At 44.6% G+C, this 68,600-nt stretch overlaps 2 protein-coding genes across 2 annotated transcripts; both read right to left on the bottom strand.

Annotated features, from left to right (window-relative positions):
- Positions 1 to 14,980: 14,980 nt before the first annotated feature.
- LOC141051372 (glutathione S-transferase kappa 1-like) lies at positions 14,981 to 30,937 on the bottom strand. Its single transcript, XM_073548310.1, has 8 exons — positions 30,780 to 30,937; positions 28,714 to 28,795; positions 27,735 to 27,863; positions 22,237 to 22,337; positions 21,484 to 21,519; positions 17,471 to 17,587; positions 15,761 to 15,854; positions 14,981 to 15,252 (listed from the first exon to the last, which is right to left on the bottom strand). The coding sequence occupies exons 1-8, from the start codon at positions 30,846 to 30,848 to the stop codon at positions 15,209 to 15,211; spliced, it is 672 nt and encodes a 223-aa protein (XP_073404411.1). The 5' UTR covers positions 30,849 to 30,937; the 3' UTR covers positions 14,981 to 15,208.
- Positions 30,938 to 41,283: 10,346 nt separating this feature from the next.
- Positions 41,284 to 68,343, bottom strand: LOC141051371 (glutathione S-transferase kappa 1-like). The gene is made up of 8 exons (XM_073548309.1): positions 68,214 to 68,343; positions 65,673 to 65,754; positions 63,912 to 64,040; positions 62,551 to 62,651; positions 61,316 to 61,351; positions 58,336 to 58,452; positions 42,865 to 42,958; positions 41,284 to 41,482 (listed from the first exon to the last, which is right to left on the bottom strand). The coding sequence occupies exons 1-8, from the start codon at positions 68,280 to 68,282 to the stop codon at positions 41,439 to 41,441; spliced, it is 672 nt and encodes a 223-aa protein (XP_073404410.1). The 5' UTR covers positions 68,283 to 68,343; the 3' UTR covers positions 41,284 to 41,438.
- Positions 68,344 to 68,600: the final 257 nt, after the last annotated feature.

The raw sequence follows: 68,600 nt of genomic DNA, 5'->3' as shown, positions 1-68,600 counted from the left end.
ATATTGATTTTTTTATGTTTGGCTTCTATCACACACTGAGAAATGCTCTTTTTTTTCTACAAGAAAGAAATGTTGCATTGCCATATTTTGAGAGCTATAACTTTTCTATTTATGCCGATTGAGTCATGTGAAGGTTTATTCTTTTAGGGGAGAAGATTTTCAGGCGTGCAACTTTTTTTATCCTTTTTCATTCAGAATTTTAAAAGGTGGAATGAACAAAAAAACCAGGAATTCGGAGATGTATTTTTTTAAAAGCCATTCCACCAGTGGCATAACTAGTCTGATGGGCCCCAGTGCAAGATTTGTCCCCTTCATTCTGAAATATATTATATATATATTTATATGCACCCTTCATTATGGTATACATGTCCCTCATCCTGGTATATACAGTGGGGAAAAAAAGTATTTAGTCAGTCAGCAATAGTGCAAGTTCCACCACTTAAAAAGATGAGAGGCGTCTGTAATTTACATCATAGGTAGACCTCAACTATGGGAGACAAACTGAGAAAAAAAAATCCAGAAAATCACATTGTCTGGTTTTTTTTTCATTTTATTTGCATATTATGGTGGAAAATAAGTATTTGGTCAGAAATAGAGTTGAGCGATACCATCCGATACTTCAAAGTATCGTATCGGATGGTATCGGCCGATCTTTAAAAAAAGTATCGGTATCGCCGATTCCGATACCGGAAGTCCCATTCAAGTCTATGGGACTTCCGGTATCGGAATAAGAAAAACCCTTTCCTGCCCTTGTACAGCCTCTCTGGGGTCTGTACGGGCCTTTCGGGGGGCTGTGCCGGCCTGCCAGGGGGTCTGTGCAGGCTCCGGTGGTCTGTGCCGGCCTGCCGGTGGTCTGTGCAGGCTCCGGGGGGCTGTGCCGGCCTGCCGGGGGGCTGTGCCGGCCTGCCGGTGGTCTGTGCCGGCCTGCCAGGGGGTCTGTGCAGGCTCCGGTGGTCTGTGCCGGCCTGCCGGTGGTCTGTGCAGGCTCCGGGGGGCTGTGCCGGCCTGCCGGGGGGCTGTGCCGGCCTGCCGGGGGGCTGTGCCGGCCTGCCGGTGGTCTGTGCAGGCTCCGGGGGTCTGTGCAGGCATCGTCCGATGGGACTACAAGTCCCATCGGGCGATGCCTGCTACCATGACAGTGATTGACACATTAGCCAATGATGGGACAGTAGTAGTCCCATCATCCGGCTAATGTGTTAAATGTAAAAAAAAAAAAAAAAAAATTACATGCTACATTCATACTACATACTACATACATGCTACATTCATACTACATGCAACATACATACTACATATATACTACATGCATGCTACATACATACTACATATATACTACATGCATGCTACATACATACTACATATATACTACATGCATGCTACATACATACTACATATATACTACATGCATGCTACATACATACTACATGCTACATGCATGCTACATACATACTACATACATGCTACATATATACTACATACATACTACATATATACTACATGCATGCTACATATATACTACATGCATGCTACATACATACTACATATATACTACATGCATGCTACATACATACTACATGCTACATGCATGCTACATACATACTACATACATGCTACATATATACTACATACATGCTACATATATACTACATACATACTACATATATACTACATGCATGCTACATACATACTACATGCTACATGCATGCTACATACATACTACATACATGCTACATATATACTACATACATACTACATATATACTACATGCATGCTACATATATACTACATGCATGCTACATACATACTACATATATACTACATGCATGCTACATACATACTACATGCTACATGCATGCTACATACATACTACATACATGCTACATATATACTACATACATGCTACATATATACTACATACATACTACATATATACTACATACATACCACATACATACTACATGCATGCTACATATATACTACATGCATGCTACATACATACTACATATATACTACATGCATGCTACATACATACTACATGCTACATGCATGCTACATACATACTACATACATGCTACATATATACTACATACATACTACATATATACTACATGCATGCTACATATATACTACATACATACTACATATATACTACATGCATGCTACATATATACTACATACATACTACATATATACTACATGCATGCTACATATATACTACATACATACTACATATATACTACATGCATGCTACATATATACTACATACATACTACATACATACTACATGCTACATACATACCACATATATACTACATACATACAATACATTCATACAATACATACATAGACATACAGTACATATAACATAGAGTAACATACTTACCAATACTTGTCACATTGTTCCCCGAAGCCATTGTCGTCTACGGAATAAATATTAACATAACAAACCACAAAAATACTCACCCACGATCCGAAGCAGTCCACGAGTGTGTCCCACGACGATCTTGGGTAGAGAACTGCAGCATCAGCTGATGCTGCCGTTCTCTACGGGCTGCAGGAATCCAATGACGGAAGGTAGGTATCCTTCCGCACTGTATTCCTCCGCCACTTAAAAAAAAAAAAAAGTCCCTAGTCTCACTTTATGCCATTGCTGTGTGGGAATTTCCCACACAGCAATGGCATAAAGTGAGACTAGGGACTTTTTTTTTTTTTTAAGTGGCGGAGGAATACAGTGCGGAAGGATACCTACCTTCCGTCATTGGATTCCTGCAGCCCGTAGAGAACGGCAGCATCATCTGATGCTGCAGTTCTCTACCCAAGATCGTCGTGGGACACACTCGTGGACTGCTTCGGATCGTGGGTGAGTATTTTTGTGGTTTGTTATGTTAATATTTATTCCGGAAAGACAATGGCTTCGGGGAACAATGTGACAAGTATTGGTAAGTATGTTACTCTATGTTATATGTACTGTATGTCTATGTATGTATTGTATGAATGTATTGTATGTATGTAGTATATATGTGGTATGTATGTAGCATGTAGTATGTATGTAGTATGTATGTAGTATATATGTAGCATGCATGTAGTATATATGTAGTATGTATGTAGTATATATGTAGCATGCATGTAGTATATATGTAGTATGTATGTAGTATATATGTAGCATGCATGTAGTATATATGTAGTATGTATGTAGTATATATGTAGCATGCATGTAGTATATATGTAGTATGTATGTAGTATGTATGTAGCATGCAGTATGTATGTAGTATGTATGTAGTATATATGTAGTATGTATGTAGCATGCATGTAGTATGTATGTAGCATGTATGTAGTATGTATGTAGTATATATGTAGTATGTATGTAGCATGTAGTATGTATGTAGTATTTTTTTTTTTTTTTTTTTTTTTTTTAACATTTAACACATTAGCCGGATGATGGGACTACTACTGTCCCATCATTGGCTAATGTGTCAATCACTGTCATGGTAGCAGGCATCGCCCGATGGGACTTGTAGTCCCATCGGACGATGCTTGCACAGACCCCCGGACATCAGCACAGCCCCCCGGCAGGCCGGCACAGCCCCCCGGCAGGCCGGTACAGACCCCCACAGGGTGCACAGCCCCCCGGCAGGCCGGCACAGCCCCCCGGCAGGCCGGCAGAGACCCCGGGCAGTCCACACAGCCCCCCGGCAGGCCGGCACAGCCCCCCGGCAGGCCGGCAGAGACCCCCGGAAGGCCCGAAATGACGGCGCATCATGATGCGCACACACCGCGCATCATGATGACGTCAGGCCGTCAATCAACTGAACTTCCGATTCCGATGCCGAATTCCGATATTGAAAAAATATCGGAAGTCGGTATCGGAATTCCGATACAGCAAGTATCGGCCGATACCCGATACTTGCGGTATCGGAATGCTCAACACTAGTCAGAAACAAAATTTCATCTCAATACTTTGTGATATATCCTTTGTTGGCAATGACAGAGGTCAAATGTTTTCTGTAAGTCTTCACAAGGTTGCCACACACTGTTGTTGGTATGTTGGCCCATTCCTCCATGCAGATCTCTTCTAGAGCAGTGATGTTTTTGGCTTTTCGCTTGGCAACACGGACTTTCAACTCCCTCCAAAGGTTTTCTATAGGGTTGAGATCTGGAGACTGGCTAGGCCACTCCAGGACCTTGAAATGCTTCTTATGAAGCCACTCCTTCATTGCCCTGGCGGTGTGCTTTGGATCATTGTCATGTTGAAAGACCCAGCCACGTTTCATCTTCAATGCCCTTGCTGATGGAAGGAGGTTTGCACTCAAAATCTCACGATACATGGCCCCATTCATTCTTTCATGTACCCGGATCAGTCATCCTGGCCCCTTTGCAGAGAAACAGCCCCAAAGCATGATGTTTCCACCACCATGCTTTACAGTAGGTATGGTGTTTGATGGATGCAACTCAGTATTCTTTTTCCTCCAAACACGACAAGTTGTGTTTCTACCAAACAGTTCCAGTTTGGTTTCATCAGACCATAGGACATTCTCCCAAAACTCCTCTGGATCATCCAAATGCTCTCTAGCAAACTTCAGACGGGCCCGGACATGTACAGGCTTAAGCAGTGGGACACGTCTGGCACTGCAGGATCTGAGTCCATGGTGGCGTAGTGTGTTACTTATGGTAGGCCTTGTTACATTGGTCCCAGCTCTCTGCAGTTCATTCACTAGGTCCCCCCGTGTGGTTCTGGGATTTTTGCTCACCGTTCTTGTGATCATTCTGACCCCACGGGGTGGGATTTTGCGTGGAGCACCAGATCGAGGGAGATTATCAGTGGTCTTGTATGTCTTCCATTTTCTAATTATTGCTCCCACAGTTGATTTCTTCACTCCAAGCTGGTTGGCTATTGCAGATTCAGTCTTCCCAGCCTGGTACAGGGCTACAATTTTGTTTCTGGTGTCCTTTGACAGCTCTTTGGTCTTCACCATAGTGGAGTTTGGAGTCAGACTGTTTGAGGGTGTGCACAGGTGTCTTTTTATACTGATAACAAGTTTAAACAGGTGCCATTACTACAGGTAATGAGTGGAGGAAAGAGGAGACTCTTAAAGAAGAATTTACAGGTCTGTGAGAGCCAGAAATCTTGATTGCTTGTTTCTGACCAAATACTTATTTTCCACCATAATATGCAAATAGAATGAAAAAAAAACAGACAATGTGATTTTCTGGATTTTTTTTTCTCAGTTTGTCTCCCATAGTTGAGGTCTACCTATGATGTAAATTACAGACGCCTCTCATCTTTTTAAGTGGTGGAACTTGCACTATTGCTGACTGACTAAATACTTTTTTTCCCCACTGTAAATACCCCATGCGGTACACGTCCCTTATCCTGAGAGGTAGAACGACACTCCATAGGTTACTCACGTTACCAGAATGATGCTCCAAAGTTGTAGTAGAGAATCGCTGGACGTCTTGGGAAATACGATGGATTAAGTTGGAGCTGCGGGGATTCTTTCTTAATAAATGGGTGAACTAGGGAATGTGTTGGGGAGTTTTTACTCAAACTTTTTTTTCTGTGTCTTTTTGTTTTTAAATATGGGATTAGTAATGTGGGTGTCTCAGCAACGCCTCTACCTTACTAACCCCTGGGCTTGATGCCAGCGGACATTACACAGCTGACATCAACCCCAAAAACTAGTACCCCAATTGCCACCGCACCAGGACAATCTGGAAGAGCCGAGGCTAAGCGCCAGAATTGGCGAACCTAATGGATGTGCCATCTCTGAAGTGGCTGAGGGCTGGTCTTATTAGGCTGGGAAGGGGCCAATAAGCTATGGACCTTCCCAGCCTACTAATATCCCAGCTTCCTTCTTTGCCTTAGCTAGTTATTAAAAATACAGAAGACCCCACAACGATTTTTGTTTATTTTAGTTATTTGTTTTACACTGTCCCTCACTCGAGCAGCGTCCTTGTCCCTACACTAGACAAAGCACAATGGCCCTGCCACCTGTGATCTGTTGTTTATGCAGACAAGTTCACATGTTGCGCACAGCATGGCTGTGAAGGCTCCAGAAGTGCCCACAGCCTAAAAACATTTTAATTGGCTGCGCTGCAGCCTTTCTACAAACTTTATTGGGGACCAAGCCGAACAGAAAATTGACTTCCGGGAAAAGTCCGTGTTTGGAGAACAGCACTGCACACTAGGTATGAGCCCCGAACTTTACCGTTCAGGGTAGCTCATCCTTAATTATTACCCTTAGGTTAAGTTCCTATGAAGAGTTTTTGATATTGTACATTTTCGCTGTCAAAAAAAGAGTCTTACATTTCCAGTAAAGTGCTATGGATTTATAGAACTCACACCCACTGTTTTTTTTTTTTTTAGCACACTCACCATAAAACAGACCTGCAATGTATTTGAAAACTACAACATGTCAATTTCTTGTATAGGAGCGCTGAGTTTTAGTGCAGACTTTTCCCATATAATTACATTACCCCTTCGCCCCGAAGCCTGTTTTCACCTTCCTTACCAGGACAATTTTTACAATTCTGACCACTGTCACTTTATGAGGTAAAAACGCAGAAAACCTTCAATGGATCTCACTAATTCTGAGAACGTTTTCTCGAGACATATTGTACTTAATGATAGTATAGGTAATGGGGTGCTCACCACAATAAAGTGGGTGCTCAGGGGTAAGGAAGATACTAATAGAAAAGATAACCCCGGCACACTCGTTTGAATTACGAGAAAACAATGCACATAGCTGCTCTTAATTTTTATTTGAAGCGGACCAAAAATGAAAAATACAGACAAAATTATCCAACGTTTCGGCTCGCAGGCCTTTATCAAGGAATTATCTGTAATGATAAACAAATCTTTCAAAACCATGCAAATATTCTTATGCACTCAAAAAATAAAATGATAAAAAAATAATAATAAAAGGTCCATATAGTACATTCAAGTATCAAAATCAATTACACATTATAACATAAAAATTGTCAAAATACAATGTAATATTGTGAAACATTTCCACAAGAGAAGGTGTACATATACAAATATATTTTTTTCTCCACCCCAATATATAAGTATCTCATAAGACAAGATTAATGCAAATTGTATTCAATACCTGTAAATAGATAGAAGACAAACGGGTCCTAAATGCTGACTGGATCAACGTTCAATAGTGACCCATAAGAGTCACCTACTATAAAGCAAAAAGACATAGAGAAAGTAGAGAAAGTATATATACCTGTGCCACAAAGAAAGGACAAAACGATCCAAGATTGTAACATACCTATTCCATAAGTGCATATCTCAAACGTCAGGAGAAAGTGCGGTAGCGTGGTGCGCTGTGGACGCCCTGTGCTAACACCGTCCCTTAAATACACACACTTAATGATAGTGTTAAAATTTGATAGGACTTGCGTTTATTTGTGAAAAAACGGAAATTTGGTGAAAATTTTGCAATTTTCAAACTTTTAATTTTTATGCCCTTTAGGCTGAGTTCACACGTGGCGTTTTTTTCGCGTTTCCGCGGCAGTTTTAACCGCGCGATTTTGCCGCGAAAAATAAGCATCCCATGCATTCCTATGGGATTCCGCAATGCTGTGCTAATGTTGCGGCTTTTACCGCAGCGGAATCGCTTCGCGGTAAAAACCGCAGCATGCTCATTAATTTGCGGAATCGCGGCGATCCCGCACCCATAGGAATGCATTGTTCCGCTTACTTCCCGCATGTGGCTGTGCACACCATGCGGAAAGTAAGCAGAACAATTGCGGATGGTACCCACGGTCCGGAGGAGAGGAGACTGTCCTCCGGGCTTTGGGTACCATATCCCTGTAAAAAATAGAATTTAAAATAAAAAAATATTGTTATTCTCACCCTCCGACGTCCCGCATAGCCTTCCCGCTCCCGTTCCCAGTAGTCCTTTGCGAAAATGCCCGCGATGGCGTCCGTTCTCGTGGGATCGCGAAGTCTTGCGGTCATCGCGAATTACCGCGAGACATCGCGATCCCGCGAAAACGGACGTCATCGCGGGCATTTTCCCAAAGGACTACTGGGAACGGCTGCGCGGGACGTCAGAGGGTAAGAATAAAACCATTTTTTATTTATTTTTTGCATTTTATCTTTTACTACTGATGCTGCATAGGCGGCCTCAGTAGTAAAAAGTTGGTCACACTTATCAAACACTATGTTTGATGAGTGTGACCAACCTGTCAATCAGTTCTCCAAGCGATGCTACAGATCGCTTGGAGAACGCTAGCATTTTGCAAGCTAATTACGCTTGCAAAATGCTAGTTTTTCCGAGGGAAAATCGCGGGAATTTAAAATGCGATTTTCCCGCGGAATGGAATTCCGGAATTCTCGCGGTAATTTCCGCGAGAGTTCCGGTACGTGTGCACTTAGCCTAAATCATAGAGTCATATCACATAAAATAGTTAATAACATTTCCTATGTCTACTTTACATCAGCACAATTTTTGAAGCATAATTTTTTTGTTAGGAGGTTATAAGGGTTAAACGTTGACCAGCGATTTCTCATTTTTACAACAAAATTTGCAAAACCATTTTTTTTTAGGGACCACCTCACATTTGAAGTGACTTTGAGGGACCTATATGACAGAAAATACCCAAAAATGACATCATTCTAAAAACTGCACCCCTCAAGGTACTCAAGACCACATTAAAGGGAACCTGTCACCTCCTCCAGGCGATTTTAAGTAAAAGAGCCACCTTGTGCAGCACTAATGCTGCATTCTGTCAAGGTGGCTTTTATTTAGGATACGTTCCACCGCAGAAATAATCTTTTTTAAAATTGGTCAGACATACCTGATATTTGACAGGGGGGCAGGTCTTTCCCTATCTGACCGAGACGCCTCACATCCATCACTCATGTCTTCCTGCGTTGTTTGCTCCGCCTCATTTTTCTTTTCAAATCCTGGGGCATGCGCAGTGACCGCTGCCTGTCCTCTCTCGACTTCCTGGCCTTCCTATCGTGCGGCCAGAGATCCCGCCCCACAGTCGCTTATGACTTATTCACACTGCGGGGCTGGGAATCTCAGGCATGCGCAGTAGTTATCTGTCGTTCTCATGCCCAAGATTCCCAGCCCCGCAGTGTAAATAAATCATAAGCGACTGCGGGGCAGGATCTCTGGCCGCGCATCCACGCAGGCGCGATAGGAAAGTCAGGAAGTCATGAGAGGACAGGTAGCGGTAACTGCGCATGCCCCAGAATACATACTACAGTGCAGGCGCCAGGATTTGAAAAGAAAAATGAAGAGGTGAAGCAAACAACGCAGGAAGACGAGTGATGGATGTGAGGCAGAGGGGGAAGACCTGCCCCCCTGTCAAATATCAGGTAAGTCTGACCAATTTTAAAAAAGATTATATCTGCGGTGGAAGGTACCCTAAATAAAAGAGCCACCTTGACAGAATGCAGCATTAGTACTGCACAAGGTGGCTCTTTTACTTAAAATCGCCTGGAGGGGGTGACCGGTTCCCTTTAAAGAAGTTTATTAACTTTTCAGCTGCTTCAAAAGAATTTTTGGAATGTGGAAGGAAAAAATAAACATTTACCGGTACTTTTTTTCTCAAAAATTTTCCTTTAGACCTAATTTTTTCTACTTTTGCAAGGGTAAGAGGAGAAAATGGACCATACAATTTGTTCTGCCATTTCTCCTGAGCATGCCGATAACCCATGTGTGGGGGAAAATCTACTGTTTGGACACACAGCAGGGCTCAGAAGGGAAAGAGCGCCATTTCACTTTTTGAATGTAAAATTTACTGGAATAATTAGCGGATGCCATGTTGCGTTTGGAGAGTCCATAATGTGCCTAAACAGTGGAAACTCCCAACAAGTGATATAATTTTGAAAACTAGACCCCTTTGGGAGCTTATCTAGATGTGTATGGAACACCTTAAACCCCCAGGTGCTTCACAGAAGTTTATAACGTTAAGCCATGAAAATTAAAAAAAAAAAAAAATCACATTTTTCCCACAAAAATCTTTTTTTAGCTACAAATTTTGTATTTTCACAAGGGCAAAAGGAGAAAATGGATAGATGCATTCAGCTGCAGCCTGAACTTTCTCTTCATGTTGTTTGTCCGAAGGTGGAGAAAGACATCACGTGTCATTCCTCCGCATCACAGCCCCCGGACTGCAAGTGTCAGCACTGCAGGAACAGAGGGAGGCTTTATTATTTTTTTGGGGCCAAACATTTAAAAAGGGGTTGTCCTAGTAGTGGACAACCCCCTTAAATGTCTGGCCACACCAAGGGTCCACTGCTTGTTTTGAACAATTATTGTGTGCTGACAAAATTCTTTTAAAGGGGTCACGCAGTGAGAACAAGTTATCACCCAACTATGGGATAGGTGGTGATAAATAAAAAAAAATCAAATTTTTTTCCCCAAAAATCTTTTTAACTCCAAATTTTGTATTTTCACAAGGGTAACAGGAGAATATGAACCCCAAAAACTGTTGTGCAATTTCTTCTGAGTTCACCGATACCCCATATGTGGTTGAAAAGTACTTTTGAGACACAGTGCAAAGCTCAGAAGGGAAGTAGCGCCATATTACAATGCAGATTTTGCTGTACTGGTTTGAGGGTGCCATGTCACACTGGCAGGACCCCTGAGGTGCCAGAGCAGCAGAACCCCCATAAGTGACCCCATTTTACTAGCTAAACCTCTCAATTAATTCATCTAGGGGTGCAGTGATTATATTGACATCACAGATGTGTTACAGAATTTTATACCATTGGGCAGTGAAGAAAAAATAATTTACATTTTTACCACAAAAATTGTGATATCCCAATTTTACATTTTCATACTGGGAAAACAGTAAAAATGGCACTAAAATTTGTCCCATAATTTCTGCTGAATGTAGAAATACCCCATATGTGGCTGTACAATACTGTTTAGCCATACGGAGAGAATCGGGAGGGACGGAGTGCTATATGCCTCCTGGAGCGCAGATTTTCCTAGAATAGTTTGCGGACTCCATATACAGAGCCCCTAAGTGCTAGAAAAGCAGAATCCCCCCTCAGGTGACCCCATTTTGGAAATTATGCCCCTTTGGGAATTTATCTACAGGTGTAGGGACGATTTTGACTTCATGGGTGTTTTCCAGAAACAAGCAGCAGTGGATGTTGCTGAGTAGAAACTGAAAACTGCCATTGTAGTGACCAGTACGCTGTAGTGACAAGCAGGGCTGTGGAGTCGGAGTCGTGGAGTTGGAGCTCATTTTGGTGGAGTCGGTATAAAATGGTCCGACTCCGACAATATATAATAAATTGGGTACAGTAGTTCAATGCAGAATGTGAATATTTTTTCATAGGAATTTGGGAAAGTTATGAAATGTCCTATAAATGGCTGTTCTATTCCTGATCTAAGGCTACATTCACACACAGCATTTTTGCTGCGTTTTTTGAGGATACGTTTTTCAGCTGCAAAAGCAGATCAGCTTTTTAAAAAACTGCATCACCTGAAAGGTTTTTGAGCTCATAATGTTTTCAATAGCAAAAGCAGAGTAGAAATCTGCTCAATCTATCCATATCTGTCTATCCATATCTTATCTGTACCAAAAAGAATGAAAGCCGGATAGCACAGACTAACACTTTTATTTTTAATCACCAGTCAGGTACACCTCATAGCTGCCCAAAAGGACACCCAGGACAGGCATTGCTCGTCTTCAGTAACATCAATTGATAGTTGGAATAAATAGACTGCATTCACCACAGCTTAAGGTGCAGGCTTTATTTTCAAGTGTAGGGGTGTGCAGTATAAGGTTCTGCAGCAGCTGAGGTGTGCAGTATGAGATGCTGCGGAACAGTATGAGGTTCTGCCCCCCAGCTTAATAAAGGAAAAGAAGCTCTGACTGAGGTAGCAGTTAGGAAGAGTGGCCTACAGGACTGCCAGGCGCAAGAGGACTTGGGTCCTGACAGTGCTACTGCTGTCATATCTTCATGCTCATCAGATGAGGAGTTTGACTTTGACAAGTATTTGGATGATATGGAGCAGGCAAAGCGTTGCTGCAAGGAAAAAGATTTCACTCCGTCTCCTATAGCAAGCAGATTGACCATATTTCAGCAAAATGTTTCACTTGCTCTCAAAGAAAAATTCAAACGTTCATCAAAACTGACTGTGCATGAGGCAATTCCTTTATACTTGGAAATTGTTAGAGATGCTGCCCATGTGGTTACGGCTTTGCCTCCAACCCAATTTAGTGTAGAGAGGTTGTTCTCTGGCCTTAAAATTATTAGGTCAGATTTGAGGTCATCTATGAAGGAGGATCTGATGGAGGCAATTCTATTTCTTAGAACAAATTCATAGACTGCACAAATGTTATTTAGTATGTTTTTGTTGAAAACTGTTTTTTGCCACTTACATAGTTTATTACATAGTGTTTTATATATATTGTGTATATATATATATTAAAAAAAAAAAAAAAAAAAAAAAAAAAATCGATATTACATAATGTATTACATATTTACAATTTATTACAGATTTTTGTGTTCTAAAGTTGTATTCCAATAAATATATATTATGTTCTATCTAAATGTCTTGATTATTGTATCATAAAAATGATTAATTGTCTGATGTTCACATTGTACTACAATACATTTTTCATTTAAATATAAGCAATATATGTTGGAGTCGGGAGTCGTGGAAGGGAAATTGAGGAGTCGGAGTCGCAGGTTTGGCTTACCGACTCCACAGCCCTGGTAACAACTACGGTATGCCAAGCTCATGCTTCTGGAGACATGCACCTGTAAATTAAGCGGGCTCTCATCCCTACAGAAATGCCAAACATGTGGGCACTAAATGGGATTTAGGCACACTGTGGGACTCAGAAGGGGGAGGGGGGCATTTGGATTTGGGAGCATAGAATTTGCTAAATTTCTTTTGGGGGGTGAGGAGCCATTTTGCTTTTCCAGAGCTTTTGTGCCACCAGTAACATGGGAGCCCCTACATTTCCATTTACAGATGACAGAACTAAGTGAGGGCTTGCTTTTTTGTGGATTGAGTAGAAGCTTTTATTGGGAACAAGTTCTATAAAATTTATTATCACATTTATCCAGTGCAATATGCTGAGCACTTACTTTGGGGTTTACATCTAAATCTCTGAGTGACGTGACAGATGAAACCCCTGATGGATCCATTCACTATAATGAAGCAGTAGAGTTACTCTGTACTCCGTCTGGCCTCTGTTCAGTGGTGTCCTTTTCAGAAAACTGTGGCCGACGGCACTTTCATGCAATCCTAAAAAGACAGACACTGCCAGATCACAGGTCAGAGGGCATCCACAGTGCCTCTATCTGCCTCATTATAGGGAATCTTCCGCCAGAGGTTCCGTGTGAATTACGTATTTCAGAGATTTACATGGAAACCCCGGTGTAAACACTCAGCGCAGAGTGCAGGATAAATGTGCGCTGAGCCTTACTGAAATCTTTGGGAGGCAGAATGAAAAATCAACAGCATGTGAAGAATTGATTTTATTTTTTACACCTTTCCTGGTGCAGTATAAGTGATTAGGCGACTTTATTCTTCGTGTCGGTGCGATTAGTTATACCAGATTTATATCTGATTTTTATATTTGGCTTCTGTCACACACTAAAAGATGCCGTTTATTGTGAAAACTAGTTTTTACATCACCATATTTTGAGAGCTATAATTTTTCCATATTTCAGCCGACAGTCATCATATGGCTTGTTTTTTGCAGGACGAGCTGAGGTTTCTATTGGTACCATTTTCGGGTACATGACATTTTTTCATCACTTTCTATTCCGATTTTTTTTTATACCGTTCCACGTGTGGTAAAATTGGTAAGGCAGCTTTATTCTTTGGGTCAGTACGATTACAGCGATACCTAATTTATATTTTTTTATGTTTTGGCTCCTTTACACAATAAAAACTAATTTTAAAGAGAAAATAATTATTTTTGCATCGTTTTATTCTGAGAGCTATAACATTTTGATTTTTCTGCTGATGGAGCTGGATGGCGTCTTGTTTTTTTGCAGAACAAGATGACTTTTTCAGCAGTACCATTTTAATTTACATTTGTCTGTTTGATCGCTTTCTATTGCACTTTTTGATTGGTGGTATGATGATAAAGCATTGTTTTTTGCCTTTAAGGTGTTCACTGAGGGGGTTAACTAGTGGGACAGTTTTGCATCGCGTTGTCCTGATGGAAGCGGGCAGAGAACTCATTCCCTGCGCAATGCTCATCTATGCCGGTGTGACAGTGGCATCAGATGGGTTAAGTGCCCGCGATCGATGCTAGCATTGATCGTGGGTGTTGCTGCAGGGCGTCAGCTGTCAAACAGATCTGACACCCAGACATGACCAACCCGAATCATGTTCTCCAGGGTGTCTGCTACCCCCTGTAGCCGAAACTCCTGAGATTTTCCGACGCTATAACATTATTTCTCAGCATCGTTAAAAAGTGGCGCTGAGGAATAAGTTGTGCACAATTAGGTTTACACATGTACTTTTTCACCTTTTGCACATTATCTGTGAGTAATAACCATTCCTCTATACCGACTGCTGCTGTGTCTTTATAATATATGATTAATATGTTGTTTGTGAGCGTCTTCTCTGCCACGACTTACCGTACTAGTTAATAAAGGTATTTTGACTTTATAGACACCTTTTTGTCCTTAAACGCTTTTCTTGCAATCATTAACTTGGGTCTCGGGGCTTCTTCTTTTGGTTTTCCATTGTGGGAATGTAGCCTTATGATACATTTAACCAATTCAGTTGAGGTATAGAGGAAATAAATACACATGCCCGTTTTGGAGATCATGGAAATATTGTCAGGTCTGACTGTATGGATAGATGCTGTGCAAACCCCTTAATACATGCAGTATCACAGTCACCTTCTTTCATGAAAACACACTTAGTACAGTTCATGAGGTTTTGTCATAATAGTTTTCATCAGGTAGCACAAGGCTAGTGTGACCTTATAGACCTTTACATGCACAGCAAAGCCATGACGATGCAAATACAAGGACTGACTTTATTAATTAAGGCATAAACGGTGGTAGCTATAGGTCCTTAACCCTTTATGGTCCATCTTTATAACAACAAGCTTTGGTGGTGACTTCAACTTGTGTACAGTTTACTTATACATTCACTATAGCAAGAGGTAATGTTGGTGCACATGATATGTGTAGAAACAGTAATACAACATTGGTATCTCTGCTTTTACTACTTTCAATCCGATGATGTCATCACAGCTGGGATTTTGGTGGCACAGGACCCAGCCATTTTTCACCTGGGGAAAAAAAACAAAAAACAAAAACAAAAGAAAAAGACATTGGAAAACACTCAATGTTAAGGTAAGTTCACACAACAGATTTTGCCACTACAAATACATAGCAGAATTCCCTGGTATTACAAGCTGCAGATTCACCATTGATTTCTCGTTGCAGTGATAAAACCCATGTTGAAAATCCATATTGAAAACAATTTCACCTATGGTGTAATTTTCCTTGGTGCCAGTAGGGGGCGACGTAACATCTATGAATTTTTTTTTTTTACATCTTCATTTAAAGTGATTTACCTGCAGCCATCCATATTGGTAAATCTACAGCAAAATGATGTTTAAGTATACTGTAAAATATGTAAAAAGCTGCTATACAGCAGTGGAACAATGAGTGACATGCCGGCCAATAAAACATATATGTGCAATATAGTTAATCACATAGTCCATTCACTACATCAAGACAAAAAAAAACAATAAAAAAGACGACTTATACTACTGTAGTACTGATTATACTGACCCAGCTGATGAGCTAAAATTTCATACCGATCAGATCCAAAAAACAATTGTGGCTTTTGATTTATATGAGCCACTATGGAGGGCATTCCGAAAGCCTGCACAGCAATGAAAGAAAACAAAAAACACAATCGATGGAGGCTAAAATATGAATGCAACGTTAACAGGACACATTATACTATATAGACATAAAGCAATCAGGTCTGTGTTCATTACATCTGGCCATGGCTAGCAGAGGAAAGCACAGGGTTTATAACAGAGGCAGCAGAATTTCATGTGTAGAATAAAAACAAACAAATATACACACACACATACATACACACACGCACACACACACAGTACACTTGATGTGATTGCTGCAGCCATGTTGACAGAGGAGCGGAGAGGCATAACTGGAGTGACGTGGGAGAATTGATAACTAATTGTTATTTTTAAAGCTATCAAGTTCATGGGATATTAAGATTTGACAGCACGTTGCCCCTTTACAAAAACGTATTCAGGTAAGATCAAATTATCACTTATTTACCGCATTGGTGGCATCTTCTAGATTGGGGAGCTCTACGCCCAATGGCAAGAACAGTGGACTCCGCTCACGTTTACTCCAATTAAATGAATAGGAGCTGATCTGCCATTACACAGTGTACAGAGCCACGCTGTTTCAGCTTAGTGCACTATTGATATGTAGCTAATGCCAGAGCTGATAACACCTGATCAATGGGATGTCAGTCCTTCACCGATCTGGTATTGACGACCTATCCCTAACCTCCATTATGGATATCATGTATAATTACCGGCTCTAGATATACATTGCACTGAGCTGTAGCAGCGCAGCTCCGTACACTGTGTAATGGCAGATCGGCTCCTATTCAATTCATTGGAGTGAATACGGGAAGAGTCCACTGTTCTGGCGTTTGGACATAGAGCCCCCCCTTTTTCTGCCAATCTAAAAGACATCACCTATCCAGCAAATAAATTACAACTTATTGTTATTCAAATACCATTTTAAAGAGGAAGAGCATATAAAGAAAAATATGCACCCAAAAACCAGATTGTAAGATTAATAGGTAATTTATATTAGATCAAAGGTTATAAAAAAAGAGCATACAATAAAATAGATAATGACAGGAAATGGCCCAGAAGCAGGAGGCAACTCAGCTACATAATAACATTGAAGGTAATGATACACAAATATGTAAAAGGAGAAACACGTGTGCATGGTGCGATCAGGTGTTGCCAAAATAGTAAGCGACACTAAGTGAACCAGAAAGGAACCAACACACCAAATGTTGAAAAGTTGCAAGAGGAATATTAAGTATAACTTGTATAGGAGCATGGTTCTGACTCCCCAAGAAGACATTGTAGCCGAAACGCACGTTGGGGTGGTGGCACCGAAGCTCCAAGGTAAGCCATGCTCTCTATACAAGTAATAATGTATGGGGGGGGCCTCAAATGTGGCCCTAGATTTCAAAGTCACATATCGCACTCCTGTCAAGGTATAGTCATAGTGTAGGCACATATTGTATGTATGACTTTTACACAGCGCTGTGTGTGGCTGGTGGCTTCTTCATATATTTTATATAGCTAAAAAACAGGGGGAAAAAAAAACACAGAAGTACCCCATACATATCTATCAACATTAACAAAATACTAACTTTTGGACATTGTGATATCTTTACAAAGAGGAAAAATTAACATTGACAATGCTCATAATTACCCCATATGTCAAAGCTTTGTCTGTTGTCTCCTTCAGCTTATTCTTGATTTCTGGTGAGGTGATTGTGGACAGTAATTTTTTAGCCAGGTCTTCAGGCACTCCAGCTTTCTTAGCAGCCTAAAAAGTTAAAACAATTAAAAAAATAAAACAATGAAATAAAGTAAATTATTTTTGGAGCAGAAAATCAAAAGTAAAAGGGCATCTGTCTCTAGGTTCAACCCTCCTAATTAATCGGGCACAGAAATCTTTTTCAGTTTATTTGTATACGAGAATCGGCTTATCAGGGCATCATTTGATCCAGGGGCGGACACTAACAGCTTGGGGCCCCCCTCCTTTTATGGTGACAAAACTACAGAGATATTATATATAGCCACACAAATACATGTATATATCTTACATTGTCTCCTTTATTATGTATGTCGCCGTCCCTTATTACACAGTGCCCTCTCTTGTTATGTACAGCACCATCCCTTACATATCAGATTATTTATAGTGCGCCCTGTCTTTATTACATACCATCCTCTCTTGTTAGATGTATAATGCAATGACGGCTGATGTACCACGGGAAAACTTCTTTGCTAATGGAGGAGCTGATGGACTGGTCTGGTCACCGGCTCCTCCATCAGCAGTCATTTTATATCTAAGCTAGGGGACTATGTAATAAAAGAGGGCGCTTTGAATAACAAGAATAGACTATGCAAGAGACACTGCTTTACATTACAGCAGAGGAAGCTATATAATAAGGGACGGCACCATATATAACTAGAGAGGATGGTACATAATAAGGGACAGTGTTATACATAATAAAAGAGGAAACTATGTAACTAAGGACAGAGCTATACATAAGTGAGTACACTATATACTAAGGGACTGTGCTATACGTAATAAGTGAGTATGTGGCGCCCCTGCGGGTCCAGTAGCCACAGAGGTACTGCACCTCACCCAGAGGTGTGGTATGCCACGACCAGGTAAGATGAGGACACCTGACCACACTCCACACCTGCATCCCACACCCACTTAGAACAGCAGAACACCCTCTATGGCCCCTGCTTGGTTCATAAAGAGTGTAGGGAGGTGGGCGGAGCTTAGGAAAAGAGCGGGAGATTTGTAGTCAGTTGGAGAGTTCCCTCAGAGGGAGGGGAAGTGAGAGGACGTGTTTGGAGCAGCTCCTGTCAGGAGGAGCTGCTGGACGGATTGGCTTTGAGGGAAAGAGTGGTTGTTTTAGAGGCACGGGTGGAGAGTGCTCCCCGTGGGGCCCGTCCCACGCTCAGGTGGGGGAGGAGAGAAAGCGAGCAAGAGAGAGAGAGAAAGCGAGCGAGAGAGAAAGCGAGCGAGAGAGAGAGAGAGAAAGCGAGAGAGAGAGAGAGAGAGAGAAAGCGAGAGAGAGAGAGAGAGAGAAAGCGAGAGAGAGAAAGCGAGCGAGAGAGAGAGAAAGCGAGAGAGAAAGAGAGAGAAAGCGAGAGAGAGAGAAAGCGAGAGAGAGAGAGAGAGAAAGCGAGAGAGAGAGAGAGAGAGAAAGCGAGAGAGAGAGAGAGAAAGCGAGAGAGAGAGAAAGCGAGAGAGAGAGAGAAAGCGAGAGAGAGAGAGAAAGCGAGAGAGAGAGCGAGAGAGAGAGAGAGAGAAAGCGAGAGAGAGAAAGCGAGAGAGAGAGAGAGAAAGCGAGAGAGAGAGAGAGAAAGCGAGAGAGAGAGAGAGAAAGCGAGAGAGAGAGAGAGAAAGCGAGAGAGAGAGAGAGAGAAAGCGAGAGAGAGAGAGAGAAAGCGAGAGAGAGAGAGAGAAAGCGAGAGAGAGAGAGAAAGCGAGAGAGAGAGAGAAAGCGAGAGAGAGAGAGAAAGCGAGAGAGAGAGAGAAAGCGAGAGAGAGAGAGAAAGCGCGAGAGAGAGAGAGAGAAAGCGAGCGAGAGAGAAAGCGAGCGAGAGAGAAAGCGAGCGAGAGAGAAAGCGAGCGAGAGAGAAAGCGAGCGAGAGAGAGAGAGAAAGCGAGAGAGAGAGAGAGAAAGCGAGCGAGAGAGAGAAAGCGAGAGAGAGAGAGAGAAAGCAAGCGAGAGAGAGAGAGAGAAAGCGAGCGAGAGAGAGAGAGAGAAAGCGAGCGAGAGAGAGAGAGAAAGCGAGAGAGAGAGAGAGAGAAAGCGAGCGAGAGAGAGAGAGAAAGCGAGCGAGAGAGAGAGAGAAAGCGAGCGAGAGAGAGAGAGAGAGAGAAAGCGAGCGAGCGAGAGAGAGAAAGCAAGCGAGCTAGAGAGAGAGAAAGCGAGCTAGAGAGAGAGAAAGCGAGCTAGAGAGAGAGAAAGCGAGCGAGGAGAGAGAGGGGAGAGAGAGAAAAATAAGTTTCAGGCAAGGAAATTCTTCCAGGAATGCTCAGTGTCAAAAAGCGGTCCGTCAAAAAACGGATGGCAACGGATCCGCCGCCCATAGGCGACCATTATAACGAATGGCGGATCCGTTGCTATCCGCAGACAAAAACGTTTCATTGTCCGTCCACTGAAGTCAGCGGACGCCAAAATTTTGGCAGATCCGTCAAAAAACGGATCCAACGGATAACCATCCGCCAAAAAAAATGGCGGATCTGTTTTTTTTGCAAAACGGTGGATTTTGACTGATGGCAACAAACGGAAATGTGAAACAGGCCTTACCTGTAAGGCTATGTGCACACGGAATATATGCAAGGTTTTACAGTACAAGCAAAGCACAAGTACAAGCAAATTTTAAGTCCCCGATAGCATCACATTGAATTGTGAGATGGGGGGGGGGGGGGGAGGACGCTATCAGAGGCTTAGCACCCTTCTCCACGAGAAAATTAATTTCACATCCATATCTTATGTCCTTCTCCCCTCCACCTGTTCATAAGACCATTATAAGTCCCCCTTACTCCCATCCATCATTGTCCTCTTCACCTCCATCATTGCACTCTCCAACACCCCATTGTTCTCCCCACCATCCCATCATTGTCCTTTCCACCACCTCCATCATTGCCTTCTCCCCCACCACCTCCATCATTGCCCTCTCCAACACCCCAATCATTGTTCTCTCCCACCACTCTCATCATCATCCTCTTCCACTATCCCCATCATTGTTCTTTCCACCACCATCATTGCCCTCTCCTCCACACACACAATTAAAGCATCACCCACCTGTAGACGCTGCACGCGCGCGCACACACGCACACAGAGCACCACTCACCCTCTTGGCACATTTCCCACAGCATCACCGTCAGTTTCCTCTCTCCAGCACAGCCGCGTGCTTAATGATAACATCATCCAGCCGCGTGACTGACAGGAAGTGCGGGCAGGAAGCAGGACGGATCCTTGCAGCTCCGCTTCGCTGCCATTTTTTCTAAAGGCAGCAGAGCTGCAGGGATTGCTCCCTGCCCACTGCACATGAGGGCAATCTGGCCAGGGGCCCCCCCGATGCCGGAGAAACGGTCCAGATTACCCTCATTATTAGCCCCCTCCACCTCCGGGCCCCGATGCAGCCGCACCGGATGCACATGCGGTATGTCCGCCACTGATTTGATAGGATCTTCTATGACCAGTATATTCGTATGAACGGCTTAGAAGGGTTGATTCTACTAACAAATGCCCTTTACAATCCAGTGGGACTGAAGATACTAGAAAGATTTTAGAAAAAGTTGTGTTACATTTCAATAACTAAATAAATGATCTAGAACTTCCGAGAAGATGCCTACAAATGCTTACTTTCTTTTGTGGTGTGAATATAAAAATAATAAAACATATGGCGGAAAATCAGTAAATGATGAGTACATTAAATCATTGACAGTTACACAATTCAACAACCACGTTACACACAAGCTAAAAATATAGAAAGCCACATAGACAACTTTATACTGCCGTATGACAGAATACTTCCATTGTATGACATCTGGTGGATTTTAATTCAGAACACAAATACAATAAAATAAAACAAAATTCCCCGTGAAATCAGAGGCATCGGGAGGTGCGGCAGACCATAGAGAAGACAGGCTGTAACATTTCCAATTACAGGAGGCTTTATTCTTACCTGAAGTATGCTCTCTGGTTCTGTGATGTCTTTATCCTGTAACAAAAAATGCAGGTAAATCAGACTGATCAAAGGCACAAGGGAACAAATTGAATCTATGCAAAAAAAAAAAGAAAAAAAGACTGAAAATAGAGGTTTTCCTCATAAGTTTTTCAATAATTTGAAAAATTGGTGCATTTTTGTGTGACAATATTTTTTTATTGAAGTTAATTTGTCATCAGATTTTCACTACCTCATCTGAGAGCAGCACAATGCTGGAAAAGAGACCCTGAATCCAACAATGTGTCACTTAGTTTACTGGGTGCAGCAGTTGTGACACAGAGTTCTTAGATGTAGCAGAGCTCAGAAAGCTGCCCCCCGTCCACACCACAGTTCTCGATCTACATTGTTTATTGACAGTGAGTTGCTCGTCAGATGAGGGTGAGTTGTCGATCTAGTAGGCATGTGAGCACCTGCCTAGGCAATGATAATGTCCTGGTAATAAAACCTTCATTGTAAGTAAACACACAGCCTAACAAGTGACATCGCTAAACTCAGTGTTGTAGCCCCTACTTCTTGCTTTCCTCCGATCACACAGCAAAAACCTGTTGACAGGTTCCCTTTAAATAAAGCGATTTCCTTATAACGCTGATAACTGATGATTCCAGTTTAACTGGTACAAGACAAAAGTTTCTTTTTCTATTAACATCATAAAAGTAAAGTGAATTGAGCCCTATGGACTGGATCTTAGAAAGCACATGATGCAACACCAACCTCAGACCAGATCCGCAGCCACAACTGCCGGGAGACCTCCTCGAGGAACTCTGGATGTGACATATCCACAGCTGTCACAAACCGCATGGCTGAAAGGCTCCCTGTAAAGTGGAGCCAAAAATATGAAAGACTAACTTTTGAAGGAAGAGAGAATATATTTTTTTTAAGTGGATTGCAGCAGCGCAGTATATTGCATCAGTTATAATACTCTTTTTTTCAAAGCACCACAACAGAGTTTTTTTTTTTTTTTCAGTGCTGGAGTGGTGCAACTAATGTAAGGTCCCTGACCCTTGTATTATACTCACCTGACACCGTCTTCACCTTTTAATTGGAGCTGTTCCGGTCCTGCGATGCCATCTTGTGACTGCTGCTCTGACTGACCAACAGTCAGAAATATCAGTCACAAGTTCTCAGTGTAAGTCTGTGAGAGCCAGAACAAGGCTCAGACTTACATTAAAAAGTGACTTCCGGCTCATCAGGCAAACACCGGATTAATCCGGCAGATCACAAACACCGACCTAAGCGGTAGTGATAAAAAGAAGACGACGGCAGGTGAGTATAATACTGAGGGCAGGGACCTTAGATTAGAAGCACCACTCCATCACTGCAATGAAAAAGGCAAAGAACGCTAGGGTGCTTTAATAACACTTATGGTTTATATAATTCTTGCATATGTAAAACTATTGTGATATTTACCTAATTACTTTTATATGTAGAGAAAAGAAAGTGCTGGACACAGTATATACCATTTTCTGGACACCAATCTTTCACCAAAAATTGTACCCCTCGTCAGGGCTGTGGAGTCGGTAAGCCAAACCTGCGACTCCGACTCCTCAATCTCCCTTACACCGACTCCCACATATATTGCTTATATTTAAGTGAAAAATTTATTGTAGTACAGTGTGAACATCAGACATTAAATCATTTTTATGATACAATAATCAAGATATTTAGATAGAACATAATATTTATTGGAATACAACTTTAGAACACAAAAAAATAATAAATTGTAAACACGTAATACACTATGTAATAGCGATTACATATATATATGTAATCAATATTACATAGTGTAATGTATGTAGATTACAATATATATATGTAATCTATCACTATAATAAACTATGTAAGTGGCAAAAACCAGTTTCAACAAAAACATACTAAATAACATTTGTGCAGTCTATGAATTTGTTCTAAGAAATAGAATTGCCTCCATCAGATCCTCCTTCATAGATGACCTCAAATCTGACCTAATAATTTTAAGGCTAGAGAACAACCTCTCTACACTAACTTGGGTTGGAGGCAAAGCCGTAACCACATGGGCAGCATCTCTAACAATTTCCAAGTATAAAGGAATTGCCTCATGCACAGTCAGTTTTGATGAACAGTTGAATTTTTCTATTTCTTTGACAGCAAGTGAAACATTTTGCTGAAATATGGTCAATCTGCTTGCTCTAGGAGACAGAGTGAAATCTTTTTCCTTGCAGCAACGCTTTACCTGCTCCATATCATCCAAATACTTGTCAAAGTCAAACTCCTCATCTGATGAGGATGAAGATATGGCAGCAGTAGCACTGTCAGGACCCAAGTCCTCTTGCGCCTGGCAGTCCTCCTGTAGGCCACTCATCCTAACTGCTACCTCAGTCAGAGCTTCTTTTCCTTTAGTAAGCCGTTGATCATCAAGCAGTATACGATGACTTGGGTCCACATAAACAGCTGCCAGAAAATTTTTATTTCCCAATAGCTGTGTCTCTCCATTTCATTCAAGCAGAAATGCCATCTGCGATTAAACCTCCTCTTTGGGACAGGCAAAATGGCAAGTTCTTCCACTCCCTTCTGAAAATGCCAGGAGTTAAATCCTCAGCTTGTAATTTTTTAGTCACGGTAAATGGGTGATTAAGCAATTCCTTCAATTCAGCCACCTGTGTCCATTGACCTTCATTTAGGGTTACCTGAGGGTTTGCCATATCTATAAGAAACGGTTTTAGTTGATCAACAATTGCTCTTTTCCAGGACGTCTCTTCAAGATGGAATCAATTTTAGGGGTTCTGGCGGCAATAACCAATTTCCTCACTTTTCCAATCAGATTTCCAGCATGTCCCTCTTGCAGACTATCTCTTATTGCCAGCTGCAGCGTGTGCACAACACAGCGCATGTGATGAATATGAAAGTGTTTTGAAGCAGCTTCAACAAGATCATCTATTTCTACAGTATAATTTTGCTGTTCTTCTGTTGTAATATCTGTTTGTTCCTCAGTTACATGAACAGCACTGTGGCCTTCCATCTCAAACATACTGAATCCTAAATGTTCTTCTAGCTGTTGTTCATTACTCTCATTCATCAGTGTAATTGTACTTATCATGTTTGCAGCATTGTCCGTTACAATAGCAAGAACCTGTTCTTTTTTGAGTTTGTAATCTTGCAGAACTTTTTTCACTAAGGCCTGGAGAAACTGGCTACTGTGATGAGCTTTAGGCCGGGGTCACACTAACCGACGCAAAATACTGTCCGTAGTTTACATGCGTAATACGGATGAATGACCCCTAAATAGTGCTCCGTATGTCATCCGTAAGCAAGGTGTGGTTGCGTATTTTGCTCATGTCTGCATCCGTATGTAATCCGTATGGCATCTGTATGCAATCAGTATGGCGAGATCTTCTCGCCGCCTTGCAAAATGAACATATAATGGAGCCCTATTACAGGGTTTCTAACAGAAATGAAATAATAGATATAAACACATAGAATGTATATAATATATATATATATATACACACACACATCATTGAGACAAATATATATATATATATATATACACACATTCTATGTCCCTGACTAATAATTAGATGAGGGTTTGTGTGTAAAATTTGGGAGCTGTAGTTGTTATTTTAAGGGGTTAATTCGTTGTTAAAAAATGCGTGGGCTTCCCATTGCCCTGTAGCGGTGGCGAATGGGTTAATCTAACAAAGGGTTAATGTCAACTTACAATCGTATGGTGACATTAACCCATTAGCCACCACTATAGGGCAATGAAATTAAATGCTTTACTGAATGTAAACCATGTGTCATTTCATGTCGGGTTGGGGAATGATTTGATAGAAGCCGGCAATTGAATTAGAGGCTATTCTGCTATGAAGAACTCTGTGAAATATATATATATATTTGTCACAATGACATGTATGTATATATATATATATATATATATATATATATATATATATATATATATATATATTCTATGTGTATATATCTATTCTTTCTTTATTAAACCTGTCAGTGTGAGTTTACTGTATAGCGCAATGAATTGCCAGCTTTTGTAAAAGACACCGGGTGCGTATTTCTCGCCGGCTTTTGTAAAGACACCGGGCGCGTATTTCTCGCAAGTCACACATCTGGTCCGTGTGTAATGCGTAGTTTTAGCGCACCCATAGACTTGCATTGGCGTATTACGGGCGTAGTACGCTGACAATCGCAGCATGCTGCGATTGGCACGGACCGTAGAATACACCCGAGAAATATACGGGTGTTGGGAGCAAACCCATAGAGAATCATTTGTCCGTGTGTAATGCGTGCTTTTAACGCCTCTCACTCGTCCGTATTCCTCGCCAGTGTGACCCCGGCCTTAGTATCTTTTACTGCCAGCGTGTTGGTAACAATTTTTGTTTCCACAAACATATCGAATATAGATGGCAAAATAGTTCACTCTGTGACGTGTGCAGGCATCCATTTTAAGAAACACGAAGCGTCTTTTAAGAGTCTTTTTAAGATCTTCCTTTTGTATAAGGGCTTCTTCAATCACTAATTGTCTAATACTTTCTCTTTCCAGAGAAACACCAAGTTTGGGGGCCATTTCTCCATTAAGAGCTGTAAAAGCTGGTCGTGCAAATAGTGATAATGGTACACCGTCCTTCACAACAAGCTGTATGAGCTGTCTTTTAGACATATCTGCTGTCATTGTTACAGTAACTTTGTCACTTACAAAATATCTTGTTAATGATCTTTGCGACGTTCTTTCCTCCTCCTTTGCCTGGCAGGAAGTGTTAAGGGTATGTCACACTAAGAGATATTGCTAGCAATATCGCTATAACTAGTGATGTAGCAGCGATATTGCTAGCGATATCTCTGTGTGTGATACTTACCTACGACCGGCTCCCCCGCTGGTTATCGCTGATCGCGCGAGAACGTTCAGGACTGTTTCTCGTCGTCAGCTTCCTGCGGCGCTTCCTGCTGTGACGACGAGCGACGCGTGGAGCCGGGCGGGAGGACGCAGGATCGCCGCGTCTGACAGGTAAGTAGCGATCCCCGTCCCCAGCGATGTCGCTGGTGAGATTTGCCTGTTTGGCAGCTCACTAGCGACCACTTGGCGATGTACCAGCGATCCTGACCGCGTCATATCGCTGGTCGGGATCGCTGGAACATCGCTAAGTGTGACAGTACCTTTAGTCTGTGTGTTATCCGGCTTTCATTCTTTTTGGTACAGATATGATATGGATACAGATATGGATAAATAGATAGATAGAGCAGATTTCTAATCTGCTCTTGATATTCAAAACATTAGCTATGGGCTCAAAAACCTTTCAGGTGATGCCGTTTTTTTTAAAAATCTGATCTGCTTTTGCAGCTGAAAAATGTATCCACAAAAAACGCAGCAAAAACGCTGTGTGTGAATGTATCCTTAGATCAGGAATAGAACAGCCATTTATAGGACATTTCATAACTTTCCCAAATTCCTATGAAAAAATATTTAGCACATTCTGCATTGAATTACTGTACGCAATTATAGCAGTCGGTCCATTTTATACCGACTCCAACTCCGACTCCACCAAAATGAGCACCGACTCCGACTCCACAGCCCTGCCCCTCCTGTTAGAAAGGACTTCAGACATGTCAGATATATGACTGAAGTTATGGTTAGGCCGGGGTCACTCTTGCAAGCGCAATGCGAGAAAGCCGCGCGAGTCTCCCTCCTCAATACCCGGCACTCGAAACGTGAGTGTGCGGCTGCATGTCTCTCTATGCCACTGTCGGGAGTGTCAGGTATTGAGGCGAGAGACTCGCGCAAGTTTCTCACATTGCACTTGCAAGTGTGACCCCGGCCCTAGTGGGAGTCTGCGTACCAGGGCTAGAATAAAGGGGCTGCAAATCTATTCCTCTTCAACAACTTTGGGCTCGATTTAGGAGGTGTGAAGTCATGTCACAGACTTTCATTAGAGTCTATAGCCCCTGATTGCCGCTCCTGTATGGAGCTGGTGCTAAACAGATTACTATCCCATTTCCTATATTGCTAATAACAGGAATCCAACAGAGCAAAGGACACCTTTTACCCCATGAAACCTATGGCAGAATGCTACATTATACTATTCTATTTCATATTAATAAACAAGCAATAATAACAGAATGAAAAAATCTACTAAGAATCCATTATGACTGCAATCAAAATGAATTGACTTGATTTTGCACCCAATGGACTATCTATTGGAGTGAAGGACAGTAAAACTAACCTTTCTTAATAACAACATTAAAGAAGTCACTTGGCAGCCGTAAAGGAACTTGATAAAACTCAGCCATTCTTTCCAAGTCCTGAAACATGTACGCTCCTTTATTTGGAACCATGGCAGGTGCGGAGTTACCTGTTTGAGAATAAAAACAAACTCATTTCTGGTATTTTGATATATCCTCACATTGTAGTTTGATTATGTCTCTGACTGGGCAACCACATGCAGCAGTTCAGCAGCGTCTTCAGCTTTCGTCACCAGGGACGTTCATCCTAGCGAGCCAACCATTCATTGATGTGATGCTTCTGCCAGGGCAGGAGCTGTTGTTCTGGGTCACAGAGTAGATTTTCCTCTGTGATGGACATTTGGGCTTAATAGGGCATGAGGATACCCCACTTCTAATTTATCTATTGCCCCTTTAAAAATTAGGACAAGATCTAATCCAATCCAGGATGGGAAAAGCTTTGGTAATTTCACACGACAAAACCCAATCCCAACTCTTGCTCCAGATTTACATGGAGTTTTTATAAGGTCATGGGTATGCATCATTTTTATTTTTCCATGTATTGATACAGTGCAAAAATGGATCCAACAAAGAGAATCCACTTAAATTTGACTGCAACATCAACAATTGCATTGGTGTTCCTCCCCTTTTCCACCAAAAAAGCAATTTGGGAAACCACCGTAAGGCTGGAGTCACACTGCCACCGCACTTCACGGACTGGCCCGGCACTTCTCCAGACCTGAGCATGACAGCATAATGGATTACTATGCAGCTGTCAAGCTCAGGGCAGGAGAGGTGCCGGCCATGGCAAGTTTTACGATGCGATTCTAGCAGGAGAATTATGGCAGTGTGACTCCAGCCTAATAAGGAAAAAAGGGTCTATAAAACTGATGGCCTAGCCGGTGAGGACCACTGCGCAATAAAGGATTGTTTATGCCGGATACTTGTCCACTCCATGCTCTACTTTCCAGAGTAACTTACCAGATGCAGTGATTAGTCCTCCAAGGAACCCAGGGCGAAGACTAATATCTACATTCCATATGTTCTTGTAACGTAACAGTACCTGTAAAAAAAATACACATTAGGTAAAACAGCAATTTTACATTATTTTAATAAAAATACAACGTTTTAACTTTATTCTGGAGGCAAGTATAATTATAGTAGCAGCAAAATTAAATTTCTATGTTTTACTAATATTCCAAAAACCTTTAAAAAAATATATCGCCGCATTAAAAGACTCATAGCATTTATATGTTTCTCTCGATGGAGCTTCCTCGCATTGCGACAAATTATGCCTGAGGTCATGATGCTGAAGAGCATTTTATTAGACCTTGCAACCCCTAGGGCCATTATTACGTCCTCAGCTGCTGTGGCAATCCAATGTCACTAGAGATCGGTGAAATGGGTGGAAGATGGAGCCCCCTTCCTCTAAATGCATAGATGCCACTATTGGCAGAAGCGCATACGGGGTGGAGTGTAAGGAGTTTTCTTCCATCCCAGTCCTTGCGGCAGAATATCGGCAATCGATTAGCTGCACCTGTATTATCACGTATGTACGGCTATTAGAGGCAAGGGGTTATATGGTGCCTCACTCGAGCAAATGAAAGGATAGCTCATAGGTGTGATTGTACGGGTCAGGTACAGACACATACGAAGAACACAAAAATGAACAATGCCCATAAATAACCCTGCACTCCACAGCAGTAATCCTTGAGCACCACAGTGTTCCTACAGGACAAGTGAAACAAGTTCCAGTCTTGTAAATGTGAATTTGACAAATAGTAATCCATTTCCAGATAAGCAGAGTCTTATTACAGAGTGTAATGTAGACGTGGTGACATAATGAGGAACAGCACTACAATTCCCCAATACGTGTTTTACCAGACTGAGTAGTAGAAATAAAGTGTCACCGGGTTTCACCCACTCGTGCTCTCACATACAGCTATCGCCATGTTTCCAGGGAGGCGGCGCAGGACCCATAGTTATAAGAAATAAAAAATAATAATAATTGAGGGCACAGAGAGGGCAATAGTCCCCACACTAAAAGCGTGGTGTGCTGGGTGCCGAAGGACAGACCCCGTACTGGGGAGAGTGGACAGGGTAACGACTCAACACTACGTGCGCATGAGGGGGGCGGTCGCTATCAGGGCGATGACAGACCCCGCGCTACACGTGGAGGACGCGCTGTCAAGGCGACGACAGACTCCGCACGGGGGAGTACTGGACAGGGTGGCGACAGACCCCGCACTACGCGTGGGAGGGCGGCAGTGCACAGGGCGACGACAGACCCCGCACTACGCGTGGGAGGGCGGCAGTGCACAGGGCGACGACAGACCCCGCACTACGCGTGGGAGGGCGGCAGTGCACAGGGCGACGACAGACCCCGCACTACGCGTGGGAGGGCGGCAGTGCACAGGGCGACGACAGACCCCGCACTACGCGTGGGAGGGCGGCAGTGCACAGGGCGACGACAGACCCCGCACTACGCGTGGGAGGGCGGCAGTGCACAGGGCGACGACAGACCCCGCACTACGCGTGGGAGGGCGGCAGTGCACAGGGCGACGACAGACCCCGCACTATGGTGGGACAGGGGGCATGGACAGGGTGACGTCAGACCCCGCACTATGGTGGGACAGGGGGCATGGACAGGGTGACGACAGACCCCGCACTATGGTGGGACAGGGGGCATGGACAGGGTGACGTCAGACCCCGCACTATGGTGGGACAGGGGGCATGGACAGGGTGACGTCAGACCCCGCACTATGGTGGGACAGGGGGCATGGACAGGGTGACGTCAGACCCCGCACTATGGTGGGACAGGGGGCATGGACAGGGTGACGACAGACCCCGCACTATTCGTGTAGGACACAGGTAATTCGATCGTAGCTTTTTGCTACAGAATCTTCATTGCAGGTCAATGCTTTGGATGGCACCACAGACAGGGAAGGCTCCTTTAAGAGATTCTTTATACAGGTTACGCTATGCAGGACACCTTGCGAAGAGCTCTCCGTGACGTATTATGTGCCGCAGTACACAAAACCTCTCACCTCGAAGCCCAGCCAGGAATAGGGGGAGACCACATCATAGAACAGCTCCAGCACCTTCCTCTTAGACATGTCTGCTGCTTACACTGCAGGGAGCATTGTGGGAAGAGACAGCATTGTCCTCCCGCCTCCTGTATATGTCTGACCTTCTGAGGTCTGCTGATAGTGAAGACCATCACTGCCATCTGCTGGCAGCTTTCACTATTGCACAAGCTCGGGGTAGATGGAGGTCACAAGTTTGGAGTTGTGTTAAGAGAACCTGTCACAGAAAAACGCTATAAACGCTGCGGGGAGAAAACAAACTGCGGCCCAGGCCCTGACACAAGAAGGGAATAAGAAACCGGCTTCAGCCTCGTGGCCCAGACTGAGACTCTGCATTGGGGCTGTCAGTCAGGGCCGGGGTGCGGCTACAGCTCTGTGGTCTCCGAGCCATGACTGAGCCAGCGCCACGGGCGCCCCCGTGACTGACATGGGACTGCTGCTCCGGAGAATAAACACATGCTGGCATTGCCTGACTTCCCTTCATGTGTTGAGGCTGTGTATAACAATCGCAAAACCTGCAGCAGCGAGGACTCAGCGTAACATACGAGCACTCCCCAAATACTCCGGTAAGCGTGCTTGACTACCGATGAGTTTCCATGGGCTGCATTACCTCAGGATTTGCTGTGGATGCTGCGTACAGCCGCACCGTGGTTTCACATTTGCGTTTGGAGGCGCAGCGGACACTCGCCATGAAGCTCCACCTATGGGCGCATGCCGCTGCATGTGGCCCGCTTACCCTATCTTTAGCATTGGGTCCGCAGGTCGTGCGCAGGTATGCGTTTGCCGCCGCATGCGTCGTTTTGACGGTGCGGCGACCCGCGTCAAGCGCAACGTGTTGCATTTTGGTGCCGTCGCTGCACCATCAAAATGACACATGCGTACCCAATGCTAATGATAGGGTAAGCGGGCCACATGCAGCGGCATGCGCCCATAGGTGGAGCTGACTGGAGGAGGCGTGGCAGGGGCGTCCGCCGCGCCTCCAAACGCAGATGATCCAGCATAGTGAGGGGATTTTATGAAATTCCGTCTCCACTATGCGTCCGAATATGCGGGTAACACACCCACTAATCCGGACATGCGTGCGTCTTTTTAGACCGCAGCATGTCTGTTTACCTTGCGGAGACGCTCAGCCTACTCTATGGATACGCTGCGGCGATTCAGGATGTGTTCAATGAGCACATCCGGAATCACCGCGTGTACAGAAAGGGGCGAGGCTTTAGGCGGAGTGGGGTTTCTGCTCCGTCCAAAGCGCAAGGAATGCGCTATGTGGAAACGTACCCTAACAAGTTATCCGACCACATTCGCTCATCACTACTGTGTATGTCTGTATGGGCATGTAGCAGAGCTGTGTATGTCTATACGGGCATGTGGCAGGGCTGTGTATGTCTATACAGGCATGTGGCAGAGCTATATATGTCTATACAGGCATGTGGCAGGGCTGTGTATGTCTATACGGGCATGTGGCAGAGCTGTGTATGTCTATACGGGCATGTGGCAGGGCTGTGTATGTCTATACGGGCATGTGGCAGGGCTGTGTATGTCTATACGGGCATGTGGCAGGGCTGTGTATGTCTATACGGGCATGTGGCAGGGCTGTGTATGTCTATACGGGCATGTGGCAGGGCTGTGTATGTCTATACGGGCATGTGGCAGGGCTGTGTATGTCTATACGGGCATGTGGCAGGGCTATATATGTCTATACAGGCATGTGGCAGGGCTGTGTATGTCTATACGGGCATGTGGCAGAGCTGTGTATGTCTATACGGGCATGTGGCAGAGCTGTGTATGTCTATACGGGCATGTGGCAGGGCTGTGTATGTCTATACGGGCATGTGGCAGGGCTATGTCAATACGGGCATGTAGCAGGGCTGTGTATGTCAATACGGGCATGTGGCAGAGCTGTGTATGTCTATACGGGCATGTGGCAGGGCTGTGTATGTCTATACGGGTATGTGGCAGGGCTGTGTATGTCTATACGGGCATGTGGCAGGGCTATGTCTATACGGGCATGTGGCAGGGCTGTGTATGTCTATACGGGCATGTGGCAGGGCTGTGTATGTCTATACGGGCATGTGACAGAGCTGTGTATGTCTATACGGGCATGTGGCAGGGCTGTGCATGTCTAGACGGGCATGTGGCAGGGCTGTGTATGTCTATACGGGCATGTGGCAGGGCTGTGTATGTCTATACGGGCACGTGGCAGGGCTGTGTATGTCTATACGGGCACGTGGCAGGGCTGTGTATGTCTATACGGGCATGTGGCAGGGCTGTGTATGTCTATACGGGCATGTGACAGAGCTGTGTATGTCTATACAGGCATGTGGCAGGGCTGTGTATGTGTAGGGAAGGTGACCTGACGGACGGACGGACTAGTCAGAGTGAAGAAAGATAGGTTTGCACAGTGTAGGTAGGAGACAGTGATTACAGTGGGGAAACAACTAGAAAAGTGTAGTGGATGTGCAGTACCTTGGGATGACCATTAGATGGCAGGGTGGAGTGTGAGCAAAGGACTTTACAGCAGCTTAGGGCTTTAGAAACCGTTGGTCATGGGGGGCGTGGTGACAGTTAGTGACAGTTTCAAGGAACCGGGGAAGTTATAAATACTGAGGGAGGGTTCCAGAAAGTTCCAGTCCCCAGGGGGAGCCCAGGTGACAGGAGGACTTCGCCAGTCTGTGTGCCCTGAGGAGAATCCGACCAGGGGGACTGAGGAGAGGAAACGTCAGGGGGTGGTCCTGACAGGAAAGATACCGCAGAAGAGACGAGGCAGTGAGTGCCATATACCGTATTTGACACGACGACTGACCAGTGAAAGCGCTGTTGGTTATTGGGCCTAGGGCGGCCACAGTGGCGGACCTGTCAGGAGCGTCGAACAAGTGAAGGAGGGACAGTACGCATATGTACGTCCCTATTGTAAAAGTACGGTGTGTAAACGGCTCTGGAAACGGAGGGCCGATAAGTGAAGAAACGTGCGGTGTGCTGCGGAGGCCGTCAGGCGGACGGCAAGTAATGAAATAAACTTGGACCTGTTGCACCCAGAATCTGCCTCATCGAGTCTCTGTTATCATCTCTGCGCGGTACAAAAGTAGGACCACCCCCCCCCAGCTCGGCACCCCACCACCGACCCTACATTTGGCGTAGTCGGCAGGATCGCCGCCGCTAATACGCTATCTTCTGCGGCAGGCCTGCAACTGAAGGACTGAGGAAAACTTGGACTGCTCTATTTCGGATTATAAACACCTGTGGACTAAAAATTACTGACCTGTGGATTACAAATTGGGACGCTGTGTCGGATCTGTGTTGCTTGCAGAGGATCCAAGGCAGTAGCTGATTCTGCCCAAGATGGCGGTATTACTTCAGCGCAGAGGAGAGGTCCGGGTGTTTGCAGTTGTTCAGAATGGACTGGGACCCCCTCCAACGTACCCCAAAAGGAAGCAATATATGCCCGGAGACCGACGTTTCCATATATTGGACCCTGGCAGATGGATGGAAAGGTCTGCCAACGCCCCACCCAGCAGTAGGAGTGGCACAGAAGAAAAACTTGGCTGCGGCTGTCTGACGCCATTCGAGTGCTGCCCAACGGACGGTATGAGATGCTGCGGGTGTTGGGGCATCGGCCGCCTAGAGTGGCAATGGCGGCGAGAGATGGAGCTGCATCAGAAGTCATCTTCAGATTTACGGGCAGGCAGCGGGATGCTGAGCCGGGGAGCGGAGCCTGAGGGGAGTCAGCGAGAACGGCTGCCACCAATACCAGCAGAGGACTTCTCAGCGGAGCCCCCGAGTCCGGAGGGAAGGCCCGCAGGACAGTGGAGCAAGGAACGGAGGCTGCGGGGGAAACTGCGTGATGATGAAACGGAGGCCGCAGCGCCGGGGAAGGTGAGAGTACCCCCGGCCCTACCAGTGCCTCCGCAAGCGGCCCCCACCATTCTGCTGCAGCACGCGGCCCCCTGCGCACCGGAAGGCCTAGTTACCACGGGCCCCGTGGTGTATGCAGAGCTGAGCGAGGTCCCCGCTCATGTCCCCGAACTACCCCGCCCGGAGTCACCAGTGCAGAGCTCACCCAAAGAAGATGCTGCTGCGCTTTCCCTGCTAATAGCAGCTGCATTGTTGAAATCGGCCGTTACTCCGACTCCGTTGGAAGTAGTGGATGCGGCCTGTCCTGAGGCCGCGGTTATGCCGCTGCTGGAGTCGGCTGCGACCGATTTAGCGGGCCCTGTGATTCCAGCCCCCGAGGACCCGGTTCTCCCCATTTGCCACCTGACCCCAGCGGCTGCTGGGCCGCAGAAATCTTCGGCCGTTTCTGTCTTGCGGTCTTTTTCAGCGGAGTCCCGCCCACCGGACTCCAGGGCCCGTGCTGTTCCCTCCGTGTGGGAAGCGGAGGTGATCAGGAAGAAAAAGGCCCGGGAGCAGGAAGTGTGGAACCTGCTCCACACTCAAGGAGAGGCCGTCATGGAAAAGAAGAGGACTTGAATGGACACCCTCAGTATCCCCGTGGAGCCCTCACCTCTGTCCATTGAGAGTGGTATAGACTGTCAGGAGTTCGATGCACCGTTGTGCAGATTATAAGGACAGTTGCATTTAGAAAAAAGTTTTGTTGTTGTTTAACTGATGCAACTATATTCTCTCTCTCTCTCTTTCTTTCTTCTTTCTATGTTCTTTATATACAAAAATATGTTTACCTGACAGAACGGGGATACGGAAAAGTGGAGGAGTGTCCAGGTCCAAGGAAGGGGGGGAGGAAGAAAGAGGAAATGCAATGTTATGTTATATTTTGGTTTTAAAAGTAAGAGAAAATGGAAAAAAAAAAAATTATAAAAAAATGGGTACTTGTGCTATTATAAAGTTGTATGATGTATAATATGCAAAGTAAAATGCAACAGGTCCGGGTAAGGGAAGGTCTGCGGGACCAAAGGAAAGTGTGAGATCTGGTAGGGATCTAAGAGTTGAGGAGGTCTGGGAGACCGGGACGCCGACCATGACATGTAATTGAAAGAAGGAAAATGAGTTGGAAGACGTGAGAAAGACAGCCGTCCTAGGTCAGGTCCCCGACACCACGGACACCCCTGAAGAAGGAAAGGCGGGCGCCGGCAATGATCTGGTAGGTGAGTGGCCTCGATCATGGCGTACCGGATAGTGAAAGGTAACAGTAGGGGAAAGATACACGCCGTAGAGAGAATACGGGTGTACCTTGCCCAATTTGAAAGACGTTGTCATGTGGCGTGCGCGCTGGTGAGTAGCAGTAGGCTGCTCAGAGCATAGTGCTCCCAGTATGGTTCGGCCCCCGCAGATAGTGGGTTTGGCTCAACTTCTGGTCCGACAACAGAATGTAGGTGTAGATTCAGAACGACGAAGGCAGGGATGACGATTGTCGAGGACGACAATGGACAAAGGAAGGGGGAGTGTAGGGAAGGTGACCTGACGGACGGACGGACTAGTCAGAGTGAAGAAAGATAGGTTTGCACAGTGTAGGTAGGAGACAGTGATTACAGTGGGGAAACAACTAGAAAAGTGTAGTGGATGTGCAGTACCTTGGGATGACCATTAGATGGCAGGGTGGAGTGTGAGCAAAGGACTTTACAGCAGCTTAGGGCTTTAGAAACCGTTGGTCATGGGGGGCGTGGTGACAGTTAGTGACAGTTTCAAGGAACCGGGGAAGTTATAAATACTGAGGGAGGGTTCCAGAAAGTTCCAGTCCCCAGGGGGAGCCCAGGTGACAGGAGGACTTCGCCAGTCTGTGTGCCCTGAGGAGAATCCGACCAGGGGGACTGAGGAGAGAGGAGAATCCGACCAGGGGGACTGAGGAGAGGAAACGTCAGGGGGGTGGTCCTGACAGGAAAGATACCGCAGAAGAGACGAGGCAGTGAGTGCCATATACCGTATTTGACACGACGACTGACCAGTGAAAGCGCTGTTGGTTATTGGGCCTAGGGCGGCCACAGTGGCGGACCTGTCAGGAGCGTCGAACAAGTGAAGGAGGGACAGTACGCATATGTACGTCCCTATTGTAAAAGTACGGTGTGTAAACGGCTCTGGAAACGGAGGGCCGATAAGTGAAGAAACGTGCGGTGTGCTGCGGAGGCCGTCAGGCGGACGGCAAGTAATGAAATAAACTTGGACCTGTTGCACCCAGAATCTGCCTCATCGAGTCTCTGTTATCATCTCTGCGCGGTACAAAAGTAGGACCACCCCCCCCAGCTCGGCACCCCACCACCGACCCTACATATGTCTATACGGGCATGTGGCAGGGCTGTGCATGTCTATACGGGCATGTGACAGAGCTGTGTATGTCTATACGGGCATGTGGCAGGGCTGTGCATGTCTAGACGGGCATGTGGCAGGGCTGTGTATGTCTATACGGGCATGTGACAGAGCTGTGTATGTCTATACGGGCATGTGACAGAGCTGTGTATGTCTATACGGGCATGTGGCAGGGCTGTGCATGTCTAGACAGGCATGTGGCAGGGCTGTGTATGTCTATACGGGCATGTGGCAGGGCTGTGCATGTCTATACGGGCATGTGACAGAGCTGTGCATGTCTAGACGGGCATGTGGCAGGGCTGTGCATGTCTAGACGGGCATGTGGCAGGGCTGTGTATGTCTAGACAGGCATGTGGCAGGGCTGTGTATGTCTATACGGGCATGTGGCAGGGCTGTGTATGTCTATACGGGCATGTGACAGAGCTGTGTATGTCTATACGGGCATGTGACAGAGCTGTGTATGTCTATACGGGCATGTGGCAGGGCTGTGCATGTCTAGACGGGCATGTGGCAGGGCTGTGTATGTCTATACGGGCATGTGGCAGGGCTGTGCATGTCTAGACGGGCATGTGGCAGGGCTGTGTATGTCTATACGGGCATGTGGCAGGGCTGTGTATGTCTAGACGGGCATGTGGCAGGGCTGTGTATGTCTAGACGGGCATGTGGCAGGGCTGTGTATGTCTATACAAGACAAGAGTCTACTGGTTGGAGCTGAGCTAAGTCAGGTACACAAAAGCTCTAGAGAAATGTGACCCTAGGAGAAGGCGGTCAGGCCTGTGCTGGGAGAGGTGAGTAACAATACCCCAATCTGTTAAACTCTTTTGACCATATCACAATATTCTGCTCCATTTTCCAGTGGTACGGTCGCATTGGTACATTTAGTCTATGTTCACATTTGGTCCCAAATCCGCAGCGAATCTGCCTACAGAATGAGATGTGACTGCTGGCGTCATCCTACTCCATTTACTAAGCATTGAATAGGGGGAAATTTGCAATGAAAATCTACCAATTAACGAACAAGCTGCAGTTTTGAAATCCGCACATTGCTTTTATTTTCTAGATTTTTTTCCACAACGCGTCACTGGGATTTTGAGAAGAAACCCACTTACCTATATTTTACTGTAAATTGATGAGGATTTGTGATGCAGAATCCGCCTCGCAGATCAGCAAAAAAATCTGTGACGTGTGAATTTGGTCTTATTTAAAGTTCCATGGAAGATAATGGCATGATCTTAATTATGAATAATAACAGTAATTTATACTATAAAGCTGGAGATACCGGGGAGGGTTAAGGTTTGCTTTATGCTACATTTGACTTCTGCCAGATCTTTATTGCTGATCTCACATGAGATGGTTTCTGTACAATAAGCAGCTGATGCTGAGCGACGAGATAAAAAACATCTCGGGATTTACTGACCGAGACGTTCTCCAGCTCCTGCGCTCTGGAAAATCATCAGACTCCTACATATGATGTGCATAAGCTGTGTTCCAAATTATTATGCAAAAAGAGTTTAGGAGTGATAAGGTTAGAATTGTTTTGTTTGTCATTTAAACTCATTGATGGTGATGTGTGTCAGGGCTCTTTATATCACTGAAAGCAATTGCAGAGACTTGTGCAAATTAGTTTGGCAGGTGTGTCCAAATAAAGGCAAGACTTCTTAAGAAGGCTGTTCCACATTATTAAGCAGCCTACATCTTTTGCCAAAATGGGAAAGAAAAAGAATGTGTCTGCTGCTGAGAAGCAACAAATTGTGGAGTATTTAGGCCAAGGCATGACTACAATCAACATTGCCAAGACACTTCATCGTGCTCATCGCACAATCAAGAAGTATGTAGCTGATTCCCAGCACACACGTGTGCGTGCTGATAAGGAAAAATTGAGGACTCTTTCCAACAGGCAATTGCATCAGGTTAAAAGAGCAGCTGCAAAAATGCCTCGTCATAGCAGCAGACAAGTTTTTGAAGCTGCTGGTGCCTCCTACGTCCCCCGAACAACAAGATGCAGGGTCCTTCAGAGGTTTGCAGCTGTGCGTAAGCCATCCTGTCGACCACCTCTATCCACTGCACACAAGCAGAAACGGCTCCAGTGGGCCAAACGATACATGAAGACTGACTTCCAAACTGTTTTGTTCATCGATGAGTGCCGTGCAACGCTCGATGGTCCAGATGGATGGAGTGGAGGATGGCTGGTTGATGGACACCCCATGAAAACACGGCTAAGGCGCCAACAAGGAGGAGGTGGAGTAATGTTTTGGGCTGGAATCATGCGGAGAGAGATTGTCGGCCCCTTTAGGATCCCTGAAGGGGTAAAGATGAACTCCATAATCTATGTGGAGTTTCTAAAACAGCACTTCCTGCCATGGTTCAAGAGGAAGAACCGTGCTTTCCGCAGCAAGATCATTTTCATGCATGATAATGCACCGTCTCATGCTGCAAATAACACATCTGCATCTCTGGCTGCTATGGGCATAAAAGAGGACAAACTTATGGTGTGACCACCGTCTTCCCCTGACCTCAACCTCATCGAGAACCTCTGGAGCATCATCAAAAGGAGTGTCTATGATGGCGGGAGGCAGTTCACATCTAAGGCTAGTTTCACACTAGCGTTTATGAGCGCAGCGACGGCCTGCGCACGGCCGCCGCTAAGCCCCGCCCCCTGCCGCGCCGGTAGCTCCGCCCACCGGCGCATGACGCTGCATGCGCCCTGCGTCCCCTATCTTTATCACTGGGGGCGCAGGCCGTGCGCAGTATGCGTTTGGCGGCGCATGCGCCTTTTTGACGGTGCGCCGACGCAACCAAACTGCAGCAGGTTGCGTTTGGCGCAGGTCGGCGCACCGTCAAAAGGACGCATGCGCCGCCAAACGCATACTGCGCACGGCCTGCTCCCCCAGTGATAAAGATAGGGGACGCAGAGCGCATGCAGCGTCATGCGCCGGTGGGCGGAGCTACCGGCGGAGGCGCGGCAGGGGGCGGGGCTTAGCTAGTGTGAAACTAGCCTCAGCAACAATACTGGGAGGGTATTCTGTCCACATGCAAAACAACTGAAGTACAAACCATCCAAAAACTGATAAATTCAATGGACGAGAGAGTTCAGAAGCTTCTTTCCAACAAGGGGTAATATGTGCAAATGTAACATCACCTAGAATAAAGTTTTGACTTGAAAACTGTTAGATTTCATTTTGTAATAATGCTTATAATTTCACAATTCACCATTTTTTTGCTCAAAATAAAAAGGTTGAAAACTCTGCTGTGCATAATAATTTGGAACATGCATTTTGAGTGTTTCTTATTTTTAAAAATATACTGTTTCCATAGGCAGTTTGTTCAAAAACATTGCAATTATACTAGAATATTAGATGACTGGAAAATAACAATGACAGCAATTCATATAGGTAATTTAGAGAACATATGAGGAAATATTTTTTGCATAATAATTTGGACCACAGTGTAGTAGCCATCAGCCCTGGTGATCTCTTTAGCCACATTCACACGATCAGTATGTTTCATCAGTATTTGTATGCCAAAATTGGGAGTGGAACAGTCAGGGTATGTGCAGACGATCCGGAACTGGTCGTGCGTCCAAAGCAGTGAAATGTATTGAACGTAGGCGAATCCGCAAGTGTTCACTGAATTTTTCAGACTCGCAGCGTATGGGTGAAATTGACATGCTGCGGTCTGGAGAGACATGAGGCATGTCAGTCACGGCAGGTAAGCCTGGGGTCGTCTCTGGACACATTTCTTAAAAACCCATCCACTATTCTGTAACATCTGGAGGCTGCGGGATGGACACTGCACAAGTACGCAGCGTCCAACCCACAGCGTTTACTGACGGTGTGCACACATACCCTCAGAGGAAAAGTATAATAGAAACACGTCACCACTTCTGCATTTTTCACCCACTCCTGGTCTTGGCTTCCAAATATTGATGTAACATATTGAACGTGTGAACGAGGCCTTAGAAGACGTGGCCATGACTTTTGTTACTACTGTGTATCATATCATTTCAGGAATGTTCTAACACCCGAAGAAGCAGATCAAGGAAATGTGCATAGGATGTTGTACAGACCGGTTTTTACATGCTACAAAAATTACAGGAAGTAGTATTAGGATCACTTCTTTTTTTGCTTTTTTTAGGAAAACAAACAAACCAAAAAAACCAATGGCAGCAAAAGTGTGACCTTATAGCGTTACCTAAAAAGAAGAAAATGAATTACAAACATTTAGACAGACTTTATTAAATAAGGCAGAAACAGTGACTATTATCAGTTTATAATGGCCCAGCACTGTCATAACCTCTAGGGATGCTGTTTATGTACGAGTTCAATTAATAACTCCTGCTTTAGTAATCTGTTTCTGACAAGGTTGTCACAGCCTTGATTTTTGTGGCACAGGTCCCAGCCATTTTTCACCTGCAAGATAGGACAGAAGAAATGTGTTTTCAGTATTAGGGTATGTTCACAAAGCGTCACAAAAAATATATACGCAGTGGGTACAGAAAGTATTCAGATGCTATATAATATCACGCGACCGGCCAGTGCGCTCGGTCTCATTCCTGACAAGTGTATGGGGCGAGGCTGCACCCACTGGCCGGGAGTAATGAGGGTGAGTTTCCATGTAGCAGAAACATTCAGGATTTCCTGCGGATTGAACGCTGCACAGCGTTTAATCCGCAGCGGCAAGATGTTACAGCATAGAGGAGGGGACTTTATGAAATTCCGTCTCCACTATGCGTCCGAATATGCGGGTGACAGGACACGCGGCGTGTCTTTTTAGAAAGCAGCATGTCGGTTTACCTTGCGGAGATGCTCAGTCTCCGCAAGGTAAACCACCTACTCTATGTATACGATGCAGCGATTCCGGATGTGTTCAATGAGCACATCTGGAATCACGGCGCAGACAGAAGGGGGTGGGGCTTTGGGCGGAGCGAGTTCTCCGCTCTGTCCAAAGCGCTGCGATTACGGTACGTGTAAACGTACCCTTATAACACATACATACTCTCCAGTCCCGGCTCACAAACCGATGAATCCCCGCAGTGCACAGTGCGCGCGCTGGGGGAATTCATAAGTCTGCAGCCACACACAGTGACTGCAGACTTAAGGATTTGGACTAGACAACCCCTTTAAGAGGATACAAATTTTGATGGAAGTGCTTCTTTAGTCAGAAGTGAGAGGTGCTGGATAATCCTTTTAAGCTCTTATGCAAACTGAATCAAGAGTGTTTTTTATTGTTATTTACAATGAAAGAAGTTGTGCCTTTGTCTACAGTTTTTACTGATTACACATTCGAAAATATAAAGTAACACATACCGTTACACATAGCGACGCTCCAGCGATCCCGACAATGATACAACCTGGTAAGGATCGCTGGTACGTCGCTACATGGTCGCTAGTAAGCTGTCAAACAGGCAGATCTACTCAACAACGCAGCAACGATACGGCGATCCGTATAATGACCTCGGCGGTCGTTGGGACCTTGTCACACAGCAGCTATTCTGATGACTCAGACCTTGATAGGCGTGCTTCTGAGTCGCCAACAAGGTCATCGTCGTTGTTATGGCGTCAAATACAGCGATACATGCTGGCCAGCAGGACACCAATGATGTTGCGTCACAAAACCTGTGACGTTTCAGCGATCTTGCTAACGATCTCGCTGTGTGTAAAGTATCCCACAAGTAAAAGTGCAATAATCAGACATGCAGGAGACCAGTCGGCTATCGCACCACATAAGTGTACAGTATATTTAATTAAATTACACATTCACTATAAAACCTTATCTACACTGATATACTCACCCAGCTGATGAGCTAAAAGTTCAAACCGATCGGATCCAAAAAACAACTCCGGCTTTCCATCTATATGAGCTACTATGGAAGGCATTCCGAAAACCTGCACAGCAACGAAAAAAAAGAAGTACGGTAAATCAACCACAGGAGGACAAGTCAAAGCAAGCTCAAAATCCCCATGGTATGAGAGGGTTTTTTTTTTTTTCTAAGATGTCCTTGCAGTTTTTTCAAAGAGTAAGGCTGTGTGCACACGATGCAGATTTGCAGCGGATCCGCAGCGGATTTTACCGCGCAGAAACGTTGCATTTCTGCATTGTGATGTACAGTAGCCTTAAAATCAATCTAAAAAAAAAAAAAAACGCTGTGCAGATGCTGCGGATTTTTCCGCGCGGTTTTCCCGCGGTACAAAATCCGCAGCATGTTACTTCTTTTGTGCGGTTTTCCATCTCCCCTGTCACCAAATCCGCAGGGGGAAAAGCGCGATGGAAAACCGCACAAAAACCGCATGAAAAATGGAAGAAATCCGCAGGAAAAATGCAGGTCATTTGACCTGCGCATTTCTTCCATTCTGCGCGGAAAAATCCGCAGGGCCAAAAAGTACGTCTGCACTCAGCCTAAAGGTACTGTCACACTAAGTGATATCACTAGCAATATCGCTATAACTTGTGACGTTATAGCGATATTGCTAGCGATATCGCTGTGTGTGATACTTTTCTACGACCCGCTCCCCCGCTGGTTATCGCTGATCGCGCGAGAACGTCCAGGACTGTTTCTCGTCGTCAGCTTCGTGTGGAGAGACGAGCGTTGAGCCGGGCGGGAGGACGCAGGATCGCCTAGTGTGACAGGTAAGTAACGACCCACGACCCCAGCGATGTCACTAGTGAGATCTGCCTGTGTGGCAGCTCACTAGCGACCACTTAGCGATGTACCAGCGATCCTGACCGCGTCATATCGCTGGTCGGGATCGCTGGTACATCGCTAAGTGTGACAGTACCTTAACCCTCTCACCCTCCAAGGCTGTTTTCATCTTCCTGACCAGGCCAAATTATACAATTCTGACCACTGTCACTTTATGTAGTAATAACTCTGGAACGCTTCAATGGATCCCACTGATTCCGAGACTGCCTCTTTTTCATGACACATTGTACTTCATGTTAGTGGTAAAATCTGTTCGATATGACACGAGAGAGTTATGTCACACAAAATAGTTAATAAATAACATTTGCCACACTGCTACTGCACATCAGTACAATTTTAAAACTTTTTTTTAAAGGAAGTTAGAAGGGTTAAAAGTTGACCAGCGATTTCTCATTTTTCTAACAAAAATTACAAAATCATTTTTTTAGGGACCACATCACATTTGAAGTGACTTTGAGAAGGCCCACATGACAGAAAACACCCAAAAGTGACAATTATAAAAACTGAACCCATCAAAAATCCTCAAAAGCACATCCAAAAAAAAAAAAATGTATTAACCCTTCAAAGGCTTCACAGGAACTGAAGCAACGTGGAAGGAAAAAAAAATGAAAGATTTAACTTTTTTTTTCACAAATATTCACTTAAGCTGAAAATTATGCATTTTCACAAGGATAACAGGAGTGCACCATAAAATTTGCTGTGCATTGTTTCCTGAGTACCCCATATGTGTTGGAAAACTACTGTCTGGGAGCATGGCAGGGCTCAAAAGAGAAGAAGCGTCATTGGAATTTTGGAGTGTAAAATTGGCGTCATTAGCAGACGCCAGGTTGCGTTTGGTGAGCCTTTGATGTGCCTAAACAATGGAAGTTCACCACAAGTCAGCCCATTTTGGAAAAGAGACCCCTCACGGAATTTATCTGGATGTCTGGTGAACAATTTGAATCCCCAGGTGCTAAAAATAAAGCAGTGAAAATTACAAAAATATATTTTTTTTCCCACAAAAATGTTTTTAGCATCAATTTTTTTTTTATTTTCGCAAGAGTTACAGGAGAAAACAGCCCCATACAAATTTTTGGGCAATTTCTCCTGAGTATGCAGATTCCCCATATGTGGACGAAAACTACTGTTTGGGTGTACGGCAGGGCTTGGACCGAAAGAAGTGCAATTTGACTTTTCGAGCTCAAAATTGTCTGGAATCATTAGAGGACGCCATGTCGCGTTTGAAGAGCACTAGTGATGAGCGTCGTCTCAGCTGCATGATTTTTGCCTTGTAGACAGCTTGAAGAGGTGTGGAATGCCTGTTTGTTAGGGAATTCCCACATGTATTCAGCTTGTCTACAACTCGCAAATCATGCAGCTGAGACACCGAAAACTAAATCGTCCGAGCCCGTCAAAATACTCGGAGACCACCCGAGCATGCTCAGGAAAACCCAATGTGCCTAAGCAATGGAAACGTCCTCAAAAAAGTGACCTCTTTTTGGAAACTAGAGCCCACAGGGAATCTATCTAGACGTGTGGTGAGCACCTTGAACAACCAGGTGTTTCATAGAATTTTACTACGTTGAACTGTGAAATAAAAAATAGATATTTTTGTCACACAATTTCTGCTGAATGTGGAAATACTCTTGTGACTGTAGAATATTGCATAACCACATGGCGAGACTTGGGAGGGACGGAGGGTTATTTGACTCCTGGAGAACAGATTTTCCTACAATAGTTTGTGGACTCCACATACAAAACCCCTATGTGCTAGAAGAGCAGAATCCCCCCCCCCCTCAAGTGACCCCATTTTGGAAATTATACCATTTTTGGAATTTATCAACATGTGTAGTGACGATTTTGACTCCTTGGGTGTTTTCAAGAAACAAGCAGCAATGGATGCTGTTGACTGAAAATTTCAAATCTGCCATTGTAGAGACCAGTACGTTATGCCCAGCTTTTGCTTCTGGAGACATGCACCCAAATAAGGCTAGCTCTGATCGCTAAAGAAATGCCAAACATGTGGACGCTAAATGTGGTTTAGGCACACCGGGGCTCAGAAGGGAGGGGGGCATCTGAATTTGGGAGAGTAGAATTTCCTGAATTTCTTTTTGGAGGCGAAGAGCCAATTTGCTTGTCCAGAGCCTTTGTGCTACGTAATGTGGGAGACTCTATATTTCCGTTAACAGATGAAGGACCTGAGTGGGAACTTGATTTTTTGCGGATTCAACTAAAGCTTTTGTTGGGAACATTTTACATTTGGGAACACATTTATCTGGCGCTATATGCTGAACGCTTACTTTGGGGTTTCCTATGTAAGGCTAGGTTCATATTAGCATTTGTATGCGTAGCGTTTCATCTGCATGGGCAAACGCATGTCAAAACGCATGCTTTTGCCGCGTTTATCTGTATCAGCTTACGCATGATGGGGAAAAAACGCTGCATTTACATGCGCTTTTTGCATTCATTTGCGTTTTTTCAGTGCATGCGTTCGGAGAATTTCCTTGACATAAGCTACACCCAATGGGCGTGTCTCATTTCCCAGACATGATTATGTAAAAAACGCATGCGTTTCGAACCATGCGTACGCATGTCCTTGTGTACGCATGCATTCCCATAAACAGTAATGCATTTATTTGACGCACTCATCCGCATGCGCATGACTGCGCATATTTGACGGATTTTTGCCGCTTCCAAAAATCCAACATGATGCATTCGCCGGACCCCGCCGCACACCGAAAAACGACGCATGCGTACGCAGACGCATGTGAACTGATGCAAACGCATACCCCTGCGTACACCATGTTAAAGATAGGGAAACATGACGCATGCGGATGAAACGCTGCGCAAACAGACGCAAATGTGAAACCAGCCTAAATCTCCGAGTGACGTGTTTCAGATGAAATCCCCGAGGGATTCATTCATTATAATGAGGCAGCAGAGGTACTCTGGACTGTCTGGCCTCTTTTCAGCGTTGTCCTTTTCAGAGGTGCACAAAACTGTGATCTATCGCGTTTTTATGCACGCCTAAAAAGACGGACACCGCTGGATCATAGGCCAGAGAGCGTCCACAGTGTATTTTGTGTGACATATCTCTCTGATTTAAGGGCATAAAAATAAAAAGTTTGAAAACTGCTAAATTTTAAAAAATTTTCGCCATATTTTCGTTTTTTTTTCATAAATAAACACAAGTCATATCAAAGAAATTTTACCACTAACAAGAAGTACAATTGGGTCGCCCTCCCAGGGCTGTGGGGCACTCGGTACCGGGCCGGTGTCAAGCAGGGCTGTGGAGTCGGAGTCGTGGAGTCGGAGTCGGTGCTCATTTTGGTGGAGTCGGAGTTGGAGTCGGTATAAAATGGACCGACTCCGACTCCTAAAATATATAATAAATTGGGTACAGTAATTCAATGCAGGATGTGCTGAATATTTATTCATAGGAGTTTGGGAAAGTTATGAAATGTCCTATAAATGGCTGTTATATTCCTGATCTAAGGCTACATTCACACACAGCGTTTTTCCTGTGTTTTTTGAGGATACGTTTTTCAGCTGCAAAAGTTGATCATCTTTTTAAAAAACTGCATCACCTGAAAGGTTTTTGAGCTCATAGATAATGTTCTCAATAGCAAAAGCAGATTAGAAATCTGCTCTATCTATCCATTTATCCATATCTGTCTATCCATATCGTATCTGTACCAAAAAGAATGAAAACCAGGTAGTACACCAATATATATTCTGTTCTATCTAAATATCTTGATTATTGGATCATAAAAATGATTAAATGTCTGAGGTTCACATTGTACTACAATAAATTTTTCACTTAAATATAAGCAATATGTGTGGGAGTCGGAGTCGGAGTCGTGGAGTCGGAGTTGGAGTCGGAGTAAGGGAAATTGAGGAGTCGGAGTCGCAGGTTTGGCTTACCGACTCCACAGCCCTGGTGTCAAGGGGAAAGGTGTCACAGCGGCAGGGACCTGGTCCGTGGCCCTGGGCACCCAAATCAATGGTGGTTTGTAATATAGTTTATGTGATAGTTCGTGACGCCACCTGTGGTGTTTTGGCAAGCAAGATGTTAAGCCAACGCTGCGTGAAGATCCTCTGGGACTGATTGTCATGTCGGACGCTGTTCACACCACAGCATCCGGCAGGCAGAGGTAGTTCCACCTCCAGCCACTATAGCCTCAGTGGCGCCGGCCTGATCTTCAGGCTCTCGGGGGTTAATCCTGCTGGAGACCAGGTTGGATGGTTAGTCACGCCCACGGTCTTTAAATAGTCATGCTGGCCTATGGGCGTCGCCGATTATAGCTTGTGTTTCATACCAAGTGGTTCCGGTCTGGAGTGGAGGTGTTCAAGAGAGAGAGATTCATATCTGGTGTCGTATGATCCGTCGTTATCCTTTCTCCTTCCCATATTTGTGTTTAGTTGTGCCCTGTTCACATTACTGTTTATTCCTGTGTGTGTGCGGCGCAGTGCAGTTTAAGTTCTCCCTGTCTGTCATTATTTGTGTGGGAGCTTTGGTGGTGACTTCTCACTGGGTGGAGGGTGGAGGGTTAAGTGCAGGGCTGAGCAGGAGATAAGGAAAGGTTGGAGGCTCAGGCATTTGCACCTTCAGCAAAAACCCTGGGTTGAGGGTCAGACAGGGTTTCCTCTAGTAAAGGGACACCACAGGGGCCCTTTTAACAGGGGCTGTTATTTCAGCCTTAGTTGAACTAAGCCCCCGTGACATTATAATCGGCCCACATTTTTTCAGGAGTCCATGGATCCATTAGATTCCATAACCCGCCAGTTGGCGGCGCTGTCCATACAGGTCTCCGAGTTGAATGGGGCAGTTCAGCAGCAGGGCCTGGTAGTAGCAAAGGTGCAAACGGCATCTGCAGGTATCGGTGCAGAGCCGAAGTTTCCGCTGCCAGAACGATTTTCAGGCGATCGCAGCAAATTTGTCGTATTTCGGGAGGCCTGCAAATTATACTTCCGCATGCGGCCAATATCCTCAGGTAATGAGGCCCAGCGAGTAGGGCTGGTGTTGTCATTACTGAGTGGTGACCCCCAAGCATGGGCATTTTCCTTACCACCTGACTCTGCTACATTTCATTCGGTCGATAATGTTTTTTCTGCCCTCGGGCTCATTTACGATTACCCTGACCGACTGGCTCTAGCGGAATCTAAAATCCGCGCCCTCCGCCAGGGGGAGCGCTTGGCAGAAGACTATTGTTCGGAATTTCGCCGCTGGGCTGTAGACACACAGTGGAATGACCCAGCACTGCGGAGCCAGTTTATTCATGGGGTATCAGGGAGGGTGAAACAAGCCCTCCTGATGTATGAGACTCCGGCATCATTGGAGTCTGCCATGAGTTTGGTGATACGTATTGATCGCCGTTTTCGTCAGGGGGCACAGGAGATGCTACCTCTGGGGGAAAACAGAGGTGCAGGTGTGGTTGAAGTAGATGAGTCCCCTGAACCTATGCAGATTGCTGGCGTGGCACAGGTTCAGCCTCGCGCTCCGGGAGTCCGGAAGTCCGGAGCATGTTTCTACTGTGGTAAAGGAGGTCATTATGTTAACGTTTGCCCGGTACTACCTAAGAGGGTCACACCGGCGGAAAACTGTTAAGCTCAGAGGGTATGGAGGAGACCCAACTGAGCGTATGCATATCCTCCATGATGGTATCTCAATGTATGCTCCCTGCCAAGGTTATTGTCGCCGGCAGAGAGCTACCTATATCAGTGTTTGTGGATAGCGGTTCCGCCACCAATCTCATAGATGAGGAGTTTGCACACACCGCCGGGTTTAGGATTGAAAAACTTCCTCACCCCATACAGGTGGTGACCATTAATGCTGTTCCCCTCCCTCAAGGGGAGATTACTGAGTTTGTGGCAGAGGTGAAACTCCACATTGGGGTCCTACACTCTGAGTCGGTTACATGTAGGGTCCTCCGTAATCTCCCAGCTCAAAAAGACTACATCGCGGAGAGTCTGAGCAAAGGTCACATCCGGCCTTCGTCCTCGCCTGTAGCCGCGGGGTTTTTCTTCATTAAGAAGAAAGATGGGGGGGTTACGCCCGTGTCTGGATTTCCGAGAGTTAAACCAGATTACTATCCGTGATCCCTACCCAATGCCGTTGATCCCGGATTTGTTCAACCAGGTAGCGGGGGCAAAATGGTTTTCCAAGCTGGACCTCAGGGGGGCGTATAACCTCATAAGGGTCCGTCAGGGGGATGAGTGGAAGACGGCATTTAACACTCCTGAGGGTCATTTTGAGAGTCTGGTTATGCCGTTTGGGTTGACCACCGCGCCTGCCGTTTTCCAACATTTTATTAATGATGTCTTTGCTCATGTCCTGGGGAGATTTGTGATTGTATACCTGGATGATATCCTCATTTATTCTAGCGATCGGGACACTCATTTGCAGCATGTTAGGCAGGTGTTACAGTTGCTCCGGGAGAACCAGCTCTATGCTAAGCTGGAAAAATGTTTATTTTTTGTCCAGGAGTTGCCCTTTTTGGGATATATTGTGTCCGCAGCTGGTTTTAAAATGGACACCGCTAAGGTGCAAGCGGTGTTGCAATGGGAGAGGCCGGAGAGTCTGAAAGCACTCCAGCGGTTCCTTGGGTTTGCGAATTATTATAGGAAATTTATAAAACACTTTTCGACTGTCGCCAAACCGCTCACGGACATGACAAAAAAGGGTGCCGATCTGGCGAACTGGCCTGAGGTGGCTATACGTGCATTTGTGCGTCTGAAGAATAGTTTTGCTTCAGCCCCCATTCTGGTGCAACCAGACGTGTCTAAACCTTTTGTGGTAGAGGTTGATGCGTCGGAGGTGGGAGTGGGGGCAGTACTGTCTCAAGGCTCGTCCTTGAGCGAGATGCATCCATGCGCCTACTTCTCCAAGAAGTTGTCGCCGGCCGAACGGAATTATGATATCGGCAACAGGGAGTTGTTGGCCATCAAACTGGCTTTTGAGGAATGGCGACACTTCTTGGAGGGGGCGGCTCACCAGGTCACAGTTATCACCGACCATAAGAATCTGCTCTACCTGGAGTCGGCCAAGCGTCTGTCTCCTAGGCAGGCTCGCTGGGCATTGTTTTTTACTCGTTTCAATTTTCTTGTGACGTACCGTCCCGGGGCTAAAAACACCAAGGCGGATGCTTTGTCTAGGTGTTTTCCGGGGGGAGAACCTCGGGAAGAGCCGGTACCCATCCTCCAGAAAGGGGTAGTGGTCTCGGCTCTCACGACTGAGGTAGAGGCGGAGATTGCCGAGGCCCAAGAGGAGGTACCACCAGGACTTCCCGCCAACAAATCATTTGTACCCCTGCATCTTCGGCCTAAGGTGTTGAAGGAACACCACGATTCGGTACTGGCTGGTCACCCAGGGGTGAAGGGCACCTTAGAGCTGGTATCGCGTCGTTTCTGGTGGCCCAAAATCCGTCAGGACGTGGTCTCGTACGTGGCAGCTTGCATCACGTGCGCTAGGGCTAAGTCACCCCGAACCCGTCCTGCTGGCACGCTACAGCCTCTGGGGGTACCCAATAGGCCATGGACAGAAATCTCCATGGATTTTATCACTGACTTGCCAGCCTCGGCAGGGAACACGGTCATCCTGGTGGTGGTTGACCGTTTTTCAAAGATGGCGCATTTTGTGGCGTTGTCCTCTTTGCCCAATGCTAAGACGTTGGCTCAGGTATTTGTGAAGGAGGTGGTCAGACTCCACGGAGTACCGTCTGACATAGTATCTGATAGGGGTACGCAATTTGTGGCGAGGTTTTGGAAAGCTTTTTGCTCAAGGTTGGGGATCAAGTTGTCACATTCATCGGCGTTTCATCCACAGTCTAATGGACAAACTGAGCGCATGAACCAAAATCTAGAACAGTATTTACGATGCTTTGTGTCCGACAACCAGGAGGAGTGGTCTACTTTCCTTCCTCTGGCCGAATTCGCATTAAATAATCACCGCCAAGAGTCATCAGGAGAGTCTCCATTCTTTTGTGTGTACGGTCAACATCCTCAGTTTTGTACCTTACGTCAGGGTGACTCCGGGGGTGTCCCAGAGGAGGATCAGCTAGGAGCCCAATTGTCATCAGTCTGGAGGCGGGTGAAACAGCGTTTGTTGAGCATGAGTGCCAGGTACAAACGGGTGGCTGACAGTAGACGCGTGCCAGGTCCGGACCTGTGTGTGGGTGAATGGGTGTGGTTAGCTACGAAGAACATAAAACTCTAAATCCCTTCTTTAAAACTGGGTCCAAGGTTTATTGGGCCTTTTAGGATTTCTGCCATCATTAACCCAGTAGCTTATCGGTTGGAACTTCCCGCGGTGTACAAGATACACAACGTGTTTCACAGGGCTTTATTGAAAAAGGTGGTAGGCTTGGTGGACACGACGCCGATGCCACCTCCAGTCATGGTGGATGGCGAGTTAGAGTTCGAGGTCGCCAAGGTAGTGGACTCTCGAGTAGTACGCCGTACTCTTCAGTATTTGGTGCACTGGCGGGGGTATGGTCCAGAGGAGAGGTCTTGGGTTCCAGCCTCAGACATACATGCGGATCGGCTGGTCAGTTCTTTTCACCGTCGTCATCCGGACAAGCCGGGTCCTATGAGTCTTGAGGGCCCTGGGGTCCCTCGTAGAAGACGGGGTACTGTCATGTCGGACGCTGTTCACACCACAGCATCCGGCAGGCAGAGGTAGTTCCACCTCCAGCCACTATAGCCTCAGTGGCGCCGGCCTGATCTTCAGGCTCTCGGGGGTTAATCCTGCTGGATACCAGGTTGGATGGTTAGTCACGCCCACGGTCTTTAAATAGTCATGCTGGCCTATGGGCGTCGCCGATTATAGCTTGTGTTTCATACCAAGTGGTTCCGGTCTGGAGTGGAGGTGTTCAAGAGAGAGAGATTCATATCTGGTGTCGTATGATCCGTCGTTATCCTTTCTCCTTCCCATATTTGTGTTTAGTTGTGCCCTGTTCACATTACTGTTTATTCCTGTGTGTGTGCGGCGCAGTGCAGTTTAAGTTCTCCCTGTCTGTCATTATTTGTGTGGGAGCTTTGGTGGTGACTTCTCACTGGGTGGAGGGTTAAGTGCAGGGCTGAGCAGGAGATAAGGAAAGGTCGGAGGCTCAGGCATTTGCACCTTCAGCAAAAACCCTGGGTTGAGGGTCAGACAGGGTTTCCCCTAGTAAAGGGACACCACAGGGGCCCCGGTTATTTCAGCCTTAGTTGAACTAAGCCCCCGTGACACTGATGGTGTGTTGCTGCAAAGATGGTTTAGCTCTCCACAGGTGAAGCTGTAACCCCAGGGCAGTGTAATTGCGATAGATGAGGATAGGCGCAGGCGGTGTGAGGAATGCTGGTACTCAGATGTAGCGGTGCTGACGGTGTTAGCGCACAAATGAATGGAAGACACCAGGGCTTGCAGTACCAAAGCTTTACTCACAGTCTATGATACACACTGGTGCCTGCCTCCGTGCCGTGTCCTCCGGGCAGAGACTCAATCAACCTCCCGGGCAAGTCAGGATTCTCCTCTCCAACACTCCACCAACATGTACCTTTCCTGAACGACTCCTCTAATGCGCCTAAAGGTGTGAAGAGCTCCAGTACCGTGGTACTCTGAAGTCCCTCCTGTCAGATGTTCCTAACAACTCTACTCGTATGGCAGACAGCTGTAACCTCTCTCGGGGACTCCCTTCTCCGGAGTCCTGGCTCTCTATTCAGTTCTTGTTGTGCCCCAAGTCTTAGATGGGAGTAGTGCATTTACAGTCAACTACTCCACCGGTGTCTGCTGCAGAACCATAAGTGTCCATACAACCTCGGGGACCGGGCCCCGGCCTTGCGCTGAGAACCTATAGGCAGGGTTCCTCTTCCAACCCACGTCTCCTCTCTGTTCTCCTACTCCTTCGTTCTGCACTGTTCTTTCTCTCTCTTATGGAAGCTTAGGTTGCAGTTCTACGTATTTCTCCTTCTGTTCCTTTCCCGTGCCAGCTGGCTCAGATCACTGAGGCAGCTGCAGCACTCCTTCTCCTCGGACCCGTCCTGACTGACTGTCCTTCTCTCGCCTGACCTCCCGTCAGACTGACCTCCCAGACTGATCCTGTAATTCTAAACCTTCCCAACCTTTTATATGGATCTCAACTTCACCCACCTCTCAGCACATCCAGTGTTCCAAGCAGGGAACCACCAAGGCACTCCTAATGTCTAGGAGGAGAGACCTCAATGTGGTTGTGCTGAACTACCCTGTCGTGTGGGATGAGAGTGTTGGAGTGTGGAAAGGAGTTCCCACCTTACCTGGATGGTGGGGCACTACACCTCAGGAGAAGGTGCAGTACCTCTGTGGCAACTGAGCCTCAGGGGCGCCACACAATATGTCATGAAAAAACAGTCTCAGAATCAGTGGGATCCGTTAAAGCATTCCAGAGTTATAACTTCATAAAGTGACAATGGTTAGAATTGTAAAAATTGGCCTGGTCATTAAGCTGCAAATTGGCTCCGTCACTAAGGGATTAAATCATAATGACAACCCAAACATCCAAATGACCCTGATCCAAAGTTGACATACCTTGTTGATTTTGGCTTGATAACATGCACAGAAGTTGACACAAATGGGTTTGAATGGCTACTAAAGGTAACACATCCTCACCTGTGACCTGTTTGCTTGTTATCAGTGTGTGCATAAAGCTGTGTGAGTTTCTGGGATCCAGACAGACTTGCATCTTTCATCCAGCCACTGAGGTTTCTGGGTTGTGAGTCATGGGGAAAACAAAAGAATTGTCAATGGATCTACGGGAAAATGTAGTTGAACTGTATAAAACAGGAAAGTGATACAAAAATATATCCAAGTAACTGATAATGCCAGTCAGCAGGATTCAAACTGGGAATAACAAATGGAAAATCAGGGGCTCTGTAAAAACAAAACCATGGTCAGCTACACCAACAAAAATTTCGACCACAACTGCCAGGAAAATTGTTTGGGATGCAAAGAAAAACCACAAACAACATCAGCTGAAATACATGACTCTCTGAAAACTAGCGGTGTGGCTGTTTCAAGGTAATTTGGAGTGATGAGACCAAAATTTAACTTTTTGGCTACAACCAAGGCCTATGATGAAATAAACACCATTCCTAATTTAAAGAAGGAGGTGGATCGCTGATGTTGTGGGGATGTGTGAGCTACAACGGCACAGGAAACTTTGTCTTAGGTTGAAGGAAAGATGAATGCAGCAAGTAATCAGCAAATACTGGAGGTAAGTTTGCAAACATCAGCCGAGAAGCTGTGCATGGGACGTACATGGATGTTCCAACATGACAACGATTCAAAACACAAGGCCAAGTCGACCTGTCATTGGCTACAGGAGAACAAAGTGAAGGTTCTGGAGTGACCATCTCAGTCTCCTGACCTCAATATCATTGAGCCACTCTGGGGAGATCTCAAGTGCGCAGTTCATGCTGGACAGCCCAGGAATTTACAGGAACTGGAGGCTTTTTGCCAAGAAGAGTGGGCAGCTGTACTATCTGAGAAAATAAAGAACTCATCCACAACTACCACAAAAGACTTCAAGCTGTTATTGATATTAGAGGGGGCAATACACGGTATTAAGAAATGGGGTATGTGAACTTTTGATCAGGGTCATTTGGATGTTTTGTCATTATAATTTAAAAAGAGAAAACACATTATTTTCACAATAAATGGCTTCACCACTAACCATGAGTGGAGAAAAAGTTTTGGTGTTATCCATTCATATTCTCTGAAAAAAGGCCAAGAAAGCAAAATTTCTGCTGGGGTACGTAAACTTTTGAGCACAACTGTATGTGTGTGTGTGTATATATATATATATATATATATATATATATATATATATATATATATATATATATATATATATATATATATATATATATATAAAATATATATATATATAAATATATATGAGAATTGGGATCCAGCAAAAAGATGAAAGTTCACCAGAATTATAAAATCTTCTTCTTTATTAATCCATCAAATCATATAAAAAATATATGAGGAACTCCAATCAATTGGTAACATTCCAGCAAGGGACTACATGTTTCAGCACTATGTGCCTTCTTCACGGTTGAGGACCGTGAAGAAGGCACATAGTGCTGAAACATATATTTTTTATATGATTTGATGGATTAATAAAGAAGAAGATTTTATAATTCTGGTGAACTTTCATCTTTTTGCTGGATCCCAATTCTCTTATATTTCTATTTGTTGGGGCATACTCCCTGCCTGGATCCGTGCAGAATATAAGTTGAACACCGACTATTGCATTAAGAGGAACTCCTTTATGGTGAGCGGGCTATATGTTTTTTACATTGTTTGAATATATATACAGTGGGGCAAAAAAGTATTTAGTCAGTCAGCAATAGTGCAAGTTCCACCACTTAAAAAGATGAGAGGCGTCTGTAATTTACATCATAGGTAGACCTCAACTATGGGAGACAAACTGAGAAAAAAAAATCCAGAAAATCACATTGTCTGTTTTTTTTTCATTTTATTTGCATATTATGGTGGAAAATAAGTATTTGGTCAGAAACAAGCAATCAAGATTTCTGGCTCTCACAGACCTGTAACTTCTTCTTTAAGAGTCTCCTCTTTCCTCCACTCATTACCTGTAGTAATGGCACCTGTTTAAACTTGTTATCAGTATAAAAAGACACCTGTGCACACCCTCAAACAGTCTGACTCCAAACTCCACTATGGTGAAGACCAAAGAGCTGTCAAAGGACACCAGAAACAAAATTGTAGCCCTGCACCAGGCTGGGAAGACTGAATCTGCAATAGCCAACCAGCTTGGAGTGAAGAAATCAACTGTGGGAGCAATAATTAGAAAATGGAAGACATACAAGACCACTTATAATCTCCCTCGATCTGGTGCTCCACGCAAAATCCCACCCCGTGGGGTCAGAATGATCACAAGAACGGTGAGCAAAAATCCCAGAACCACGCGGGGGGACCTAGTGAATGAACTGCAGAGAGCTGGGACCAATGTAACAAGGCCTACCATAAGTAACACACTACGCCACCATGGACTCAGATCCTGCAGTGCCAGACGTGTCCCACTGCTTAAGCCTGTACATGTCCGGGCCCATCGGAAGTTTGCTAGAGAGCATTTGGATGATCCAGAGGAGTTTTGGGAGAATGTCCTATGGTCTGATGAAACCAAATTGGAACTGTTTGGTAGAAACACAACTTGTCGTGTTTGGAGGAAAAAGAATACTGAGTTGCATCCATCAAACACCATACCTACTGTAAAGCATGGTGGTGGAAACATCATGCTTTGGGGCTGTTTCTCTGCAAAGGGGCCAGGACGACTGATCCGGGTACATGAAAGAATGAATGGGGCCACGTATCGTGAGATTTTGAGTGCAAACCTCCGTCCATCAGCAAGGGCATTGATGATGAAACGTGGCTGGGTCTTTCAACATGACAATGATCCAAAGCACACCGCCAGGGCAACGAAGGAGTGGCTTCGTAAGAAGCATTTCAAGGTCCTGGAGTGGCCTAGCCAGTCTCCAGATCTTAACCCTATAGAAAACCTTTGGAGGGAGTTGAAAGTCCGTGTTGCCAAGCGAAAAGCCAAAAACATCACTGCTCTAGAGGAGATCTGCATGGAGGAATGGGCCAACATACCAACAACAGTGTATGGCAACCTTGTGAAGACTTACAGAAAACGTTTGACCTCTGTCATTGCCAACAAAGGATATATCACAAAGTATTGAGATGAAATTTTGTTTCTGACCAAATACTTATTTTCCACCATAATATGCAAATAAAATGAAAAAAAAACAGACAATGTGATTTTCTGGATTTTTTTTTCTCAGTTTGTCTCCCATAGTTGAGGTCTACCTATGATGTAAATTACAGACGCCTCTCATCTTTTTAAGTGGTGGAACTTGCACTATTGCTGACTGACTAAATACTTTTTTGCCCCACTATATATATATATATATATATATATATATTGTTTTGTGATTTTTTTCTCTATGGAACTTTCACTTTTAGCAGTCTGGTCGCTGGTATACAGCATTGCTATCCATGCTTTATAATCTGTCAGTCTGCTCACACACAAGCTTCTTAGACTATGCTCTGACAATGATCTAACACGCTGCTAGAGCCTGGTTACCCAGATGTCGTGATGACGACCTTGAGTCACTATGGCAACAATCAGGCCTTCGCGTTGACGTTGTGGTGGCACCGATCGGAGAGGAGAGGGTGCTCCCGTCCTCCCAATTCCCTCTAAATGCTGTGATTGTTATTAATCGCAGCATTTAGGGGGTTAAATTGTCGAGAGTGGTGTGGGCACCGCTCCTGGCAGTCAGAGCTGGGTGTCTGCTATGATGTTAGCTGAATACTCAGTGCGCAAAAGCACCATGACGTATCCATATGTCATAGGTCGAGAAGTCCTTCCCTTCCATGACATATGGATACGTCTAAGGTCATGAAGGTGATAAATTGCCAGATTCGACAAGCCCTTTATGGTACATCTATTTATGTGAGAATGCAGCCAGAGACATGCATGTGGTTCCCAGAGGGAATAGGGAGAGAACACCATTGATGACTCTTATTATTCTACTTACCCCATATGCCAAAGCTTTTTCTGTTGTTTCTTTGAGCTTGTTTTTGACTTCTGGTGAAGTGACTGTCGTCAGTAATCTTTTAGCCAGGTCTTCGGGCATCCCAGCTTTCTTAGCAGCCTAAACAAGGTTAGAAACAAATTATTATTATTATTATGAAAAAGGATCTATACTGTATATTAGGTAGTCAAAGGGTCTGATAATGACTGACCAAACAGAAGTCTAGATGGTCACATAAAGGTATGAAATACATCAGCCACAAGATGTGAAAAGGGGTTATTACAGGGAGCCTGTCAACAGTTTTTGTGACATAGCAGCTAAAAAAATCACCTTATTCAGCGTCTGTACTGCATTCCCTAAATCCTTATATAACCCCCTGACTCGTCTTGTATACTCCCGAAAACCCTTTTTACTTTCTCCCGCGATGTATTGTAATTTTCTCAATCCGGTCCGATGGGCGCTGTTTCAGGCCTCTTAATCCCTCCCATGGGCTGTTGCTCGCTGTCCTACTTTGTGGATGACGCGTCTTGTGTCATCCACCTCGCCGTGTGACATATGGCGCCTGGTACGTTTGCCAGCGCATGCAGACTTCTGTTTTTCGGCTTTGCCCGCAGTTGGGCCAAGCATACTGCACAGGCGCAAAACACGATATTTCTGCGCAGGCGCGATATGACCTTTAACGATGGGGATCTTTATCAATGTCAGGAGGATGGCGAACAGAAGCTGGGAGGAGGGATGCAGAGGCCCAAAACCACACCCATTGGACCGGACTGAGATTACCATACAGTGCGGGAGAAATTAAAAAAGGTTTTCGGGAGTACATAAGGACAGTCAAGGGGTTATATAAGGATTTAGGGAATGCAGTGCAGACACTGAGTAAGATGATACTTTTAGCTGCTATGTCACAAAACTGGTGTCAGGTTCCCTTTAAGTTAAAGAACGACCTTTCACAGCTCTGCTGGGCTCCAACATGTGTCATCACTCTGCAGAGAGTAGAGCAGACTGATTGTCATTGCTTTTGTGGAAGTGTACTCTTCTCTCATCAGTGTGTGTTGCTGGCTGCTTATGATTAGCCAGCAACAAAAAGATGAAGTACACGCCCTCAGTGAAATCTCTCTGGTAACGCCCACTTAAAAAAAGTAACAGTTTTGGTGCCAAACACTTTGATCACTAATATCTCCGCAATGCAGATGAAAAATGTAAACAAACCAAAAACTTTCTATTCTGCTCTGCAGCACTTATTACTTATTAATGTGAATCCAGTTCAACAAGAAAGATTCGGTGAAAGGTCTTCTATACTATTGATGGTCAATTAAGGGTTCGTGTACATGACCATATAAATCAGATGAGTGCTAGCCATCATTTTGACAGATAGCACTCGTCCCCATTTTGTTCTATGGGGCTGTACACATGTCCGATTGGAATCGCAGCATGCACAAATTTGCCTCCGAGAATCAGATGGCACTCTCCAATTCATGTTTTGGGATTCCGTGGTAAACATCCGATCGCACTTGGATGACATCAGATTGTGGTCTGAAATCACATACACTTTCCAAGCTAAATATTTTACATTTTCTTTTGGTGTAAATAGTGAAAAAACAATCCGGCAAACATCAGTACAAGATGAGTAAATAAAAATACTAAGAAAGGTATGCAATTAAACAACTAGATTTCAACTTCAGGCCAAACATTTATGCTACTGTATGCCATATTTGTGGACACTTTGTGCACCTCTACATGTCAGAAAGCCTTGATACCTTTTTTTTACAGCAATTATCCCATAAACATTTATCATCTGTCCACGAGATAAGAGATACAGCAAATGTAATACTACAACTGATCCCAATAACAAAGGACAGGAACACTCCTATGTGAATGGAGCAATAGGGCGCACTGTGGGACCCCTACTCCTTTCACTTCCCACCAGAGATGGTGGATCAGACCAAGGGCAGGCATGCTCACTAATGTTTTATTCAGGGGACTTTGGAACCCCCACTGTCATGACTGTTGGGATTCTCAGTGGTTAGACTCTAGCGATCAGACATTTATCACTCCTCATCTCCTGTTAATAGGTGACAAATATTTATAGGACAACCCTTTTAGGGTAGCGGAAAAAGTTCTGTTTCCTTTTGTATGAAATCAGACATATGGAACTATAATAGCACTCCATAGAAGTCGGTCGTTGTACAGAGCTATGTCCCAATTTCGTAAAGTTTTTTTTTACCTGAACTGAAAAAAAAAAATGTAAAAAAGAATAAATAAAAAACATCACCAAAAGAGCAAAATCAGCCGTGCTTGCGATACCATGTCCAGATACAAACGCACAAAGACGATACAGCAGGTCCCCCATGATAAATGCGGGGGTAGCACAGGTGCAAAATACTGAAAATAACCACTTACTAACTGACCAAACATCCGAAGTGTGGCTTTTTAGTATTCTAATTGCACATATGTCTGCACAGGGAGCCATTTACACCTTTGCGTGAGATGCACCTCTGTCCATATAACAGCCCATTACCAATACCCCTCCTATTACATCAGGTGGGCTGCTAATACCATATGTGTAGCCACAGGCCAGACACCCCACATCAGATTCGACCTACACACTGCAAAAAAAAAATGCAAAGAAGATGTATATAATACCTGAGGTATTGGTCAATATTTTGGCCAAAATACACAAGCTCGCAACCCGCGTCAAGGGTCCTCATTATCTTGCGAGTAATTACACTAAATTCAAAACAATTCACTGAAAAAAGGACTTAGTCTTTGCAGAACTGTGTGCAATTAGAAATACTAGGCAGCCATCCCACGGATGTTTGGTGGGTTAGTAATGGTTGTTTTCAGTATTCTGCACCTGTGATGCCCCCCGCCTTTATCATGGGGGACCCACTGAATCCTGTTTGTGCATTTCTGTCTGGACATCGTATTGCAAGTATGGCTGATTTTTTTTCTTTCAGTGATATGTTTCTTTTTTTTTTTTTACCTGAAGTATGCTCTCTGGTTCTGTAATGTCTTCATCCTGGAAGAAGAAATCACAGGTGAAACAGAGAGATCAAAAAATTCACAAGAGACCATAATTATAAAACTGTTGTCCGGTCTTAAGCTACAATTTCTGCAGACTCTTGAATCCTCATATGGTGTGCACTGCGCCCCATGGAATTCTCCAGTGTCAGCGCCAGGAACAGTAGTCATGTGACCCCAAGTATGCGCTATGCAAACCTCCAGCCACATTCTGACTAGATGTGGAAGCTTTGCTCATTACACTTGGATTGAACATGGCGGAAACAGTCTAGTCGCAATATGTGCATATCGCATACTTGGGATGACATGACTGCTGTTCCTGGCGCTGACACTGGAGAATTCTCACAGTGCGCTGTGCATGTGATGTGAGGATTCATGAGCCTGCAGTCACAAAATGACTACAATCTTGTAGTTTTAGAATGGAAAAAAGTCCTTTAAGAAAATGTAATGCATGCAAATGGATCAAAAACAGATGCTTCATTTTCAGACTGTTCAAAGAAAAATTCTAAAAAAAAGAAGTTTCTATAGACTTTTCAACAATGAAACTGCACTCTAAGAAAGAAAAGTAATGGAATTCTGGAAATCACGGGATGGATATGCAAATCATGAAAAAAATGAACACATTTTTCAAAACATCTCAATTTAGTCAAAATGAAGTATCAGTGCCATGCACAAAAATCCCCGCACTTACTCGCATTAGCTGCTATCAATTAGGTTATTATTGGTTGTCTAAGGAATGTTCTGTCACTTGGGCAAATCATCAAGATCCGCTGCTGGCAGCAACCTGTGTAATTGTTAACCAATGACGTGGCAGATGTGCTCAATGGGAGACAAGTCCGGAGACGCTGCGGGACATGGTTTAGACCAACAAGTTAACAATTTTTCATCATTTGCATATCAGTGACATGTCTATCGATCCTGTGATTTAATAATTTCTTCTTGGTGTTGCAATTTTAATGTCAAGGTGTGGAGTTGATACAGATGAATCATTATCTAACCTAAATCACGACATGTTAACTACACCACAATGTCGAACAATCTCCTCATGCAGAAAATGTAAATGTACTTTACCCCACAGTAGAAGAATAAATAACTAGATTTTTGTTCTTGTCTTTTACTGAGTAATATAATGGAACCAAAAGTAAAGTAATCAACAGCTAATGGGGAGAATATTACAGCACAAAAAGTAACACCAACCTCAGACCAGATCCGCAGCCACAAATTCCTGGAGACCTCCTCAAGAAACTCTGGATGTGACATCTGAACAGTGGTCACAAAGCGCATGGCTGAAAGGCTCCCTGTAAAGTCCAAATAATTCAAAGACTTGAACTGTGCAAAAAACGGAGTAACATTTATTCTTTGGCTCTTTGACAGGTTCCCCAAACCGTTTGCAGAGTGGTAAAGGCAATAAACAAAAAAACAATAAACCTTAGCAGGCCCAAAAACTCAGCAAGACACAAAACAAAGACCCACCTAACTACAGTATATACATAAGCCTTACTGAACCAATAATTTAAAAGGGGGGGGGGCTGTTATAATGTACAAAAAGCAGGGGGGGAGCGAACAATGTGAGAAAAAGTTACTGGCTCTAATTGCGGCCTAGTGGTTGCGCTACCTTGCCGCGGAGGTTGGCACTCTAAGGCCGGAGTCACACTAGCGAAAAAATCGGATGAATGCAATGCGATAAAAAAATCGCATTGCAGTCGTCCCAATGTTATTCTATGGTGCTGCTCCCATCATCCGATTTTTTTTCGGAACGTTTCCTTGGACCAAGACAATAGCAGCATGCTGCGATTGTCACTGATTTTCGGATCGGACTCACCAATACAAGTCTATGGGTGCGATTAAAAATCGGATTACAAACGGACCACAAGTGTGACTTGCGATAAAATCGCAAGACTTCTCCAGGTCAACAGGAAAGAGCATCAGGCATTGGCATTGGATGTCAATTGGATGCTTAGATGTGAATAAAATCGGTTCATCGCCGGAAATTCGGAGGACAGACGGATCCCTGGACAAGAAACCTTTGTGCGATTTCATACCGTAAAAATTGGACCGATTTTTTTAATCGTTGTGTGTGACTCCAGCCTAAAAGGCGAAGTGGCGCCCCCGCTCAACGACACCGTAATAAACCCTGTAAAGAATAAAGAAGTGGTGGTGTTTTCTTCTTCTAGGGTAACCACTAGGTCTCAGTAAGGGCCACTACCCCTGCTTCTCACATCGGTAGCTCCCCCTGTATTTTGGTACATTATAAAAGCCCCTCCTTTTTAATTATTGGTTCAATAAAGCTTATGTATATAGCAGGTGGGTCATTGTTTTGTGTTTTGCTGGTAAAAGCATTATCCTGCTGAAAGAGGCCACTGCTATTAGGGAACATCGCTGCCAAGCAGGGGTCCTTGGTCTGTATAGGGTTCACACGCTCCTGACGCCGCACTTATAACATTCCTCACCCAGGAAAGGTGATGGTTACATGATACATAGGATATAAGTACGGTATATGTTTGCACCACCCGGCCATCCTACCCTCCCATTACTTCTCTGGCAGAGCAAATACTAACCTTTGTTAAACATAACATTAAAGACATCACTTGGTCTTCGTAACGGAACCTGATAAAACTCATTCAGCCTTCTCAGGTCTTTGGCCATGTAGGCGCCTCTCTTTGGAACCAGGGCAGGGGGCGAGTTACCTATGGATAATAAATAAGGGTCATTTCTGATACTGTAACATCATTGGATCTGCTATACTGTGAAATTGACACATTTTAGAGTGTATTTTAATTTCGAGGAAAATCTGAACTATGCAGCAACTCGGCACCAGGACGCGCGTGTAATCACCTTACAAGAATTAATGATAGGACTGTTACAAAGGAACTTACGGGTACGATTGTGCTTAAAGAGAATCTGGCATAAGTTTTTTGCTACACCATCTGAGAGCAGCATAATGTAGGGGCAGAGACCCTGATTCCAGCGATGTATCACTTACCGAGCTCATGGCGTTCATTTTGAAAATAGCATTGTTTTCTCTACTTCAGCTCAATACTGAGCTCCGTATAACCCCACCGACACCTCTGAATGGCAGATTTCTGTGCACACTGGGCATAGGCAGAAATCTGCCAACCAAGTGTTGGGGCTGGGGGTTATGCAGAGCTCATGAATATGGAGGACTACTTGGCAGCAGATTTACTAGCTCTTTAGTGATAAAATCACTGCTTTATCAGCAGGAGATCTCAACACTACACTATGTAGCCCAGTAAGTGACACATTGCTGGAATCAGGGTCTCCGTCTCTATATTATGCTGCTCTCAGATTAGGTAGCAAAAAAATCTGGTTCCCTTTAATAAGACCACTGAGCTGGCGTAGGGTGACTAATAAACCAGGCAATGCTCCCTGGGAAATAAAATAAGCAAAGAGCCTCTGCATAGAGGAAGCACAAATGGTCTCTATCTCTTAAGTCAATATTGACCTATATTTTTTACTGATTATAAACTGCACAGCTTTTTATATGGCTGCAACATTATTGACTAATTATGAGCTAATATTTTAATGTTACACCAAGTTCAGGAGAAAAGTAAAATGTAACTTGGAGTATTTTTACTTTTTAGCATTTCTTTTGACCACAGTTGTTGAGACCCCTACATCCCCTTCATATGTCTCATGAGACGTCCTGCTGTAGGGTAACCTGTACTGTAACTGGCGCTCGCATGTTCTTTATTTTTTTTCCATTTTGGAGAAGATTTAAATTTGTTGTATACCCATATAGAAGTCTAGATAAGTCTTTTTTAAGGGTCGATGTTGACTTGTAGATTTGCGCCCTCCAATAGGGGGCACTACAGACCCTGTTCTCTTCCGCTATGTTTGCACAAGACTAGGTGTAACATAATTCACCCACTGACTCCCTTCCAGCTTGCTGACCTTGGGCTTACAGATGCGAACTGTCAAATCAAGTGGCAGAAACATTCGCAGGACCCTCGCCCAGTGGATACGTGGGTAGTCCGAGGCCGCCGGACGGGAACCTTGTGACTCGTCTCCTGACTGCCGATCCCCAGTGACTTCTCAGATTTGTAGGCACAGCGCAACAATATCGTTACAGGGTGACATTTTCATATCAGAAGAGACACTGTGGATTGCAGCAGTTAAGAGGCCGATCTCAGGGCTCCAGTCCGGCAGCCACAGAATACTGATGTGACCAAAACATTGATGGACTATCCTTAGGACTTTCGGGCCCACCATACATTGCAGGTTCGGATCAGCTTGATATTTCCAGGTCATCCCATTCATTTGTGTTTGTACGAACAAGCTGCCGATCTAGTGCTACGTACCAGTTGTATTCATTACTCCTGCAAGGTACCCAGGGCATAAATGAATGTCTACGTTCCATATGTTCTTATATCGTAACAGTATCTGAAACGTAAAAATAAAAAAAAACTGAATTTAGTATAGAAGTGTTAACTCCTAGTCCTGGAGCTGCCATGCCATGTATCATTTGTGCAAATCATAGGCCAGATATGATTGTGAGCGTCAGAAACACTAAGGGTACATTAATGAGTGGTAAGGCTATGTGCACATGATGCGTTTTCGCTGCGGATTTTTTTACGCACGTAAATGGTCCAAAAACGCAATGGAATGCTAAAGCAAGGTAATTCAATGACAATCTTGAAGTGTTGTGCACATGATCGGTAAATTTCCATCCGTATTTGCAGCCTTTTATTTTTTGCAGCAGGTCAATTCTTTGTGCGTTTTTGACCCATTGAACGCACAGGGAAAAAAGTGTAAAAAAAGAGAGTATGCGTTTTTCTGCCAAGAGATGCAGAAATTTCTGCAAGCAAATAAGCAACGTGCGCACATAGCCTTAAAGTGGATCATACCAATGGGATCTGTAATAAAAGTTTACACTCCCATTAAAATGCCAGATTTTTGTTATGTAAAACAAATCATACCAAGAATATTTTCAGAACTTTTTCCACCTTTAATGTCTCCCATAATCTGTACAAATCCATTGCAAAAAAAAAGAAAACCTACAATCTTTTAAAGTGGAAAAAGACAAATAAAGAACTAAAATAATATGGTTGCATAAATATGCACACCATTGAACTAATACTCTGAGGTTCCCTTTGAATTTATGACCATGCTCAGTGTTCCTGGATAGGAGCCTACCTGCACGACACATCTGGAATTGACAATCCTGGCCTGCTCTTCCTTGCAGTAGCTCCAGATCTGTCAGACTGAGAGGGCATCTCCTCCTGTGTACAGCACCCTCTTAAGGTAAAGGCACAGACTTTCAAATAGATTCAGGTCTATGGCTGGGCCTTTCCAAAACTTTGATCTTCTTCCAGTGAAGCCATTCTTTTGTTGGTTTGAAGGTCATAAAGGGTCTTGGTCGTTCTAAAAGGCCAAATTCCTTTTCAGACGAAGGCAGTGCGCCAAAACGTGTTGCGATGCCTGGCACCACATCCGCAGGGGATAATGTTTAACTCATTCAGAGTTCACTCTCCTCATTTGTATTAAAAGGGGTTGTCTGGAACTTTTAACATTGATGGTTGATCTTCAGGAAAGGTCGTCAATGTCTGATTGCTGGAGATGTGAGATCCGGCACCTCTGCTGATCGGCTGTTACCGCTGTCGTTGGCGTCCGGAACTGCCACAGAGCTGCACAGCAAACCTCTGACAACAGAAAAGTGGCCGCAGACGGGTACTGCACATCCGGCCCCTATTAATCTGACCCAGGGAAGATGTGCAGTGCCTGGCCGCGACCATTATACAATTGAACGGGCTGTGCAGTTTCGCAAATGTGGTTGTTCTGGCCGCCGACTCTGGGAATAGCTGATCAGCAGAGTTGCCGGATCTCGCACCTCCACCAATCAGACATTGACATGCTCTCCTAAGGATCAGCCATCACTGTTAAAGACCCAGAAAACCCCTTTAAGTTTATTAACTGCACTGAATACGAGGCTGAAGTTGGTTCTTATTCGTCAGGTGCGAGGTGCCCACTTTGATGCCAGTCCTGATGCCCAGAACCCATTACGGCCATGCCGGAAGGACCTGGTTTTGATGTGGGGCTCCCTGTTCTATATGTCTGCAGTGTGATATCAGTGGCTCAAAGTCATTTATCCCTTTCACTAACGCCCTTTGGTGCCATTTTTGTGCCAGTTTTATAGTTTTTGTAGCTGTTTTTAAGTGTATGCACATCAGGGCACCTCGCTGCCTTGTATGTTATTATTGTGATGCTTATTTTTTGCTGTTAAACCTATAAAAAAAAAAACAGAAAAGAAAAAATTGCCGAATTAGAAACTGACTAATAAGAAACGAACTTCGGCCTCGTGTACTGAATTCCCTCGGGTTTTCTGGCAGTGTCATTACAGATTGGCACAATGTCAGAATGATTTAGAACACAAATGTATTTACTTTGATTTATCTTCCATACCGCATTGTTCCAGATTAATACTATGTCCACTGTGCTGACTTTACACCGATACTCCGGCCCATATCGATTTAATAACTTTATTGTTATGTATTGCTTCATGTCATGTGGTTTTTGTAGTTTGCTCTTACCACTTTCTCGTCCTGTGGTGCCCCCTGCTGGTCTCCAACTTTGTAATCAGATTTTACAAAGTTTTTTTTCTATTTTCAATAGCTTTACCTTTTATTAATTTTGGGTTCTTTGCACATATTTTTTTGTAGGCTCCTAGAGAAGTTGACGGGTTCAATATGCACAAAATCAATAATGCAGAAAAATAACACCGCAATATAAAGCAATATTATCAGAAAGGGTAATCATCAGATTAGAAACGACAAAACCGATTACACTGAGACGTTCACGCACCTGTAATGTACAGAATAGTGCAAAAACACAAAACCTCTCACCTCGAAGCCCAGCCAGGAATAGGGGGAGACCACATCATAGAACAGCTCCAGCACCTTCCTCTTAGACATGTCTGCTGCTTACACTGCAGGGAGCATTGTGGGAAGAGATCAGATTCCTCCCTCCTATTTGTCTGACCTTCTGAAGCCTGCAAATAGTAAAGGCTCTTACTGCCATCTGCTGGCAGATTTCATTATTGCATATTTATCAAAAAGCCTATTTATTATTATTTATTTTTAGAGTATGTGCACATGTTGCAGATTTGCCTTTATCCATTATCCATTATAGTTGTTAAGGGATAATAAAAGACACAGCCAGAAAAAAGTATTTTAATGAAATAAAACACTACACAGATTTGCCATCTTTATTATACGCCTAATCCATGTGAC

Source organism: Dendrobates tinctorius, unplaced genomic scaffold, assembly GCF_039654945.1.
Source record: "Dendrobates tinctorius isolate UK_male_01 unplaced genomic scaffold, ASM3965494v1 ptg000156l, whole genome shotgun sequence".
NCBI classification, from domain to species: Eukaryota; Metazoa; Chordata; class Amphibia; order Anura; family Dendrobatidae; genus Dendrobates; species Dendrobates tinctorius.
The sequence above is the reverse complement of the archived record's forward strand: the minus strand, read 5'-3'. Positions and strand labels throughout refer to the sequence as shown.

Excerpts from the sequence above, each read along its gene's own strand:
- LOC141051372 (XM_073548310.1), bottom strand. The coding sequence starts at position 30,848 with ATGTCTAAGAGGAAGGTGCTGGAGCTGTTCTATGATGTGGTCTCCCCC. Across the intron at positions 27,864-28,713 it reads AGGACTAATCACTGCATCTG|GTAACTCCGCACCTGCCATG; the intron begins GTAAGTTACTCT and ends ATTCTCAAACAG. Across the intron at positions 15,855-17,470 it reads ACAAAGCTTTGACATATGGG|GCTTTCGGAATGCCCTCCAT; the intron begins GTAATTATGAGC and ends ATTGCTGTGCAG.
- LOC141051371 (XM_073548309.1), bottom strand. The coding sequence starts at position 68,282 with ATGTCTAAGAGGAAGGTGCTGGAGCTGTTCTATGATGTGGTCTCCCCC. Across the intron at positions 58,453-61,315 it reads AACCAGAGAGCATACTTCAG|GCTGCTAAGAAAGCTGGGAT; the intron begins GTAAAAAAAAAA and ends AACCTTGTTTAG. Across the intron at positions 42,959-58,335 it reads AAAAAGCTTTGGCATATGGG|GTTTTCGGAATGCCTTCCAT; the intron begins GTAAGTAGAATA and ends GTTGCTGTGCAG.